Source organism: Mangifera indica, chromosome 12, assembly GCF_011075055.1.
Source record: "Mangifera indica cultivar Alphonso chromosome 12, CATAS_Mindica_2.1, whole genome shotgun sequence".
Lineage (NCBI taxonomy): Eukaryota > Viridiplantae > Streptophyta > Magnoliopsida > Sapindales > Anacardiaceae > Mangifera > Mangifera indica.
In genome coordinates, this window is record NC_058148.1 from 13026917 (window position 1) to 13095760 (window position 68844).

Below are 68844 nucleotides of genomic sequence, written 5' to 3' on the forward strand. Positions count from 1 at the left end.
AAAAAGAAGCAACTTTTTCATTACCTAAACCTGTTTCTTCAATCTGAGTGAGTGAAGATATAATAATTCTCCATAAATTCTTTTTCCCCAAGTATGAACAAATACATCCCAGGTAACTGCATAGTAATTTCATGGCTCGAAGAGATCTTGGACTTTGACCAGAGTGCGCTCATTGTTGTTTAACTAATACTGTAATCAATCTCAACATGTGCTTCGCGTCTCTTCCTGTCATCATCACTTTCTATTCTTCCAGTGTTATTGAAAGTAATGGCCACAATGTTCACAGAATTCTTAATCAGTAAAGAAGTTACAATAAAATATAGAAATTTAAATTAGGTCTTCTTTTAATATAAAACCTGCTCGATTTGCCTACTCTTACAATGTGGCATTGGCCAGGCCGTCTTTTCCTCTAGCTTGAGCCAATCTAACTTAAAACTTTTTGAGCGCCTCCAAAAGAATAATTCTTTCAAAGTGCAGTACGATGATATCTTCTTCAATTTTTCAAATCTTCTACTTCAACTTGCAAATTTAAAATGCTTTATTATATTCTACTAATTTTCTCTACGTTACCCAGAACAAGCAGAGTTTAGTTTAATCAATTATCAATATGAGCCCATGTTTATCCGTTTCTGGCCATACATGTATTGGGTTATCCTTTTGTCTTGTTCTTGTCCATAGATTTGGATGAGATTGTTTATAAAATGATATTTATGTAACCCCGTATTCATTACCTCAAGTACACAGTTGAATCAACTATAAACATTACACGTGCTGCCACTGACCTTTTGCATCAGATCATTCTTAAATCTTATTTCTCTTGTTGGTGAAATGATGTTGCTTTGTCAAACAATAGGCAGCGGATATATATATATATATATATATATATATATATATATATATATATATATATATATAGATATAGCTGTTCCGTAAGGTGACAAGTAATTGTGTTGATAATATTCAAGCAACATCCTGATATAATCCATGGCTTCTATAGAAACTGTTGTTAGCAATTTAGCGATTTGCTTCCAATGATGGTGGCAAGGATTTCTGGCCCAGAGGCATCCTCATATTTGTATTCGAGTAGTAAGAATAAGAAAATGAGAATGTTTTGGTTTGTAAGCAACTTGCGTAGGAAAATTAATTAATTAATGTTTCCCACACAACCATATTTTATTAATATCTGATTATTGTCAGTGTATTTCATTCTAATCGGTGATTAAATTATATTGGATAAAGCCGAGCTGTGTCCTTATAAAACTGCATAAATCTACTTACTGAGCATATTCATACAGTATAGGATCGGCATGCGAAGAAGCTGCATCTTTTATTATTACCTGCACACATCTCATGCCTCCACCCCACTCATTTTCCCTAATATAATATATGTCAAACTCCAAGCAAAAACAATTGACAAGGTTAGCTTGTAGCTAGAAAGAAGGTGGCTAGTTTTATTCGGGTCGAATTGGTGGTCAAGCCCTGATTCGTAATTGGATTGGTTTAATTGATTCAATCAGAATTTATTTCTAAATTTTTATATGCTTTTAAATAATATTAAATTTTTTTATATTTTTTAAACATAAAATTTATAAAAAGCAATTTTGTACTATTATCAATAATAATCAAATATATTTCTTTCTTTGAAACACAAATTTTAATTCAATCGAATAAGAGAACTTAAAATGACAAAAAATAGTTTTAGATATTCTAATTAAACAATTGGCACTCCATTTAACAACTAATGAAAAAACCAATTACAAATTTTATTATTAATTTAATTAAGATTTTATAAATTTTAACTCATTTAAGTTTTAATAAAACAAAAATTATGTGTTATTAGGTAAACTCGGTTTTAAATAATTTTTTTAGTTAAATAGATTTATTAAATTTTAAACTAATCAATATTTATATATAAATTAGATCAATTTATGGACTAACCATTTTATTGTGCTTTAATTTTATCTATATTATAAATCTGAAATGCCTGCAACAAACTAATTAATAAGAAGTTATACCCATTTGGACAACGTATTTTTATCCTAACAGTTGTACTGACACTCCTAACGACGTTTAATGTTATATAAATCCTCGATTATGTATTAAAAATATCAAAAAATTAAATGAAAATATTTTTATTTAAATTATATGACTGCATCATGGAGAAAGGCATGAAGGGATGACATGAGTAAATATTTTATTGACCTGGGTTTTCATTTTTAGTTAAATAATTGAAAACTTCCAGGTGTGCTAATTTTCTGTCTGAATTTCAACATTTGATATGCAACTCTTTTTACGTTATTTTATATATATATATAAATTTTGTATCTTCGATGATGTTGTTTCCTGCTTCCCAGAAAGTTACAAGTTAGACAGACCTAGGCACGACCTGACCCTAGCACACTGGGCTATGCCATTGCCATGTCTATTATAGGTTGTTGCAGAAGTGATTTGGATATGCTTCAACACTTTCAGAATTAGATGTTAAATTGATTATTGAAATATTTGGCTTATTGATAATGTGAGTGCATCTGCTTTAGCATTAAATCTAGTTTAGCATGTTAAAACAAATCATTTTGATATAGACAATCACTTCATTAGAGAAAAAGTAATAAACAGAGAGTTAGAAGTAAGATATATATATTCTTTCAACTTAACAATTAGTGTCGAAAATATATTAGGTTTATAAGTGTGAAAATTAAAACTTATATTACACAAAACTAATTAATTTGCGTTAAGGTCCAATCTTTCACACTTATATATCACTCATTTATATTGTATTTATTAAATGTGAGACTTTAGTCTCTAACATCTTCTCTCGAGTGTAACCACTATAAACTGTTAAGTTACAATTTGATTGAGTCCGTTTTTGGATGGGTATATTATTACTTGTATCCAAAAACATTTTAGACTGTTAAACGTACTATTTGACTTTTGTTCTGATACCATATCAGAAATATATTAGATTTATAAGTATGAAAATTGAAATATTTATTGCACAAAACCAATTGGTTTGTGTTAAGATCAATTAGTATATGTGTTTACAAAACCAATGTCTCTTGCTTAGTGTGAATTCTTCAAGGAATAACTAATCAAATTAATCCTTTGTGTGAAAAGTTTAAAGGGGGATTAAAAAGATGAAATAGATATGAAACAAGTAAACTCGAGTGCCTTAGGGAGGGTTCAAAGGATTCTATAATAATTTATCTAGTTTAGTTGCCTTCAATCTTTCTACAGCTGTTCATCTTGTTCAGCTTGAGGAATGACATTAAGAGTAATCCAGGCCACGACATAGAAGAAGGGAAGAGTTGCTGCACTTCTTACAGATAATCAGAATAAAATATGTTAATTTAGTAACAAAAATGTAAGAATAAAATTCGTTTGTTAACTGAGAAATTGCTGAAAAGAAGAATATAAGAACTTAATAGAGAGAAAACAAAATATTGCTTTCGTTTGTTAATGTTTATGTGAAAAGGTGCGGATTGGCAAATCCACATCATTTCACTAACAAAAGAAACATCTTATGCTTCTCTTGATTCAAGATTGAAAGTTGGAGTTTCTCTCTTCTTTTTTTTTCTTTTTTTTTCCCTTTTTCTGTTATCTTCCTTTTGAACTAAAACAAATCTAGTGGCCAAAATAGTAAGATTTTAATTTACATTAACGAATAAAATCAAGCAATCTTAATTAGCAAGATCATTGCATATGTTATAAAATATTAAATTTAAAACTTTAGAATTATAGAAATATTTGAAACGTTATACAATCTGAATCTGTGAAGTTCTTAAAATTACCTAAACATTAAAATGAAAAGCTATATTGTATGGGTTTAAGAGAAGAGATTTAACCAATATATAGTTGGTTATTAGACCTAATCAAAAGTTAAATAAAAAAACTCATACTAATACTGTTTAGCTATATCATATTAAAATTATCTTTATTAATCACAAGTTCATAAAAATTAATATTAGTCTATATCAAAAGAATTATTAGCTTTGGGTTTGTTTGAGAAAAAATCAATGGTCAGTATTGGTTTTTACAAGGATTGTCAACCTGGCAAAAACAAAATGGCTATAGGGGTGAGCAAAATTCATGAACCGAAACCAGAATTGTCAGGTATCCATTTTCAATTCTGGGTAAGAACAGAAATCGACCTATCCCGAATAGGCTCCAATTCCAATTCTTTGAAACTGATAGGTTTTATTCCAATTTTGGTTCCAAACCCTTAGGAACCAAAACCAGGGGTAGGAACCGAACATATGATGAACCTCCATTATTTGAGCTAGTGTTATCGGAAGTATCCAATTTTTCTTGTAGTTCAACTTGAAACTTTTAAATGGTGTACTCATCTTTAGAAAATATTGACGGCTCTTCCACCTCTGAAAACATAAAATGGTTGAGGAAGAATATAAAAGACCAGTCATCTGATCCACGGAAACATACAAATCAAAGTCACCTTCATTATAAATAAATGGCAGCAAGAAGATTAGTTTATCATGAATATGTTTTTGGTACTGCAGGAAGGCACGCTCCTGTGTAAAGTTAGTTGATCTCTTGGTTTGAGAGAGAGGGAATAGATTCCAATTCAGCTCCATAATTTATAAGTTTAAGAGATTGGAACCGGAACCTACACCAGGTAGGCCGGTTCCGGTCTTGTACTTGGACGAATCTGCAAGACTGTAACTAGGTCATTTTTAAAATAACATGGCATGCATGCCAATAATTCAAATAACAAAGAGAGAGGAAGAAAAATATTTTACTGATAACAAGGTTACTCACTGATTCTCTTAACAAATATAAAATGACAAAGGCGATGGTTATCCTCTTACAGTACATGAAATAATTGTAACAACATGGTATCCACATTGTATTCCACATTATTTTGATTTTACATATTTCTAGTTTTTTGATCTTCTAATAAAAGGATGTTTCTTAACTTCTTACAATGCATTTTTCCGCAGGTGTACCTGTACTTATATGTCCGTATTCGGTCGGACCCTGTTCACAATGCTTAAATTAATTTTCTCTTTCTTCAATGTATTAGTAAGATTCATTAAGAATTGCTTTACATAACAATCATGTGCGTGAATTTAGTACTGGTTCTAGGAAGCGTCCAATCCTTGTCCAGCCCTAATTCAAATTTGCAACTTTATCTTAGCTAAATTGCCAGTTTATTCCTTGAAAGTCGTTGTAATCGTTGTAAATTTTTTAACTTTGAAGCACGTTTTCCAATTGACTTGCATTCATATAAACAGCGATAAATCCTATGACTGCTTTTAGGGTGAAGAACTAGAACTGAGGCTGACTCTCCGAAGTTAAGATGGTGAAGGCTAGAGATGGAGACAGTGAAAAGACATATCTGAGAAAAGGTTCTTGGACTCCCGAAGAAGACCAGAAATTGACAGCTTATATTGGTAAATATGGCATCTGGAATTGGGCTCAGATGCCAAAGTATGCAGGTGAGGAACAGAAAACCTACTTTTGTTATGAAAAACTAGTTTTGAGACCTATGAATATTATATCTGCTTAATTTTTTCTTTTTTTTAAATCCCTGCTAGGTTTGTTGAGAACGGGGAAGAGTTGTAGACTTCGTTGGTTGAATTACCTAAGGCCAGATATAAAGCGTGGAAACTTCACTGAAGAAGAAGAGCAAATCATAATCAAGCTGCATCAAGAACTGGGAAATCGGTAAGTACTGTCATACCGATAGAAATATTTTTGGACATTACTATTAATTTGTCATTTTGCATGACTTCAACGTCATGATTCGTTGCCTCTTTTGGGATTACTAGGTTTTGTGAAGATGAACATTTTATATTAACTATACCTTTTTTCTTGATTCCAGACCAAGTTATATCCAACAACATTCCAATGATATATCTTGGAACCTTTTCATATATTATTTGCATTTTTTTTCTTGTTCTAATATCAGATGGTCCCTTATTGCCTCAAGACTGCCTGGAAGAACAGATAATGAGATTAAAAATTACTGGCACACCCACTTAAATAAGATGCACTCGCAAGAAACACAAGGGGCCGCTATTATAGCCGACCAGAAGCATTCGTCTGAAGCCGGTTCCTCACCTATCAATGATCCACATGCATCTAACTTCGACAGCTATGAAGCTTCTCCAGTGTCCTCACAAATATTAACTCATAATCATTCTTCAAGTCTAGATCCTACTAAAGAAAGTTGCGGAATGCAGATCCCAGAAGAGAACGTCGATTTATTTGAAACGTATAGAGATCTTCAAAGTTTATTGGAGCTGTCATTTCCGATAAAAGAATTAGACATGGACGAATGTTCTGAGGCTTCAGGTCCTGGATTTATGGTTCCAACTTCTCAGGAAGAGTTTTCAGATGAAGAACTCCAAAATTTATTGGAACAAACGTTTCCAGGGGAGACTTCGGGCTTGCCGGATGGTCAAGGAGGGTTTTCAAATGAAGAAATTCAAAATTTATTGGCACAGGAATGTCCAATGGAGAATTTAGACGTGTTGGAAGATTATGGGACGGGTATAGACCCTGGATCTATAGTAACAACAACTCCTCAGGTGGGATTTTCTAAAGCAGAACTTGAGAAATGGTTGGAGAAGCCATTCTCGATTGAAAACCTATCTGTGGAGGAAGGTTATAAGGCTATTAATGACCCTGAAATTGAAGAATTAACTTCTCAGTGGGGACTTCCTTCAAGATAATCCATGTGCATTTGCTTCCAGCTAGTTGTTATTGAACTAAAGATGTTAATTTTTACGAAAATAAAAAACCTAAATTTTTCATATATGTATTAAAATACAAGAGATGAATAGTCATTGAATGATGTATAGGGAGGAAGAAGCAAAAATAGCTTAAAAAGGTAAGTGAGGCATTAAATCGGAGTCGGAGAATATATCTTCTTCTTTTCTTCTTGTCTTATCTTTTTATTTTGGCATTCGTGACTCATTAGTGTCTTCTTCTTAGTGACCCAGTTGGATTCTAATTGATGAAAGAGAAAGCCCCAATCGTTTTCACAAAATTCTGATTTCAACTTAGACCAATAAACTTTTTTTTGGGTAAAAGGAGACCAATAAACTTTTGCAATTTCCCTTTTCTCACTCTCTCCCAGTCTCCCTCCTGTTCTTTATATAATTTTTTTTTACATTATATGCTATAATATTGTAATTAAAGTTGATATTATATGAGAGGAATACCTATGTTAACATGCAGGGTAAGAGTTTAGAATGAAGAACGAGAGATGAAGATTCTTACGACTATAAAACCAGCAACATCATCACTGCATCCATGCACAGACCATCATCATTCAAATGGGTATCTTACAATTATTATTTAACCCAAAAACTAATTGATTACAAATCATAATGTATGAGGGGAAAAAAGATGATTAAAACTCTCTAGATTCTTTGTCCCGTCGCACTATGAATTTAACCCAAAAAAATACTATTTTTTAGGAGTGTTTATTTTGGATAATATTGTATTATCGAAATAGAGAGATTACCTTAAAAATATATTACTTAAAATATTATTGGATATAAATAATTACTATGTTTGATAAAATTTGATAAATATAAATAATTATTGTGTTTAATTAAAGGTAATAAAAGAATATTAGTAAATTATTTTACTTAAATATCCTTAAATATAATTATTTTTAAATACTTTTTATTATTTGTTATATTAATTAAAAATAAATTTATTTTTGTTTAAAAAAATTAATAAATAATAATATAATTATAATAAAATCAATATTATCTTGATAATCTTTTAATATCTAAAGTAAAAGTGATAATCAGATTATCACCTATATTACATATCATGTCAGTACTGATAATAAAATATTATTATAATATTTTATTATTGACAAATCAAATAAGATAATAAAAAATAGATTACTAAGGTAATCTTTAAATTTTGAAAATATCTCATTTTTAAGTATATCTGTATTTACCGCCGGGACATAAATCCGTATTTTCCTTGGCCACTTCAAGGCATGTACCTAGTTGCACAACACATGAAGTCAGCCCCACAAGAAATTGAACCCACCTGCACAAAAAATGAATTTGTACCCAATTAAGCTGTATGTATAATTTTATATAAAAAAAAAAATATTATACGATTATATATTATTTTATATTTAATATATAACTAAGCTCTATATATATATATATATATATATATATATATATATATATTTATTTATTTATTTATTTATACATGAAATTAAATATATTATTTTTTATAAATAATTTTATTACATATACCCAGTAGGCAGCAACCAAACCATTCAGTCATTGAGTACAACTTGGAAAAAAAAAATGGGCAATCTTAAAGCTATCATCAAGACCACATAAGATTGAGAAACACTACACCTTATATCAAAAATTGAGATGGCTGACTATTATCGTCTCACATTTTAAGTTGAGTAGGTAACACCGGCTGAGTCATTAAGTTCAATCAATATGGCTAATAATTTATATTTAATTAAACATTATTTATTTTTTATTTAAAATTATTTAATTATATGATAATATATCATTTATATATCTAATTATATACTAACAATATATACATATAATTTTATTTGAAAAAAAAAAAAAAAAAGAGTGTCTGTAAAATTGTGAATGAATGGATAAAGATTCATACCGTGAATCTGAAAAGAGAAATGGAAAGGTACTTGGGAAGCTATTCACATCTATCAACAATAATCTTAATAATCCGCTATTTTGTTTACTTTTCCTATGTTTTAACTATTAGATAAGGCCAAAGGACTATTTCCCACCGCAGGTATGCTGTTTTCTCAAGTTTCTCCTTTTTAATTTTAAAAATTTCAAATACCCATCCATGAACAATTAAAATTAATAAAACTCTAACTCCTTAAAATTTTATCTCTTTTTGTCCTCATAAACTTTAAAAACTAAAAGTTTCTCCAAAGTTAAGTCTTAAAAAAATGACAATTTTTCCCTAGGGTTTCATTGTCATATATCTGGTGTTATTGTCGTCAGTCTCTCCCTTCGATGGTCTTTCTTCACCCATTTAGACGCCCGATTGGCTTTGGAGGAGCCGTGAAAGATGAAGAGCTTCGTCTTCATCTTCCATGGCTCCTTCGATGTCAATCAGGCATCTAAATGGGTGGAGAGAGACCACCGGAGGGAGAGAAAGCTTTGGGAGGAAAAAGCCGCCAGTAATGACGTCGGAGATGATGCTAGAGATCTAGAAACGAAATCTTAAAGGGAAACTATCATTTTTTTAAACTTAGGTTAGAGAAAACTTTTAGTTTTTAAAGTTTAGAGGAGAAAAAACATTATGTTTTAGTTTACTTTTAATATTATAAATAAAATAACGATTTTGTCCTTACTACGTTAATTTTAACTATTCATGGATAAGTATTTGAGATTTTTAAAGTTAAAAGGGAAAAAACTTAGGAGAACAATATACCTTGGATGGAAAATAGTCCTTCGGCCATTAGATGATAACATATACATACATACATACATACATACATACATACATACAGGTAAATCCTGAATGGCTTTTTGGCTTAATACATGACCCTTCAAACACTACAATTATTTTTTAACTCTACATACCACAACTCAAAAACATTATACCAATTTTTGAGTTCTCTTCCTGTACAATTCTATCAAATTTCATTCCCACTTTCATCAAACAAAATGAAAATGAATTACAATCCACAAAGCAATTACCAGAATCACACACACCAGGCTTTTTGCCGTAATTTACCCACATGACCCGGCCCCCTTCAAGAGGACCGTGAGATCCGGCCCGGATTTAAGTCAGATCCGGTCCTTGTAAATTCTTCTCCACCTGGCACCATCATACCCTGATACCCCTGAACCAAACCCGCATTTCTAACCCCATAATACACCTGCTGGTTCACTCCCTCAGATGAAACTACTCTCATTGCCGGGTCATATGCATGATCCATCTTCGCCACAGGACTCACTGCAGGTCCACCGTATATTTGACTAGAGGTCGGAACTGGCTGTTGGTATCCTACAGGCATTTGACCCCCAGGAACCGGGTATTGATGAACATACTGTGCTCGAATAGGGTACTGCTGCATCGAGGCATTTCCGTGTTGAACCGGACCCGGAACATAATAAACTGGTATTTGTTGTACCGCAGGACCCGAGTAGTGAGAATCCGGTATATATTGCCACATGGGTTGACCTGAATATCCGGTTGGCTGTATTGGCTGCGTTTGTGGCTCCACTATCTCTGTATAGCCATCCCCTTGACTACTCCGTTTTGACTCTATTGTCGCAACCGGGTTATCGGGTTTAGTCTTAACCGGAGGAAGATCCGGCATGGATGGAACAATATGTGCGGCTGATGTGGAGCAAAACGGCGACGAAACAACAGGGGCAGGAGAACCTGGATCTGATACCGATACATTCTCATGCAAAACTAAACGAGACTTGAGTTTTGGTTCACGAGGCTGCGCGTCATCAGAATTATCCAACCCGAATAAATAATCCGGTACTTCAGACACGATCGAGGAAGCCTCTGAACGTCGACGCTCGAGCCCCGCGCCGCTATTGAGAGAGTCAAAGAACCAGTGTTCTCGGTTAGCTGCGCCGTCAAGGAGCGAGCTGATACTACTGGCTCGGGAATCATGATCACCTTTAGTAAAAAGAAAGAGACGGAGCCTAGCTGATCTTGGGTTTTGATTCTGTGATACACGATCATACTCCTCCATCATGTTCTCCACATCCTCATCTGTGGTGACCGAGATCAATGCATCCAAATCCTCATTAGGCAGCTGATACTTCACGCTAATGTTACTGTCACCTAATTACATTAACATGCATCACAAAATGCAACGATAAGAAGATTGAAATATTAAAACTTGATTTATTCCGAATTCCGATTATTCATTAATGTGCACCTGAAAGTTTTGAGAGCTTGATGAGTAGAGCAGAGAAGGTGGTACACCGGTGGACGGCAACTATGCGAGTATCGCCACCAACATAACGAAGCTGATTATCGTGAGGTCGGGGGAGGATCTTGCCGCCGAAGCTGCACATGAATCGTACACGCGAAGTATTATGGAGATCATGGCGGTCAGAACGAGGAGAGGAGGCGACAGAATCGGTAGTTCCGGAGTCGAGCTCTGATGGATGAAGCGATGCCATTGAGTTAGCGTCAATTGAATAAACCTCTCAAGACTATAAAAAGACTTTCAAAGCGTTGGATTCTCCGCCTGAAGTTTTCTCTTTTAAGAGCGTTTGGGGGATGCCATGTTAATGAAAGACAAAGAGCTAGTAGAGACTGTAAAAGAAAGTCTGCATGTAAAGGAGTTTTCGACAGAGGTAGATCATGGCTCTGTATGACAAACACATCCTGACCGTTGATATAGTTGATGAAAACATGATTAATGGGCCCTACCAACTTGAAGTTGATTGTATCGCTACCCTAGTCTCAAATCAAGTTAGGTATTTTGAGTAGGGTGGGACCTGGTCGGTTAGTGGGGTCTGACTCTTATTGGCTTGATTCTCTTCCTCAAGTAAATATTAAATTAAAAAAATGCCCAGCTCATCATAATAATTTATTATTTAGAAGGTGATTAATACTGTCTTTTAAGGATGTAATGAATGATGTAATTATATGTTAATTTTAAACCAATGGGACCCATAAGCGTAATTAAACTTAATTGATTGAAAAGCTACTCAACATGAAAGAAAGTCACCCACATCGACAAACCACTACATCTGGTCATAAACTAAAACTAGTTGGATTTGAATATTATTTGCTTTTTGGCCGCAGAAAGAGCTAGAAACTGGCCTGCATGATAAAAAGTTGCAGAAGTCAAATCTTCTTGAATTAATACAGAATCATAGATTATTGATTCACTAATTAATTTCTTGATAACAAAAGTCTAAGCTTTTGAGTCTTAAAATTGACAGCATGGTCATAAGTCAGAATCATATCACCATAACACCGGCAAACCAATGGCAGACCAGCTACATTTACAACCTTTAACTGGTGAATCAAATTATGATTATATTTTTATTATCAATTAGGGTAAAATTTAATAAAAATAGAAATAAATAAATAATTATTATGTTTGATTAAAGATAATTAAAAATATTAATAAATTATTTTATTTAAATATTTTAGTTATAATTATTTTTAAATTTTTTATCATTTATTATATTAATTAAAAATAAATTTATTTTTGTCTTATAAATAATAATATAATTATAATAAAATCAAAATTATTTTGATAATCTTTTAATATTTAAAATAAATATAATAATTAAATTATTATTTATATTATTTATCATATTATTATTATTAATAAAAAATTAACATAATATTTTATTTTTAATAAATCAAATAAATATAAATAATAAAAGTTGGGATATTATCATAATTCTTACTGACCGGAACCAAACAGCCTCTAGAGTAACTGATGGTTACATTTCTCTGTCAGATTGTAATTTACAACGTGGCGGCCAGTCACCATTTTGTCTGCGAGCAAATGATAAACACACGGAGCTGTCCGGTTTTAGTATTGACAGCCCAATAGATTAAGCAGGTCCTTTCTTCAAGATTGAATCGCCACGTGTGAATAATGGAATAAGGAAATTTCAATAATACAATTGACAAATTTTTACTCTCTAGCCATTGATAACAGTCCGATATCAGCTGGGTTATTGAGTAATAAAAATGTTTGAGTTTGGCTTCAATTCATATCGTTTTATCAAAAGAAAAGTCCAAACTCAAATCAAAATATAAATTTAAAATTTAAAACTCAATTCGTATTTATGACTTATTGGTTTGGCCTGAGTTGTTGACTTAAGAGAGTAGTTTAAGTTTTAACAACTAAAATAATTTTATTTTTTTTATAATTAAATTGATATTATTTTTATAATGATTAAAATAATATTATTTTACTAATTATTTAGTTTAAATTAAAAGTTAAACTCAAATTCAACCAAGCCAGATAATTAATTTATAAGTTGGAGCGACATAAACACCTTATTATCCGTGTTTAACTCAACTCTAATAATTAAATTGAAATAATATCAGAGAATTGTGGCTAGAGCTTAAGTTGTGGAGTTTTGGTGGGTCCTACTCTGAACCTTTTCTTTTGTTCCTGACCTTCAAGTTGGAATAATATAAGAGGATTGTATGCTTTCATGAGTATGATTGTTTCAAGGGTAATTAATATCATATAAATCATAATCAAATTAATGCAAATAGAGACATCCGTCGGTTACTTTCACTTGGTCGGTGGTTTAGTCGGTGGAATAAGTCTTTTCAAGACAAAGACCTCCCATTGCGTGATTATACCCTTCGGCGAATAGGATCCGGCTACTGTAATAACGCGTGTCCATTGGACCGATCAACATCCATATCTTAAAAGTAGTGGCGGAACAGAAGCAGCTCGGACGAAACGTGATAATATATTTTTTCATTAATTTTAATATATTAATAAAAGGATATGATCAATTTTTTACTTTCTTAAATTATTATTTACTAATACCTTGATTCAACATAAATAATATTTTCGGTCAAATATAAGTTCTACATGTTAAAATAAATTATAAATTAAATAAGCCGAAAGACTTATTTCCACACTCAAAGTATCATGTTTTTCTAAATTTTTATCTTTTAATTTTAAAAATCTTATTTATGTACCTATAAACAATTAAGTCTACTAGTTTTAAAAACAAAATCGTTATTTCAAATATAATATTAAAAAAAAACTTAAATTTAATTTACTTTCCTCCTTTAAACCTTAAAAACTAACCATATTCTCTCTAAACTAAGTTTTAAAAAATGACATTCTCCCCCTATGGTTGAGTTTTAAATCTTCGACATTATTGCTAGCAGTGTTTCCCTTCTGACATTTTCTCTCCTTCTAGCAATCTCTCTCCTCTCACTTAAACCTCCAGTTGATGCATTTTAAGTAATAAAGATGAAGAGTCTTGTTGAAAAGTCAAAGATGAAAATCTCGCCTTCATCTGGGAAGATGATGAAGACGAGATCGTCATCTTCTCGATTTTAAACACGTTAGTCAAAGATTCAAGTGAAAAAAGAGAGATCGTCAGAGGGAGAGGCCTCTGACAATGACATTAGAGTTTAAAAACCAAACCCTAAAAAGAAAAATGTCATTTTTTAAAACTTAATTAGGGGTGAAATGTTAATTTTTAGGGTTTAGAAGGGGAGAAGATAAAATTTTTAGAGTTTAGGATTATGTTAATTTTAATCATCTATAAATAGATAAATAAGATTTTTAAAATTAAAGAGTAAGAATATGAAATAATAGAATAGTTTGGAGCGGAAAAAGTCCTTAGGCCAATTAAATAAGCCGAGGACTCCGTTGGGCCTAATGGGTCAAAACACCCACTAGCCCAAGAGGCTAGGATTGGCTCGATAAAAATCAAAATCAAGGCTTTAGACAAAAAAATTAATTTGAGATTTTTAAACACAAATACAAGAAAGAGTCAGAGCGATGAGAAGGCTAGGAACCTAGCTTTCTTCCCGAACTGAAGAACTAACTACACATCGTAGGAGAGTCAAGCAACTATTCGATTTCAAACCGTGAGTACTCCGGTCCCTTGCACTCTTATTCCACCTTTGATTGAGTTTTTGGATAGGATTAAAGTTGAATTAGTTTTGCACAAAATATAGGCCAAATTGTGTACGAGTCAATCCAAAATTAATTTGATTCATATTTGATACAAAACCAATCATAACTGACCGATTTAATACAACAACCTGATTGACCGTAATATAGTTTATTTGTTATTTTCTTTTTATGTTTGTAAGTTTGTCAATGTTCCTATTACTTCTCATTTGAACTTTTTATGTTAGTTTGGAACTTTCTGACTACAAAATTATAAATATTTGTATTTAATTATATTTTTTATAATGTAATTTTTAGTTAGTATATAATATATATATATATATATATATATATATATATATGTAAAATTATTTCATGTCAAACAAGTAAAACTGATGATATTTTGTTATAATATAACATATTATATAATCTAAATCACATCATAAATTTAAATTGAGTTAAAATTAATAAATATTAATATAATTTTAATTCGAATTAAGTTAATATTTAGGGTCTTTCACCTAAAAACTAAATTGCTAAAACCCAGTGTCATAGAATTGTCATATCTACTTTTGTAACCATCTTTGCTCATGAATTACCATTTAGATTTTGTCATTTGTACAATGTTTCTTGTCATGTTTTGGCCCATCTATTCATTATTGAAGAATCGGTTCCAACTCATATATTGAAAATATATATTTGATCTATAAATATAGGAATTGAAATTTATATTATATTAAATTAATTGATTTATATTAAAGTTTAATTCATTATATGTATATATTATACTACTCATTTTTATTAAATGTAAGACTTTAATCTTCAATACTTTCCCTCAAATAGAATTACCATAAATTGTTAAGTCTATCATTTAATTGAATCTATTTTTAGATAGGTATGTTGTCACTTGTATTTAGAAACATTTTATGTTATTAAGCTCACCGTTTGACTTATACTCTAATACTATATCAGAATATATATTGAATTTATAATTGTGGAGATCGAAACTTATATTACATAAAATTAATTAACTTATATTAAAATCTAATTTACTACACTTATATATTACTCATTTTTATTAGACATGGTATATAATATTACACTCGAAACCAAATATAGTACCAAACCCTACCAAATGGCCGACTTGATAATTTATAGTGGGTATACTTAAAGAAGGATATTAAAGACTAAAATTTTACATCTAATAAATATAATATAATAAATGATATATAAATATAAAAAATTAAATCTTAATATAAATTAATTAATTTTATATTATATAGATTTTAATCGTTATATTTATAAACTAAATATATATTTTGATATTATATCACTCAAATGGTATAAAAAGAGAAGGGGCATCTGCACCTAATTTTTGATAGCAACGATAAAATCCCAAGTTAGGGATAACATTATTGGCGGAGAGACATCGCAAAAATGAACATGACTGCAAAGGATCTTCAACGTTTCATAATTGAACTCAACTCAACAATCAACAGCAAGGAATCACGACAACTCGGAACAAAACTCAACACGACAGCTAGCCAACAACGGCAACAGAATCACCAAACAACAATGAATAGAAAGGAAAGGAAAAACAAGTTAAAACGTGGCAAAGCATTATCCTTAAGATTAATATTCCACCCCACTAGAATCTTCAGATTAAGAAACATGACGATTATTTTTGTCAAGGAAGCTTAATAATGTCCAGATTGGTTTAATCCAATAATTTAACTCAAGAGAGTAGCACTAAATATATAAATAATTAATATAAGTTCATATATAATTCAATATTATTTTATATTGAATGTTTCTCCTATAATTTGGAATAGAGTGAGCTGTACTGAAATGCAACTACTTCTTAGAAAGATTCTGGGCCTACTGGACTTTAGGGCTTGAGCCTCCTAGCCTGGGTTCTCTTTCACTATTCTTTTGTTTGGGCTTTCAGCCCATTTTTCGAACACAAGAAGTCATATGATTGTAGAGTTGGTTGCCTAAGATTATTTATTCTCCTACAATTTAAGAGCAATAATAAAAATAATAATAAGCTCAGGTCGGCATGCCATGGCACATCCAGCTAAGACGGCAAATTTATTTGTTGACTTTGTGCTCAAATTATTATCTCCATTTTTAAATAACAATAAAACTATATGTACCTATTTTGAGTATACAAATATATATACATTTATATGTATTATCATATGATTGGATAATTTTAAATTAAGAATAAAACAATAACCAATCATATGATAACACATATGAGTGTGTATATATTTATATATCCAAAATGGATACACATAATATTACTCTTTAAATAAATATTAACGTCACGTCACTGTTAAGATTAAGGCTTTGACCGCTATGTATTCTCTCACGTGAGAAATCTGAATTTGCGTTCATACATGTAGCTTAACAAATTCCATTTACACCAAAAATCACCCTTCCTATGAGGGCTAGAGTTCTATCATTAAACTTCTATTTTTAAAATTGAGTAAATATCATATATTATAAGTTCATGCGATGCCAGATTTACATTATTTTATCTAAATATTATAATATAAAATAATTATTCTACATTTTGGTTTAAAAAATTAAAATATTATAATAGAGTGTATTTAATATATGTATATATTTTTTAATATATGATTGAATATATTTCCTAATTTACCACGCGATTTTATATCACCCAAAAAAAAAAAATCATAGAAATCCCCGATATTCTTTTTGATCCTCTTGCCTTATTTTGCTCTATCATTTCACTGTCCTAATTAATAGCTGTCACAAAATTCAATTTCTTTCCTTTTCCATTTTATTTTAGCCAGTCTACTTTTGCTTTCATACTCCATAGTCCACACCCACCCAACCCCTTCCCCTGAAGAAAGAGAAGTAAGCTCATCCTTCGCTTCTGCACTTTTTTTTTTTGTTTGTTTTCAATTCTGTATAATTCATGTTTCATGTCTGTTGCTGCTTCATTATGTCTGGTGTTCTCTAATACACAAACTTAGGTATTTACTTACATGTTTCCTGTAGAAATTCTTTTTTTTTGGGATACAGTCTCGATATTATTGTTCTTCAAAACAGCTAATCGCTTACTGCTAAGAAACCAGATCAAGTGAGCATATAGTATCTTATGGTCTTGGTTTTGCATATCTCTAATAGCTTTTGGTATTTCATTTGCACTGTAATAATTCTGTACTAATCTGTTTTAAGTACCCCAATGTCAGGAGTCAAAACTTGTAGGCTAATATTGAGGAGTCATGACTGTCGAAGTGGGGAGTAAGACTCCAGAAAGGCTTGAGGTTTGTGTTCAATCTGTTTTTGATTTATTGATTCAGAAAATGATGAAAATTACTTCCATTTAAATGAAGTCAAAATATGGTATTTGATTAAATTAATTTCTGCACTAATCAGGGAAAGTATAAAGCAATGGTAATTTGCTGGATTCTTGGGCTAGGTTGTCTTGTTGCTTGGAACAGTATGCTCACAATAGGAGATTATTACGGCAAACTGTTCACGGTATGTATCTCATGTATAATTATATCACACTTTTGCAGCCACAAATGAGTTGAATGATCCTTTTTGCATTCTGAAACTGGCTGAATTCATTGTTGGATAGCTGTTTATGTAGAAAAAAAGTTCAAATTCATTAATACATATATGAATTCATTTGGTTTATAAATATAAAGTTTATTTTATTCCTTTCAAATTTAGACAAAGTATATGAGCTTGATTGCTGATCCGTTTCATTCTCTTTTAAGAAATACCATCCTACAAGGGCACTTACCCTTGTTTATGAATCATTTGCACTTGGGACAATGGCGATATTAGCATACAATGAGTCGAGGATTAACACTAGATTGAGGAACTTAGCTGGTTATGCTCTTTTCTTTGCAAGTACTTTAGCACTCATTCTTGTAAGTATCTCTGATGTTTGTCTCTATGCTATTTCTGATTATTTCATTTTTATTCATCAATCTTCTATTTCTTTTAATAGTTTTCAATATATATTAACGATAAGTCAGTGTAACATTGTGGCAGTTGGATTTAGCTACATCGGGGAAGGGGGGACTTGGGCCTTTTCTTGGTATATGTGCCATTGTTGTTATTTTTGGAATTGCAGATGCCCATATTGAAGGTGGAATGGTTGGGGATTTATCCTTCATGTGCCCTGAATTCATACAGGTTTATATGCTTTTTGAGCCTTGTGAATGTTCTTCTACACATTGTTTTTGAATAGCTTCACAGAGAAATTTTCTGTTTTGCAGTCCTATTTAGCTGGCATGGCTGCATCAGGAGCCTTGACCTCTGCTTTGAGGCTAGTAACAGTGGCAGCCTTTGAAAACCAGCACAATGGTCTTCGCAAGGGAGTTAGTATGTTATTTTCAATTTTATCAGTTACTAGAACAAAAAATCAGTTTCTTCACATTCTCTACGAGTGATCTGTGGAATATATATATTGCAGAAGTGAAAATTGTGGATTTGGATGTTTGACTTAATTTTTAGCTATGTAGTTATTTTTCCAGTAAACAAGTGAAGACAACTTCTGTATATGTGTCTCTAAGATGTCCCATTAATTTCTTTTTCATCATTCTATGCAGTGTTATTCCTAGGAATATGCACCTTCTTTGAGTTTGTATGCATTCTGCTATATGCATATTGCTTCCCTAAATTGCCAATTGTTAAGTATTTCCGTGCCAAAGCTGCCTCTGAAGGATCAAAAACGGTTGCAGCTGACCTTGCAGCTGTTGGAATCCAAACAAGAGCCAATCAAGTATTTTGCTCCTTTTTGTAAACTTTAGAGGTTTTCTGATACAGAGCAATAAAAGCTTTTGGAATTCTTGTAGGTTGAAGATGAAGTTATTCAAAAGGAACGATTGAGCAATAAGCAACTATTCTTCCAAAATATAGATTACGCACTTGATGTGATTATGATATATGTTGTGACATTATCCATTTTTCCTGGTTTCTTATACGAGGACACTGGACATCACCAATTAGGCGACACCTGGTAAGTGATTCTTCTTTGGCAGTCATCATGTCAATGGAAACTCAAATTATTTCAAGTATTTCAAGCCAATTAGCATATAATTTGCTGGTGATGTACTCTAAATTTGTTCAAGAATTGTAAGAACCAGAAGCAAATGAACTTGAAGTTATTGATAGTATTGAATACAATGTTACATGTCCATCCTGATCAATTTCCCTGTGCATGGCTGGTGGCGTTTTAGGTACCCGCTTGTTCTTGTTGCATCATACAACGGGTGGGATCTAATATCAAGATATATCCCTCTTGTGGAATGTCTAAAGTTAGAATCTAGAAAGGGTCTTATGATTTCCATTCTTGCTCGATTCTTACTCATTCCAGCATTCTACTTCACTGCTAAATACGCAGACCAGGGATGGATGATCGCGCTCACTTCCTTCTTAGGACTCACTAATGGTTATCTAACTGTATGTGTCTTTACAGTGGCACCCAAAGGTTACAAGGTTAGTTCACACCATACTTCATTATAATTGTGAAAAATTTTCCAAATAGTTCCTACTAAAATGTAAATGGGTTGTTGGTTTTTGTAGGGACCTGAGCAAAATGCACTGGGAAACATACTAGTGTTCTGTCTATTAGGTGGCATTTTTGCGGGGGTTGCTCTTGGCTGGCTCTGGCTCATTGGTAAACAAGGCTTTTAATAAGAAAAGAACCCTTTGAATGTAATTAAATTATATATTTGAAAAGCAATCGATATTTTTTTTTATTAAATTTTGTTTTATTATATGATTGCGTAAAATTAATGGCACATGAATTTGACCAGAACATAAATTGAGACACATGAATGATTCACAATACATACAAATTTAAATAATTTTTTAAAGTAGATTCGATGTTCAAATTCCCAGACAATCTTTTTTAAAGTTTTAAAGATAAAATATTCGTCCACGATAAAGATCGTTGACCTTTAATTAATTATGATGAATATAAATAAATATCCACCGTAGACAAAAAGTTAACCTTATCAGGCTTTCAACTTCTTTCTCTTCTTTTACCAATGAATCTTTCACTTAGATTTTGACCAATCACTAAAGCAATTCCTTGCTTTCATGACTCGAATTTAAACAATGCATCAACTAATGAAATTGATGTGGCCAAACGGCTAATCCCCACCTAAATTTTAATATATATCCAAACTCCCACATCTAACTTTTTAAAACTTAAATACTGATCTATATATATATAATTAAAATTAATAATTTTGATAATTTAATTATAAATTATTATTTTATCTTTATTAACATTTATTATACATGCTCATAAAAAACATAAATTTAATGAAAGAGTATATTATTAAGAAAAATGATTTTTTTTTCCCCTACCCTAAGTTTCCAATTTCTCAAAATTTTCATCTTCAATCGGCCCCCAAACTAAAAAAAAATCACAGTTGCATCTCTATCTTTGACCATTTCTCCTTCCATCTCTAACGGCTCCCTTCATCTTCGATCGATGAAGAAATCCAAGACACAGTCAATTTTACTAGCTAAGAAAGCTGACATTGCTAGTGATAATCAAGTAATGATCCAACGTTCGTTTTTTTGTTTGAAGAAATCTAAGGAATGATCCAACCTTCCTACACACAAATTAGAAAAGGAAAGGGCCGAGGAATTGACCCTCTGCTTCCTCTTTCTATGTAGACCATTGAAGGAAGGGTGATGACATCACAAAAAAGAGTAGGAGATCCATATCTCTTGCTCATTTTTTAGTCGAAAATCATGATATAATTGTCGGAGATATCACTTGAGAGGAAGAGGGAATGCTAATGAAGGTTTAGGGTGAGAAGAGAGCATCGTCAAAGACAAAGATGGTGACTGGAGAGAGAAGAAAAAAAAGCCCTAAGATGAGAGAAAAAATCAATTTTCAAAACTAGAAAAGTTGAACCTGAGGTGAATTTATCATTTTTTAAAACCTGAGACAAGAAATGATTAACATTATATTTGTTAATATTAAAAATGAAATGATATTTTTACCATTTTAATTAACAATCAAATGTAACAAAAGAATACTTGAGTTTTTGAAAGATTAAGGGTAAGAGCTGAGATTGCATCAAAACATGATTGGCCAATTGATGTTGATTAAAAGGGGCTTTCATTGTTTCGTCAAAGCATCTTCTTTGAAGACAAAAAATTTAACCGAATGGAATTATCAAATAAATTAAAATATAAATATTCATTGATTATTTTAATTCATGGTTTTATTAATCGAGAAACAATATTTTTTTATATAATTCAATAAATAAAAAAATTAGAAATAATTATTATATTTGTTTTTCTTCAATTTTATAATATTATATTACATTGAATCTATAATTAAAAATTTGTATAAAAATTTTTATATTTATACCTTTCAAGTTAATGGAATTTGAGTTATTTTTTGTTTTTGTTATTTACCAAAAACATATAGCTACTACAATTTTTTAATGTTATAAATGCTAATAATTTAATTTCTTTTATCCCGTGCATAAATAACGAATATAATTTTATGTATAAATAATATGTATAATTTATATATAAATAATAATATATTATCATATAATTATATATTTTTTAATTTTAATTTAAAATTATTTTATTATATAATAAATTTTATTATTTATGTATATAATATTACACTTATATATATATATATATATATATATATATATATATATATATATATATATATTTTTTTTTTTTTTCAATTTTTTAGAATTTTTAATCATTCCCTTGGTTTGTTCAAATTTTTAATAATCCTTTCGAATTTAATTTATTCCTGGACAGCAGTAAACGTGAGCTGTATTATAATTTTACGTTCACCCGAAAATTAATGAAAGAAGATTCCTGGAAAGCAAGCAAGCCTACGCTTTGATACTGAATCTTGTCTTCTTTAGTGTGATACGTTTTCCAAGAATCATAATTGATGATTGCCAGAGTTGATTATTAATGCGTTTCTAAAATTGTGTTACGAAACACAGCTATCAGATTCGCACTCATTGATAACTTTCATTCTTTGTTCCATTTGAGCCATTTTTTCCCACGTTATTAGCCTAGCTACCTGCCAGAAAGTATCCTACCCTTTCCCTTCTTTTTTACTTTTTCCTTCCATTCTTGTTCAGCCTCTCTATCAATCATTTGATCAACCAATTCATTTTCAGGAATTTTTATCTTTTCATTTAATATATTATACAGCTGCAGTTGACAATTCACAACTCTTTCTTTGAAGCGAAAAAAGTAAGTTCATCATCATCATCCCTTCATTTAGTGTTCTATGCTTAACTCTGTTCTCAAACTAGTTGTATGAGTTTTTAATATTGTTGTTCTTTGAAGCCGCTGTTAGTCACCTTTGAGTCCAGAGCAAGAGAGCATCTAAGAATCGAATTACATAGTTGAGCATATTATTAGTTTTTCATGTGCTAGTTTTCTGGTGTAGTACTTCATTTTCAATGTAATCATGCTGTGATTAATTTTGCTTTTGCATATCTCTTACATGTTTCTGATGGAACATCTGTTAATTTTTAAGTCAACTTCAGTGTATGTAAGGAGTCAAAACTTATGTCAGATTACGTTATTGATCTTGGATGGATGATATTATAGGGACTAGCCATGGCTATTGCTCCTGAAACTGAGACGCCAGCAAGGCTTGAGGTTTGTCGTCAACTTTGTGTTTTTATATAATAAATATTATGAAAATACTTTCATTTAGTGGTGTAGAATATGATGTTCATTCTTTTTCTCCATTAATCAGGGAATGTTTAAAGCAACGGTAGTTTGTTGGATACTCGGGTTTGGGTCTCTTCTAGCATGGAGCAGTATGTTGACAATAGGGGATTACTATGGTAAATTGTTTGAGGTGGGTATATGATGTCATCGGTAGTACTTTAAGACTCCTATGAATTGATTTGGTTAACAATTGTATAATTGTTGCTTCTTCTTTTTCGAACTTGGACTACTTTAAAATTTAGATAAAAGTATTGTTTAGTCCTCAGTGCCTGACTCCTAGTTTAATGATTCTCTTGAAGAAATACCACCCGTCCAGAGCACTTACCCTCGTCTATCAACCATTTGCGTTTGGTACAATTGCAATCCTAGCATACAATGAATCCAAGATTGATACTAGACTGAGAAACTTGGCTGGTTACACTATTTTCTTTGCAAGTACCTTTGCACTCCTTCTTGTAAGTGCTACTGATGCTTCTTTCTTTACTTTTCCTGGCCTTCTCACCATTTTTTCTGTTCCTACCAATGACTTTCAATTTTTGTGGCAGTTGGATTTAGCCACATCAGGGAAAGGAGGAATTGGACCTTTCCTTGGCATATGTGCAATTGTTGCTTGTTTTGGAGTTGCAGATGCCCATGTTCAAGGTGGAATGGTCGGTGACTTATCATTCATGTGTCCTGAATTCATCCAGGTTGATACTCTTTTCTGATTTTTTTTGGATGTTCTTTTTAAAACTGTTCCTAGTACTTTTCAAGAGAAGTTTCTATGATACCACTCTTTGATTTTCTGTTCTGCAGTCTTTTTTTGCCGGCTTGGCCGCTTCAGGAACTTTAACCTCTGCTTTGAGGCTAATAACAGTAGCAGCCTTTGAAAAATACAAAAATGGTCTTCGACATGGAGTTAGTATGTGATTTTTTTCTGACTATTAGAGAAATTGACTGTTTGTACTCATTTTTCATTATTCAATGATTAGTTTTGCATCTTGCATTTAACATACCATAAAAATTATCTTTTGAACAACTGAAACGTTCATCATATGCTTTAAACTGTGTGTGTTTAAATTTACTAGCAAGCAGGTTCAAGCATGCACATAAGTTTTTATATTACCATCTTTTTGTCATTTTTTCAGTGCTATTTCTAGCAATATGCACATTCTTTGAGTTTATATGCATTTTGCTCTACGCATTTCTCTTCCCTAAGCTGCCAATAGTGAAGTACTATCGCTCCAAGGCTGCCTCACAAGGATCTAAAACAGTTGCAGCTGACCTTGCAGCGGCTGGAGTCCAAACAAAAGTAGGCCAAGTTGTTTGCACTTAAATGTTTTTTTTTTTTTTTTTTGGTTATCTTACATACAGAATGTATGAAGAAATTTTATGGAAGCCTCTATAATAGCTTTTGAAATACTTGCAGGCTGATGATGAAACTATGCAACAGGGTCGATTGACCAATAAGCAACTACTCTTCCAGAATATAGACTATACACTCGACCTGTTTCTGATATATGTGTTGACATTGTCCATTTTTCCAGGTTTCATATATGAAAATACTGGACATCACCAGTTAGGCGACACTTGGTAACTGTTCTTTGATTGAAAACAACTTCTTGTTTCTTACTTGACTGACAGTAATTATTTAGTTTCACATATATGTTGGATGAGTATACTTTATTTCAGTAGAATAGAAATGAAGCAAAGAAAAAAAGTTGTCAAACATTTAATTACTGCTCTCTAAAATTTAAAGGTTGCAAAGTGATGAAATTGCCCCAGTATCTGTAACTTTTTTGTCCTAAATTGTTTTGTGTCTATCATAGCAGAAATGTTAATTGCACAAGCAGTTGTTGTTTTTATTGAACTTCAAATGTAAACCAAATCAGGATCTATTTGGTTTGTGATGCATTCTTCATTTGATTAAGAACTGAAAAAGGACTAAAAGCCATATTTGCTGATCTTTCAGGTATCCACTTGTCCTAATTACATCATACAATGTGTGGGATCTAATATCAAGATACATCCCCCTTGTGAAATGGCTGAAGTTGGAATCCAGAAAGGGTCTTATGATTGCAATTCTTGCTCGATTTTTACTTGTTCCGGCATTCTACTTCACTGCAAAATATGCAGACCAGGGATGGATGATTGCACTCACTTCCTTCTTAGGACTCACTAATGGTTATCTAACTGTGTGTGTCATGACAGTGGCACCCAAAGGATACAAGGTTCGTTCACTTCATACCTCATCATAATTGTGTAAAATTTCCCAATGTTCCTCATAAAATGTAATTGGGATGTTGTTTTTGTAGGGGCCTGAGCAAAATGCCTTGGGAAATATCCTTGTTTTATTTCTATTAGGTGGCATTTTTGCCGGGGTTGCTCTGGACTGGCTGTGGCTCATTGGTAAAGATAGTTTTTAATAAGCCAAGTCCATCTTGTTACACTCAAGAAATTGATACAAGTTACAGATGGAGGGGACATGAAATTATAGTTAAGTATTTGTCTCGGTAAATTATTTAGAAGGGAATAAGGCTGCCTTAAATGCGGTCAACAAAAAGTTGCTATCGTACATGTCTATTGCCAAATAAAATATTGTAAATGACTCTTACCGATCATATATTCCTAGCAACCAGTTACTCTCTGAATGTAATTTAGATCTCTACAAAGCTGTTGTTCTGCTTTCTTCTTTGTTTTGTTTCAATTGTTTTATTCTTAAAAACATTGGTTTTAGTTCATCCTTTGACAATATGTTTTCATTTTTCCCTTCAAGGTTCTCTTTCTGGTTATTGCTTCTCTAAATTTTGCAGCCTCTCCATTGTAAAGACAGATTTTGGTTTTATTAAATTTGGTAACACGTTATAGAAAATACTTCTTACTATCTCTATTAATATTTTCTATAGATGATGTTATGCTTGACTAGCTTCCCAGAACTTGGGCTGGGAGGACAAAATTAAACTTCGATGGATTATGCAAAATAGGAACAGGCAAAGGCAATATTAGAGGAGTGTTCAGAAACCATAAGGCTGAATTTCTACTTGGTTATTCAGAATCCACTGGAAGAACCACAAGCACGATTTCTGAATTGGCTGCACTGAAGAAGATGCCTGGAATTGGTACTTGGAAATGGGTGGAAAGATGTTTGGCTTTAAGGCAAAGCGAAAACATAAATAGATATTCTTGTGAAAAGAAGATAGGTTGAATGTACACAAGTGCAAAAGCATATTAATCGCATAAAATCAATCATACCAGAGCTAAACAATTGTTTGGTTACTCATATTGTAGAGAAGGCAACAGAATGGCTGATAATTTGGCCCAATGGGGACACGAGTTCAAGAAGCCGCAATTTTGGCTGCCTCCTTCTCATTAAGTCAAGGATGGATGATGCTGCCGAGGGTAAGAGTTTTCTTCCAAGGAGATAAAAAGGGTTCGTTCTGCGTACCATAATTTTTACGTATATATGTATTTATGTATATATACAACCTCACCACCTCTATTTTATCCCTGGTTGTTGAAGGAAATTGTATAAGGGTGGAAAAATGAAGAGAAACTGCAAACTTTCATGGTAGCTAAGACGACTTATCCAACCACCTATAAACATTATGCTTTGTAAAATGCACATTTGAGAAGGAAGTGTAAGTTATTAGTGGGTAAGAATCCTTAGCTTCGATAGCAATTAATTTCCCTGTTCCATGATACTTACATTAGGGGAAATTCAGGTCGACCTCTCTGGTTTATTGGAGGGATCTGTGGAAAACAATGAAGAACTACATCAGGAATTGTTTAGTATGCCAGAGATACATCAGCAGCCCTACAGACAGGCCACCATATTGTAGCCTAAATACTTTGGCCCATTCCAAGTTCAGGAAACAGACGCAAGAATTGAAGCCGACAGATTTGAGAGCCAAGAGAAAACACAACGTTTTACATTGTCCTTTAACTAGACCGAAATTGTACATATATAAGGCTTTACAGTGTCGTCTTACATTTGTAAGTTGAATCAAAATGGCAATTAAGCATTAGTCAAATTGTGAGTTTTGCTCAAAAGGAAAAGTGGAAATAAAAAGGCCACATTTTATGATGTTAATCAATTACATTCTCATTCTCATTCTCTTCTTGCACAAAATATGTATATATATATATTTTTTTTTTTATAACAAGAAACCCACCAAGCTAGTGAAGAGATGTGGTGGTACAATTAATACAAATAATCTCTTCCTTGAATTTCATTATAGTTGGACTGTCATTCAGAATTGAAAGTAGATATGAGTTGCCATGGAATGGAATGCTGCAAATCTTTTGTGCACAGTTTAATTTAGGTTCTCGAGAGAAAAAGAAAAAAGATAGCTTCATAAATCTGGCACCATAACATTAATACAATTCAATAATACAATTATAACCAATAATTCTCATCCATTTTGGCTACAACAGATAACAGAACCACTATAAATTCACATGACCACAGATTTGTGCACCACTGGACTACACATACACAAGTAAATGGTTACATGAAGAATAAAGAAAGTAATAATAAATTTATGCCCTGAAAAGATAAATTCAAGTATTATTGATTATGCATTTGTCACATGTCCAGATTTTAGTCCAATTCCTCCTAATGCAGACTGACTATAAAGGGCAACTGCAGAAAGGCCATATATCCAAAGATCAAAAAGCTTCTCTAATTAGCAAAATGTATTGAATTTTGAAGCCTGCAAATGATTATTTCATTTCAAGAGACTGATTTTCTCCTAACCAAATTTGATTGATTTTATAAAGTTGGTAAAAACAAATACAGCACAATCTTAGACTGCTAACTGAAATTCCAACTCTGGCATTAAAATCAAATCTTTCTTCTGACCAACCCAGATTTTTATAAACAGGGGGAATTCAAAGAGATTAAGATCAGAAATGATAAAAATTAAAATTTAAAAAAAAAAAATCTGCTGCAAAAGTTGTCTGATAGATATCAGAAACAGAAACGTAGTAAAAAGAAATTTATTTCCAGAAAGCCTACAAACAACCAAACAATTCACGAAATCGTGGCCAATCCATTGCTGGATCTTCAATTGCCACCACATTGAAGCGTTCAAGACCAAATTGGACTCAATCTCTGTTAATAATTACGGAATATGCCACTATCAACTCTTTTCATTCTACTCGAGTACACCAAGACCTTTCAGTTCTGTCCAAACAATAAATACTCCCAAAGCGCCTCCCCTTCCTCTCGATAAAAGCCCAAACCTTCACATTACTGACCTAATTTTCTCGAGAAAATTATACTTCCTGGGAAAATTTCAGAGATTTTTTGAAATGCCAGAGGAAGAAGAGGCAGGATCCCTGCCTGACCATCTGCGGTGTAAAAGAACAGATGGCAGGCAATGGAGGTGCAATCGACGAGTAATGGACGATAAAAAACTCTGTGAAGTTCATCATCTTCAAGGCCGCCATCGCCAGCATCGGCAGAAAGTGCCGGAGTCGCTGAAACTCCAGAGGAAAGGCAAGAAAATCTTCAAGGTTCAACGCAATCCGTTAGTTAGGGCTCAGAAGTTTAGGAAAATGAAGAAGAAGAAGCGAGTGATCGGTGAATCTGAGGCGCTGGATGAAGCCGTGAAGAAAATGAAACTAAAGCGAGGAGATTTACAGTTGGAATTGATAAGAATGGTGTTAAAAAAGGAAGTAGAGAAGCGCAAGAAGCGAAAAGAGTTTGAAGATGGGGATGGAGAGAATTCTGATAACAGTGATAGCGACAGTGACACAGAGTTCACAAGAGTGTTACCGAATGGATTAATGGCGGTTTCTACAATATATTCTAGTACAAATTCTGACAATGCAGGTAGTTCTTGTGCTGTGAAAATTGGTGCCGAACCAACGACGGTTAGCAGAAGGTGTTTTCGGTCCAAGAACATTGAACCAGTGCCAGTTGGCCCATTGCAGGTTCTAATGTGATTGTATTATAGCTACAATGTTTAGTTGTTATTTTGGATGGTTTTGTGTAATGAACATTCTTTATAGGTTGTGCCTTATAAAAGGGATGTTGTGGGTTTGAGGAGGAGGAAGTGCCATTGGTGTAGGAGAAGGAATTCGAGTTTGATAAAGTGTTCAAGCTGTCGAAAACTGTTTTTCTGCCTGGATTGTGTAAAAGAGCGGTATGAGCTTTTAGTTTAATTTGGTTTGACATCCGGGCATGCTATGTATGTATATTTGTTATTGCATTACTGTTGATGTTGAAATGTTTTAGTTTTAGCAATATTAGCTGCTAACATTGGGTCAAGAACTCCAAAATGAGAGTAGATATTGACTGTATTGAATCAAGCATCCACAAAATAATCAAATATTACATATTATATAAATTTTTAGCTTATGAAATAGAACTTATCTCTGTATCACACTGAGAAATTGACTGTATGATGTATTTCACTATGAACTTCCAATTGATTAGAATTAAAATTGTGTCCACCAAACGAGATGCAAAATGAAGCTGCAATTCATCAATTGCAGAAAGTATTTACCAATTTTATTATCCAAATCTACTGGGTTTAGAAAACAATGCTGTTAGAGAACTATTCTTCCAGCAGGCCAAACTGGCAATCATTTTCTAAATCTAGCTTTGACTAATGTGTTTGAAGACAATGCGCAAGTCATGTAATCAGACATTGCCTCTATGAATGATGCATTAAATGATTGACAATATTTATTTTTACATTTTCTTCATGATTTCATCCTAACTTTTGACTTTGAATCTCTTATGGTTGATTAAAAGTAGTTGAGTGAAATTTATATTTAATTTTAGGTATTTCGATACACAAGAAGAGGTTAAGAAGGCATGTCCAGTCTGTCGTGGAACTTGTGGCTGTAAGGCCTGCTCATCAAGTCAGTGTAGAGACTTGGATTATAAGGTTGGGTTCTTGATATGGCTAGTTTGGAAATGATTGTATGCTTAATTTCAGGCTGAATTCTAATTCTTCAACCACAACAACTTATGTTTCAGGACTTGCTGAGGGGCAAAACTGAAGTGGACAAAGTTCTGCATTTTCATTATTTTATCTGTATGCTTCTTCCCGTTTTGAAACAAATTAATCAAGACCAGAGCATCGAGCTAGAGATAGAGGAGAAAATGAAAGGTATGACAATAAAGGTCCCTGCAAATAAACTTCCGGATTCATCTTGTAGTCAAGGAATTAACATGCTATGGGTATTTTCTAATGTCTTTTCACATGTGACAGGCCAAAAACCTACTGAAGTTCAGATTCAAGAAGCTGAACTTAACTGCAATAGGCAATTTTGTTGGTATGATCCTTGCTGCTGATTTGTTATGACATATTTAGTAAATTTTATGCAATGTATTTGTGATTTTTTTTGTGCATTGTCTGACTTCTGGAGCAGCAATAACTGTCAGACTTCTATAACGGATCTCCATAGAAGATGCAAGAATTGTTCCTATACGCTCTGCTTAAGCTGTTGTCGAGACATTCTTCCGGAGAGTGTATCTGGAAGCATTAGATCTTTCATTTGCAAATGCCCAAATATAAAAAAGGCTTGTACCTCTGGAGCCCAACTTTTGGAGAAAAAGTCTGTTACCACCTATAAGCAAAGTTATGGGAGCAGAAATTTTTATTCATCTGCATCATCGCTTAATTGGAAATTTCCTGAGAGTGGTGTTGGTATATCATGCCCACCCATGGAGTTTGGTGGTTGTGGTGATAGCCTCCTCGATTTGAGATGTGTTTTCCCTTCTAGTTGGATCAAAGAGCTGGAAATTAGCGCAGAACAAATTGTTGGCTGCTACGAGTTGCCAGAAACCATAGATATGTCATCTTGTTGCTCATTGTGTTCGGAGATAGATGATGAAGCTAATGGAACCAGGCAACTGCAAAAGGCAGCTACAAGGGAGAATTCACATGATAACTTTTTGTACTACCCTACTGTTATGGATATTCAAGGTGATAAGATTGAACACTTTCAGAAACACTGGGGTAAAGGTCATCCTGTAGTAGTTCGAAATGTACTTCAGGGAACATCAGAATTGAGTTGGGATCCAATAGTCATGTTCTGCTCTTATCTTAAGAATAGTGGTCCCAAACCTGGGGATGATGAGGGAGCAGCGAATGATGCTGATTGCCTGGACTGGTTTGAGGTTAGTGTTGACATTTATAGAAAAAATATTCAAACATTTATTCTCTCTCTCCTTTTTCCTGATTTGTACTCTGTATAGACATCTAGTGGTGAAAATTGTAGCAATTATTACATTTGGGCTTTAATTTAAATTTGGATTTAAGAGTCTCTAACTGAGAAAATTTTGATTGCATTAGTGTCTAAATATTTACTTAATAGTGGTTCAGAGGTCCCCATGTTCATTGTCTCTTTTCTTTGAGAACGCGACTGCTACTGGCCTTCAGGGAACCTAGAGAAATCTAGAAAACATAATCCATGATGTCACAATCTAAAGCTGCTTGGCAGTGGGTGACATCAATAATAAACTGGCTTAAGTGTCCATCCGCTTGGCAACTTTGCTTTAAGATTCCAGACAGTGAACATGTATTTTTTTCTTTAAGGTCTTTTATTGGTTTCATCTATTAGAGATTTAATATTGAGAATATTCAGTGAGTCGTTTATTTTTTTTTTTTGGACTCAGGGCTTCTGTCTGTACACATTTATGATCTTCTCTCTCTCTCTCTCTCTTTCTCAATCTCTCTCTCTCTTTTCCTTTTCTTGGGAGAGGGATTGTATGATTCTCACATCTGGCAATCGGATTGAAGGTGTATTTTAGGTTGCTTAAAATCCTGAAGTATTTAGTTCTTAAGCAAATTAGATATCTATTTCTTATGGCAGGTGGAAATTGGTATTAGCCAGTTATTTTTGGGATCTGTTCGGGGACAAAAGCGAGCTAATATGTGTGATGAGAAACTAAAATTGAAGGGTTGGCTTTCTTCTCGTTTATTTCAAGAGCAATTTCCAGATCACTACACCAAAATCATTAAAGGCGTACCTTTTCCAGAATACATGGATCCCGAATCAGGTGTTTTAAATATTGCTTCAAAGTTGCTGCAGAAATTGCCAAAGCCTGACCTGGGTCCATGTGTTTATATTTCATATGGCAGCGGTGAGGAACTTGTGCAGGCTGATTCTGTGACAAAATTATGTTACGACTTATGTGATGTGGTACGTGTCGTTTTTATCTTTTGTTGCCTCAATAAGTAAATTATCTCTCTTTTAGAATTTAATTTGTGTTCTTTGTCTTTGAATTATTTCCACAACTCTTTGTGATGAATATATGTAGTATTGTCTAAAATATTAATTTTTTGTTGTTTATGTTAATATTTTAAGCTTCCAAGCAGTGCATCTTTATAGATGCATCAATCTCTTAACAGAATCAAATCTCAAAAATTTACTGTATGCTGGGAATTTGTGTTGAAAATACTTAATATAAAATCATGAAGTTTATGCTGGTGTACATGCTCCAAGCGTGCATTGAGTGACCATCCAGTGACTTGTGAGAGACATTGACCAACACACTTATAGTGGAAGATGCAAGTAATTGATCCCTTCATCCTTTTTTCTTCTCATTCCAGGTTAATATTCTGGCACATACTACCAATGATCCTGTATCAACAAAGCAGCTTAATAAGATAAGGGAGTTGATGAAAGGGCACAAGAGTGACGATCAAATGGACTCTGCATATGTTGCTTCTGATCAGAAATCATCATTAAATGGAGAAGACATGGAAGTAGGACAATGTGATGTGATTGGAGATGATTTAACCAGATGTGAAACCAGTGATTTATATCGCAAAGATAAAAACATGTCCGAGGATGGAGAATATGATACTGATTCTGATTCTTCAATACCTTGTCGTGGGACTATTCGGAGATCAAAAGCATCAGAGAAGACAAAGATTTCTGATTCCAAATATTTTACAGAGGAAAGAATGGCAGAAACTTGTGGTGCACGGTGGGATGTGTTTCGCAGACAGGATGTTCCAAAGCTTATAGAATACCTTCGGAAGCACTCAAATGAGTTCACTCATGGAAATGGCATTCACAAGCATGTAAGTGCAGAGCAGGATGCCTTATGTGTATCATCTGGAAGGAGTTGTTACTAATTTTTTTTTCTTTTATGAGCCCCTCTGCAGGTTGTTCATCCAATTCTTGATCAGAATTTCTTTCTTGACACAACTCATAAGATGAGGCTAAAGGAGGAGTTTGGTGATTACAACCCTCAATTTGTTTCTTACTACAGCCAAAAAGTAACTTTCTAAAATTTTATAATTTCTCACTGTTACAGAAATTGAACCCTGGACTTTTGAGCAGCATGTTGGAGAGGCTGTCATCATTCCTGCTGGATGTCCCTACCAGATTAAGAATCTTAAGGTAACAAGTGTAAAATTATTAAAATCCACCATTTTATATATCATAATAATTGACTTTCACAAAATTAAGAGGTTGGTATATGCTTACATTTGATGAATATGCAAATTCCAATCATTTTATATTTGTTTATTACATTCCCCTTTGTCTTTTGTTATCTACATTATGTGCAAAAAGTTTATCAGTGCATGAAATGTGAGCTCTAAATAAACTAAAGATCTTGTGTTGGTACAATAAAAATATTGTCTTCTGGTAGGGAAGGGGACTAAAGAAGCACATCATAATTTTCATTCAATGGTCTCTGATTTTAGCATGTACATGTCGTAATTGATTGTGGGAATGCTGCATGATTTCAGTTTCAAGCTCAATAGGTAATTTATGATCTGTTTGCTTTCTTATTTTTTCATCTAATGCATGATGACCTGCAGTCTTGCGTGAATGTGGTTTTGGACTTTGTGTCACCGGAAAGTGTTAGTGACTGCATCCAGTTGATTGATGAACTTCGACTGCTTCCGTATGGCCATAAAGCCAAACTAAACAAACTTGAGGTAAACTTCCTATGAACTTAGGTGTAACTGTATTTATTTTCTATGTTTGGTCAGGCAAATTGGCTGACAAAATGAAAATGGTTTTACCTTTTTCACAAAGCAGGTGAAGAAAATGGCACTATATGGTATTAGTACAGCAATCAAGGAAATTCGTGAGCTAACATGTGCGGAGTAAGTGTAAGTGCTTATAGGATGTAAAATTTTTACTTCCTGTCTATTTGTTTAGCTCATTGCCTGAAGCACGTCAAAGTATACAGCATCTAGTTCAGGGTTGTAATTGCCACATTACTTTGACTTGAGTTGCCTCTCCCAGAACTGTAAGTTTCAATCTATGGTTTGGGTAACTCCATTCATAATCAAGTACATAATTGGAGCGACTGATAAGAAGGTGAAATTTTTACTGTGAATAGAGTCATCTATGTTTATGTATGATGGTTACAGCTTTTTCAGGGCTAACGATTGAAAAGTACTACCCTATAAATTAGATCATTGAATTCTACAAGTTCTAAGAAAACTCTAGAATAGAGTTTTCTACTTTGACTACTTCATAGCCATGACTCACACAAGTTTTTACTGTGACTCTGTTGAAATATGTAAGCATGTGTAAATTCAACCATGATGATCATGTTCTGTTTTGGTAAATACTTCATTCCTAACACTTGCTGCACAAAGTTGCTGAATTATAGATGCAAATACTGTAAGGTAATATCAGTCAGGTGGAACAAGGGGATCAATGCTGAATTGCTGAGTTAATTTAGTGACATAAATGATCTTTTTGCTTTCAGCCAGATGCCTGCGTTTACATTAAACCGCACGTTTGCCTGTGAAAAAATTGTAACAATTGAGCGGTTATTGTGAATAACGTTGACCACTTAAATCAACCTTGGGCCTTTTTGTTGTGAAATACGGGGCAAGATTTTCTCTTTTTGGAACAAATATTGTTGTCAGTTGGGCTAGAGTTCTTCAAATAGGTCAGAGTTGGCCACAGCAAAGCAGGTATAATTTTGGATACTGCAGCAATCGCCAGGTATGGTTTAATTTTGAAAAGATTATAAACTCGAACTGCAATGCTTGCCGTAAGTAGTTGCTTCTATATATAGATTACAAAAATATAGATTATAAACTGACGGCGTGGAACAGAATTGACACAAATACAGAGAATACGTGAGATGCTATATGTACATATTTAAGTATATATATAAAATATATAATTATATAATTATATGTTATTTTATTATTAATTTAAAATTATTAAATAATATTTAATTATATGTATTATATATTTATTCGATTTGGAAAGACTAGGTTATCCTTATGAACATTTATCAACTGACGAATTTTCAAACAACAAGAGAAAGAAATTTCTTCCTTATGATAACCAGATCCACAAGTGCTTGCTTCTTCAATGATATTCCACTGTTTAAACATGAAATTCCAATAATATATTATTTATCAAAATCTAATTTTTCACTATGTATTGTAATATACATTTTAAAATAATAATAATAATAAAATTTTAATTATCATATCATTATCTTAAAAAATATTATAAATACTCAAAATTTCAAAATTTTTTATATATACTTCCATCATATCATCATTTCTTCAGTCATATTATATAATAAAATCTACCATTTCATATAATTTTTTATAAACTTTATAATATGTTTTGTTTTTTATAAATATTGTATTGTATGATATATATTATAAAATATTAATAAAACATACAAACATATATATGTGTGAGAGAGAGAGAGGGAGAGAGAGATCAAACACAAGCAGAACCGCATCCCTTGAACAATGAATTCTCTCTTTCACTTAACACTGAACATAAAACTAGCCTCGACAAGCGTAGCTGATGCATTTCATGAAACATTTGCCTCTTTCAAAATCCATTAAACTGATGAGTTGTTCACAGACTTCATATTCAATTCAACTCAAATAAGTTGTCTTACCATCGAACATTTTATTATAGAGACAAGAAACTTTGAAAACATAGTTGAAAGGCAGATAAAACAAGCCCCTTGTACTTTTTATCAATTTTGGGGCTCTCTTGAGCTTTGAGAGCCAGAAGCAAATACTATACACAAAAGACTTGAAAGAATCAAATGCCAAACTATTTATTTGCCTCTTCTGTTGCCCACATTCAGTGTTCCGTCGGTCCATGAGCCTAAGTTATAACAATGGTTTGTGGGAAAACTGGAATAAATAAATACAGAACAAAATTTTCTTATATATATTAAAAAAAAACCTCAATTTTAAAGGGAATTAAAAAAAAAAAAAACCAAAATCACTTCTCTTATTTATTGGGACTAGTATATTATACTGCCTTAGTAGTTTCAGTTTGCTTCGGTGGATCAGCAACAGGCCAATACCTTCTTATGGGGCCATCAGTCCATCGATTGTGTACGACAGAGACTTTGCCCAATCAGCTTTTAGTAGCAAAGTTTGTAATGTGTCCATCACATTATACCCAGGATCAAGCTTACGCTGCCAACCCTGAAAAATTGAAACAAGCACCAAAAAATACAAAATTAAATTCAGCATTGATGATCCCAATATCATAATATGACATTAAATATTCACCTTTTAGGCTACTTCTAATATCATTTGATCCACACTTGATATTTTCATAAATATCTTCAAAAAGAGAATACATGACATTTGCAATGAATATAGACATGAGGATAAAGGAAATTATAGAGAATGAAATGGTGAGATGGTGACAGAGATACAAAGGGCAAGGTTCTCAATCCAGTAATTCAAATGTTTAAATTGCATTCCTGATCAAGATCCTCCAATGATTTATCTTTCTTTGATGTTCAACACATAATTGATAAAGGCAAAATGTAAGAGCACATTTACCTCAAGAACCAAAGTTGTGACCATCACAGTGCATACATTTCCATCAATATTCACTCTATGGCGCCGAACTGTTTCAAGTAATTGTTGCATGCACTCAGCAGGATGGACCAAATCACCTTCTGGAGTACCCCAGAAATCAAAAGCCTCTTCCACTTCCTGTCAACACATTATTTCAAAAGTTATAAAAATAAAATGGAATAGAGATCAAATACAATTCCTGTCAACACATTATATCAAAAGCTCTACAAATAAAATGGAACAGAGATCATATCAATAGAAAGTATCAACAGAACAGCTTTTAACAAAAGTCTAGAATTTAAAAGAGTCAAATACATGGATATGAATATGGTGTTCTCCACTTATGAAAGTTTTCTTATCAGATGATCAAGTGTAATTAAAAGTCCCAAAGACAAAACAGAGGAAACTTACTAGAATGAAACAGAAGATATTAAGTTCAAATAGTAAGTACTCAAAAAACAAAAACAGATAAAGATCCTAAACTTCTATAACAGAATTTCTCCAAGTTCTTGTTAAGCATAGATGATGACAATCAGCCACTAGAGATTATATGTTATATTGTACAGTAATCATGATAGGCAACCATGCAAAAGATAAAATATAGGTGCAAACAATTACACCTTATGAAATATGAGCAGTAACAAACAGAAAAAATTTATAAAATTTTTGGTGCATTGATATAAATAAAGATAGAAAAATTTTACAAATTTGAAACCATTGCACACTGCCAACAGATAATCCTAATCAGAATTAATCACTTCAAAGTAAATAAGTCATAGTCCTGATAATAACCTCAATAAAAGCTTTTGGATTCGGGCAGTTCTGTTGCTTTGACAATTTGAGTGTACGCTCTGCAGCAGTGCGACCATCTCGCCGGGCAACAGCCTTAAAAAATTCCAATAAATTTACTCGATCACTCTTAGAAAGTTCAGCAGTCATGCCTACATCAAGGAAAATGACATGAGGCTTTGATCTAAAGAGCCGTTTCTTAGAAGAGTTGCTCTGAGCCACCCGTACAAGAATATTTCCAGGATGCATGTCAGCATGAATAAAATTGTCCACCTGAAAGTTAATATCTCAATGTCTTAAAGCACAGATATAACACTAAATGTCTAACTTATAATTAATAACTGAAACAGCAAGCACAGAACAAGAAAGCATGTAAACAATTAAATCAGTGTTATTGTAATAAAGAAAAAGAGTAAGCTCAAAATGGGAAGTAGAAAAATACAACCCTAAAATTCATCATCAGAAATCATTGCAAGAAACCATGTAGAATGCACATCTCAAGTTCTTTTATAACATAAAAAGGAAAAAAAAAAAAAAAAACAAATTTAGTGATTTAATAGAAAGAAAAATAGCTGTGTTACTAGCTTTTTGGTAAGGGACTGGTTTCTATTATGGGTCTGAACAAAATCCATCAGGGCAACAATTTACTTGGGCATAACTAGAGGCCTAGCTCGATCAGAATAATATATTTTCAACTTGAACATATTGCAAATTCAATTCATTGACAACACTAACTCAATTGAAAAGTTAATATCATAAATAGGCATATAATCAAGCATAAAGTAGACCAAATAAAAATTAGCAATTGAAAAGTTTTAATAACATCAAAATATAAATATGAACTACTCATTCAAGAAATGGTACCAGGAGCATCTTCAAAAGTGCATGAGTCCCAATGTGAGCAAGTGCAGTTTTAATCCGAGCATGTCCCTCAAGTTCATCAACATAGTGTGAGACACATTCCCCTTGCTCATAGGTTTCCACCAGAACCGCGGGATGCACAAGGGGATACACAGGCCTAGGAAAAGAAACATCCTTCCATCTTCGGAAATTATAAATAAAGCGGTTCAAATGAGCAGCTTCCCTAGCAAGGTCAACCTGAGACATCATGAAAACTGCAAATTGCTGGACACTCTCATCCAACCTTAGCCACTTCACAGCTGGAATAAATTTAGATATCTTTGCTGCCAAGTTGATTATTTCAAAATCTCTCCTAATTGATTCACCAACACCAGGATGTCTAACCTTCACAGCAACTACTATAGGCTTCACCTTTTGACCCGGGTAACGAAATTTCAAGGATGCCCGGTGGACTTGAGCTATACTACCAGATGCTACAGGCGACTCTTCAAAACTATCAAAAATTTCAGAAAGCTTTCTACCAAATGCTTTTTCAATAGTCTTTTTAGAAAACTCATAGCTATGTTCAGGAGCTTTAGTGTGAAGCTCTGAAAGCTTCTTACATAAATCTCTAGGAAAGAGATCTGGCCGTGTCGCTGCCCATTGACCCCATTTAATGAATGCTGGGCCTGCTTTTTCCAGCGTTTTAAGAATAACATGAAGCCACAGTTGCCTAAACTGGGGTCCTAAACAATCAGCCAGAGGTGCCATCATTATGCTAGGCGAGAATAATATCATAAGATATAAGGTTCTTACAAGCAAAATAACACTTTCTACTCCTGAATATATAAATGAGGTCAAAAAGGCATGTCCATCTTGTGCTCGCATGTATAAAGCATTTTCCGAAGGGTAATGCAGGGTCTCTGTAGACACTCTTTGTGCCCATGCTAGGTGACCAGATGTAAAGGCAAAAATACCAGGTACAACAAGGGGTGAACGTGTCAAAGCCAAGCTGAGTGCTTGAATGATCCTACTTATACGGGGGAAAATCTGTTCACCAGAACCTTCATGTAAAAGCCTTCTCCAAGCAGTTAGTGCTCGATGTGTTACAGTACTACTTGCAGCGGCAACTGATAAATTCCTGGCAGTGCAACTCCTACAAAAAAGCTCTTTGGTATTATACTCGTGGAACCCTCCCCTATGAAACCCATAATGTGCATAAACTCTGTACTGGGATGCATGTAATCCACCCGTAACTACAGTTGCATAATTCCTTATGCCTGAATGGCAGCTCCTCTGCTTCGAAACAATAGACTGTGCAGCTCTCCGAATATTTCGGAATGTCAAAAGTCTACATCCCAACAATCACACAACTCAATAATTCATAAAATAAGGCTTAATTCAATTATTTAAATTACTTTCACATCTCTTAGCTTCAAATTCTTATCTTAAATCTCATTAAACAAACCACTCACTACTAGCAGCTTAAGGAGAAAAATTCAATAATCAAAGATAAAACAGCCCCCCAAAAAAAAAGTACACCAAGAATAAAACCGAAGTCACAATTCGATTCAAGTCAAAACCATACAATTGAGTCAACTAAACAAAATAGAAAACTCTAAACGATAGAACAGAGTAATAAGGGCAACAGACCTGGACATGGCGATCCTGTGACGTGATAACTGGAAAAGGCTAACGTGCGGTTGTGGTGAATAATATATGTAGTTCTTGACAGCATTTTCCTATCATGGATTCTTGTGTCAGTAATTTGTTCAGGTGTTTGTTTAATTGCAGCTGATTGACCTAGCGGCGCAGAGAGAAAGGGAAGTCACTCCATCAAAACCGCGTTACGTTATGGTCGTGGAGCTGTTCAATTTGAATGCCTGTTCGGGGTTAGGCCCACTATTGCTTGGTCTGGTTTTCTTGGGCTTCACACAATGCATCATCTTTTTTCATATATGAAATTCTTTAATATTAAATTAACCTATTTTTAGGGATGCTATATATTTGTAAAAGTAATATTAGTTACATAAATAATAATATATTATTATATAATTAAATAGTTAAAAATTAAAAATAAATTAACACCCAATCATAAAGTGACACGTCATTATTTGGATATATAGTTGTGCGCATAGTTTTATTGTATTTACAAAGGTTAAAAATATCAAAAAAATATTTTTAAAAACATTTATTAAGGGTGGGTAAAAATCATTCACTTCTTTTAAGATTCCATTAAAGAAGTTTTCCGATAATATGTTGAAAAACAAATTATTATTCTCTATTGATAATAAAGCTTAGTTACCTTTGCCAAAATCCACATGTATTGACTTTGAACAGAAACGCAAGCCACTCTCCAAAAATAAAGGTCAAACTACTATTTCCCACCCAAGGTTTGATATTTCCTCAAGTTTCCATCCTTTAACTATGAAAATACCAAACACCCACCTATAACTGGTTAAATTTAACCAAACCCTAACGTCTGAAAATTTTATCTCTTTTTGCCCCAAAATAAAACTTTAAATAATTCCTCAGCAAATCTTAGCTCTAGCCTCAGTTTTAAAGATTTATTTTAATCTTGATTTGATTGAGTTCTCTGAGCGTTCCCGATCGAAGCATGAAGATCCCTTTGATTTGGAGGTTTGATCGGCGTCAGAGACGCCTTGGGAGACGAAGAACTTCGTCGGGGAAGATGATCGTCTTCCCAAACGAAGACGACGGCTTCGTCTTCCCCGACGAAGTTCTTCGTCTCCGACGTCGATCGGACCTCCAAATGGGAGGAAAGGGATTGCCGGAAGGAGAGGATGCTTTAGGAGGGAGACGCCGTCAGCAACGGAGCCGGAGAGGTCGCCGAAGATTTCAAAACCAAACCCTAGGGTGAAACTGTAATTTTGTAAAACTTAGGCTGGGGGAAAATTTTAGCTTTTAAAGTTTAGGGGGGCAAAATTAGATTCTATTTTAGTTTATTTTTAATATTATAGAAAAAATGACGATTTTACCCTTACCACCGTTAGGGTTTGGTTAAATTTAACCGGTCATGGGTGGGTGTTTGGTATTTCCACAGTTAAATGGTAGAAACTTGAGAAAACATCAAACCTTGGGTGGGAAATAGTCGTTTGGCCAAAAATAAATTTAAACTTAATACAGTGGACTTTGGATGGTTTACTCTCGGAATAATCCCAGCAGACAGGTTGGAATGGGTCCAAAGGGAGAGCATTATTCGAAGAAAATGTGTTTTAGGGTTTTGTCAGGATTCATGTATTCTTTATACCTCAAACATCAATAACCTGTTGAATATATTCCTCTGCAAATCTTAGCTCTAGCTACGTCAGTTCATATCAAGATTATATATTAATCTTGATTTGATTGAGTTAAACAAAAAAAAAAAAGGAGAAAAAGAAATATACCGATCAAATGCAAAATGATAGATAGCGATAAATAGTAGTCTTTGATTCTGAGGAACCAAGGTTATGAATGAATGAATTTTATGTAAATTAAATTCTTAGTTTGATACAGATAAGCACTCCCTTCAAATTATTCTTAAACAGGTTTTTCGTACAAATTCCTTAGGTAAAGAACGCATAAAGATTATTGAATCATATGGTGATATCTAAATAAACTTTGGCAAAAGCTTGAAGTCAGGTTTTCTCTTTGAAAGTTTTAATACTCCATCAGTTTTGTTAACCCTTAAAGTATTATATGCAAAATTTTGTATAAAGTCTTTACATAGATAATATTATTCATTGTTACACACATATTTATAAAATGAGGAATATAGATTTGTTAGTTAATAACTTCGAATTTCATCTACCCAAAATATGTGAATTAAAACAAGCATTGTTCACATTAAAATATATGTGAATATAATCAGAACACAAATTTTTGTTTTTATATGAATACCAAAATGCCTAAATGATTTACTTTAAATTATTTATCACGATGCCTCTTTTAAATCTTGTTCAAACAAATCCTTCTCGATTCTGAAATACTTTAAGTTTTGAAACCAATTTCTCTAAAACAATGTAATTAATCAAGATAACATAATTCTCTTTAATTCATAAATATCTTAGTTTTAATGATAATTTCTTCAATTACTTTGATTTTTACAATGATACTTTGTAAAATTCTTAAGAAAATAACCCAATTGGTTAGATCTCTTAAAGTGATAGTTTGTGCTTGGGGAAGGTTAGAGGTGGACTTATTATGTATTCACATCAATGTCATTATTAATCAAGTTGAAAAAAACAAACAATACGCAGACTTTTCAATGACTTACATACCCAAAAAGACAACGCATTATTATCCTAGTTTCTCCCCTTCATTAAGAAACAATCCCTAATTGATAGATTATGATAAGCAATTTACATATCAACATCAAATTCTAAGGGACCAATGAGTTCAAATGTTCAAGGGAGTGATCAAGAAGTTATTGTCAATTTGTTTTCATTAATTGATAGTGGGGGCATCCTATTTATTAGTTGAAAAAATATGGTCCATATGAATATTTATACGTCTTTGTTGAGTAGTTCTACTCTGTTAAATTTTTTATTGACAGGAGGAGCTTGTTGAATATCTAATATTGCACACGACTTATTATTAGTTCTGTGGGTAACAGCCACTAGCAATAACTGGATGGGAAAAAAAAAAAAAAAAAGTCTACGATTCTAGTTACATTTATCCATTTCGTCACGTGTCACTGCTGCATCTAAAGTGTACAATTATTTGGTTAAAATTAAAGAGTAAGGCAGTTGAATAACATCATAAAACACCCTCTTGACTTGATGATCAGATTATAGACTTTTCAAAGATTAATTAGCAATAATGATGATCATAAGCAAACAAAAATTCGTCTTAGACTTTAGATGATTACCGATTGATTGAGAACAGTTTGTATATCTTCTATTAAACTAATTAAGACATCTCTCCTAAAAGCTTATCTTCCATAATTAAAATTAAGCTTTCATTTGCATACATCATTTCAGGTTACACCTATGCCTCTTGCCTACTTTCACCCGCACAAATTCAAATGCAAATGCGATATGTTAGTCAATAGAAATCGTGAGTCGATGCTAGAAATTTGTCTTGAGGCCCCCATTTCTTGTTTCAATTGTGTAAATTTCCTTCTTAGAAAATGCACTATCATCTAAAAGTATCAGACAAAAGTGCAAAGAAACAAAAGAAAACATGGAAGAAAGTTGTAAACAAAGAAATCTAGCCATGGCAAAGGCACAAACCCACTTTAGGGTTTACTTATTCAAAATATTGAAAGGCATTTTTCTTTGGACGGTCGAGACTGAAAGAGATCGATGTTGCGTCTTTAGTGCTGTAGGCTCCTAGTCAAAGGATAGCCGTAGTCTTTATACATGAAAAAGTCTGCATTTTTGAACACGTCAACCTCCAAATGGGATCTTGTACACATGACATGATTGATCAATGCAATGGATGTTTACATCTAAGACACGAGTGGCCAGGCAGAAGACCTAACTATTTATTTGCATTTTACAGAAATCAAATGTAAGTTTTGCCGTATATATGACGCATGTCTTACATAGCTGGCGATGATTTTGACCTAAATATTCGGTAAAACAGGATATATTCAGGACCTTCGAATCGTAAGATTAGAAGATCAGAATTATTTCAGTTATTTCTTCGCCATTGCGCCTATATATTGCCCTCTAAAAGTGTATGATCCACATAAGAGAACTATTATACACATGAAGATGATTATGCATATAACTTTTCCCTTAAAATACACACCAGTTTTGTGTGGAGCAGCTGCACTAGAATGGAGTACACGTTAGAGACACGTGGAGGACACATTCCATCTCCTATAAATACTTCGTGGAAATTATAACGATGTAATTCAATTGCTGCACATGGGCTTCTGTGTCTGTATTCATATAGAAAACGGAAACTCTGTGACGTGTTTTAAAAGTTAAAACGACAAAGTTTAGTGCGTCAAAATAGGGTCATTTTACTGTAGCGAAGATTGGAAAGTTGAAAATAAAACAATAAATAAACGCAAATTTAAGATTAATCAGTGAAACCAACATAAGTTGAGAGGTAGATTCAATAGTAAGTTACCAATGATTGGCCTAATCATGCAAAGCTTATCAAATAATCGGCGAGTTTAAACTTTAAAGTCCAACTCCTCGATAGAAACTGGATAAGACACATCCAATTACCGGGTCAACCAGTCACTCCAAACCCCATAGCGGGACCCAACTTATGCATTATTGTTTCCACGAGTCCAAAACGATGACGTAACTAGCATTGGGTCTTGGTTTGACACTGAAGCTATTAAATGGTGTTAGAGGTGAGCACAAGACACACGCCATGATTTTCAATAAAGCTAGCCCTCTTTTATTTGTGGTCCCCGTTTCATGTAAAGTCGCCGCTACACATCGACACGTGCCCCTCATTTTTGTCAAACTCTATTACCCATAATCCCCATGCAAATCACTTCTTTATATTATTAGTACGTGAAAAGACAGTTGCCCTAACAGGTGGCAGGGACACGTTTCGCATCCACAAGCGCCGGTCTCTCTCGCCGGAACTTCGCCGGGATTTGATGCCTCTGGGGAACTTTGAAACAGATCTTTTTTTTCTCCTTCTTCTCAATGATAGTTCTACTGCTTTTTTCAACTTTGTTTTCTCATCTTTCCTTCAATTAGAGTTTCATTTTTCTTTCACTTTTGTGACTTTTATTTGCAATTGAACTTTCCTCGTAGTGAGCAATGTTGGAAACTTTGAAACAAAACTTTTTTTTTCTTTTTTTCTCAATGATAGTCCAATTGCTTTTTTCAACCCTTTTTTTCTCATCTTTGCTTTAATTAGAGTTTCAATTTTTTCGCTTTCATGACTTCGATTTGCATTTGAACTTTCCTCATAGTGTGCAGTATTGGCCTTTTAAGGGGAGAGAGAAGAACTTGTATTCTAGATAATATTTAATTACAAGTGTAATACGTTAATTAAGTGAAAGGTAGCTATATGCATTAATAATATATATAAATAATAAAATATTATCATATAATTAAATATTATTTAAATCATAATATAATGGCCAATTAAGTTAGGGAAGTTTTAGATAATTTATTTGATTCTATATTTTATTTGAATGTTTTTAGTAAGGACAAAAGGTCAATCACAGAAGAACTGGTGCTTTTCTGTTCATTTGAGGAATTTGAACATATAATAAGATTTATAAGGCAATTTTAAAATGACAAGATGACATATCAATAATGGAAACATTTCATTAATTAAAAATATAAAAAGTGCAGGATCTTTCTTTCCGATACAGTGAGCTTGAGATAAATGCAACAAATAAAATATTAGAGACTTCGACAAATATCAACAAGACCGAATACAAAGCCCAGAAATTAGGGAAAAAAAAAAAAGCAAGTTGGATTAGTCTCATTTTGAAATTACATGAATCCATTAACATCCATAATATCTGGGATTTCAAACTTCAACATATCGCTACAGTAGCTTTCCCTCTCATCTTCAGTACTGATGTATGTTGAATTTGAATTCAATGGAGTTGGGCTTGATGAAGGCGTCGATAAAACTGACGTGAAGCTGAAGTTCTGATTCCTGTTATTGGAATAGAAATTTGAAGTTTCAGAGGAAGGATCCATGACTGTTAGATCAGACTCGTAGTAATTAATGTAAGTTGGAGGTAAAGGCATATAATCTTCAGACAAATTTGAGGGCATCCCATTATTTTGACACTCATTTAATTGAGAATTTTGGTTGCTGAAGTTGGTAAAATTTGTTGGGTATTGCTCTACATGGGGCGCCATTAACTGTTCTTCGTTAGAAAAAGAAACCGTGCAAGAAGTACTCATTGTGGTGCAAGCTGGAATAGCCTGAACAGGAAGTTGAAGCTGGTTGTCGGCTTGAACTAATTGTTGATATTGATTTTGAGGATTGCAAAGCTGGTTTTCTTGAACATTTTGAAGCAGGAAACTTTGGTTTTGGCTTTCCCGTTGAGATGAGATAAGAGAAGTTGCTAGTCTTAAAAATTCTGGATTAACAAGGGGTTGGACGCCGAACAAACTTGAAATGTTCATCTGAGATGAATTGTAAAGAGACGAGCTTAGAATTGAAGAGAGGTCAAGAAGATCGAGGCGGGGGCTGTGAGTCACTGGATCGATTCCCATACGAAGAAGCCTTTTACGAATGTGGGTATTCCAGTAGTTCTTGATTTCATTATCTGTTCTTCCAGGCAAGCGAGCAGCAATGGCAGACCACCTATAATTGAATAAAGAATAATAGAAAATTTAATGAATATTGTATTAAAAAAATGGAAATGATTAAACTATGTATATGAAAATAGATGAAGACTTACTTGTTCCCCAAAAAACTATGCAGCTGAATTATTGTCTCTTCTTCTTCAAAAGAAAATCTTCCTCTCTTGATATCAGGTCGCAAATAGTTGGTCCATCTTAGACGGCAGCTCTTCCCACACCTCTGCAGACCTAAATTTCAAAACAGAAGCACAACCCATCAACAAAGTCTACAAAAGAAGCCACTGAAATTAAAAAAAAAAAAAAACTTTTAAAGCCTTGTTCAAAAGGCGAAGATATTTACATACCAGCATTCTTTGGAAGTGTCCTCCAGTTCCCATAACCATGTTTTTGAACATATTCAATCAACTTCTGATCTTCTTCAGAGGTCCATGGACCTTTCTTCTGCCCATTTTTATCACAACACGGTGCTCTTCCCATGTTGTTTAAGATGCTTTAATCAGTTTTAGTTTAAGTTTGAGAGACAGGGAGAGAGAGAGAGAGATCGAAAATGGCAAATTTGTAAACAAAATGATGTAGGGTCCGTATGCAGACGTACTTGTATAAATAGCAGGAAGAAATGGCGATAAAGGAAGCAAGTCAAACGGATTCGGTGCCGTCCTCTACAGATAACTATGGCAACGTGTCCACTATCTTGGCGAAATGTGTTCAAATCTAATCTCTCTTTTTACTTCAGTTAAACATTAAATTGAATTATTAACTATCTCTAAAAAGTCTCTTTCTTTTACATATTTCTTAGCTATTATTTTCCGGCGGAGAGTGTCACTCCTTGCTTTCTGGATTCATATTACTTGTCGTCAACAAGAAGGAGCCACGTACCACCTAATTACACATGATCTCGTCACAGGGATTCCTCCATTTTTCATCCATGCAATCCTCCATTATACGTCACAAGCTAAGCTTCACCCTCAGCTGACGTGTCTTCTTTCGTGTTGTCATTTTATGGGTTATATCACTAGCTGATTACGTTTATTTTATATATATATATATATATATATATATATATATATATATCAATTGCAAGAGGGTAATTTGAGAATTTTACATAATTGTACGGTCACATTTTCTATTTCAGTAGTCAACCTTGCAAGGAAGAGGTAGATTTATAATAAATGACTCAGGATGGGCATTAAATTCTTGATGGCAATAATAGAGTTGGGTCTTTGCTGAATTGTAGGAACCGTTACTGTGATGAAAGAAGTACACCTGTCCAGAAATGCAAAGGTTCCTATTCAAAATATATTTATTTATTTATGTTTAATAATTTTAGTATATTGGATCTTTGTGATAAACCGTACAACTTATAAGAGAAGTAGATTTATTTTTCATAAAGTTAATTACAGATGTTCAACTAAGGCGAGAACCTTTAAAAAAAAAAAAAAAAACGCTACGGTTTTCACTTGATATGAGGATCGAGCCAAGCAAGAATAAGGCTATTTCTGTGTGAATACGAGGGTACTGTATGTCGGTAACATGGGAAATAAATGCACAAGAGAAAGAGAAGTTTGAATGAAATGATTTAATTTGTATTTATTAGAATGGCAACCAAAAGGGATCCATATTTTGTCTCCATTAGAAGATATTTTACCTTTTTATTCTTAACAGAATTTGAAATGTTATGTTTATGATGAAAGCTTAAATTTTGACAGTGCTTTTTCAAAACCACATGTTAAATACCTCCAAGATTCCAAAGAAAATGCTTTATTCTTTTTTTTTTTCCAGTTTTTATTCAACAATGACAAAAGAAGCACTTAAAAAATCATCTAATAATGGTGTATGGTCGATCTTTTCCACAAAAGTGTCGGATGATCGTCATAATAAATAAAAAACTTAAAAGATTTATCCACTTGTGCCATCTAAGTTGTGGCATGGTGGTGTTTTCTCTCTCAGCCACATCTGGAATATGGTGATTTGCTGTCAACCAAATAAAAAACTCAGCTTCATTGACTTAGGCAATATAAATGACCCATTTATCAGTAGTAATTTCCTGGGATTGCACCGATATTCTTTATCTCTTTTAATAAACAAAGAGCTTCATAGTCCTGACCATATATTCACAACCACTCCCTTTTCTGTTTACCAATATATACATATATATTCTAGCTTATCTTCAGGATTCTCTGTATTCTATATGTGAAACCATGGTATCTTAGTTATGTAAGCAATATGGAGGTAGATAAGATCAATCACAATTTGATGATATCCCACTTATACAACTTGTGCGACAACCAAAAATTTTTTACTACAATTTCAATATTGTTCATGCAAAGCAATGCAAAGATCGATGAAATAATTAAAATCAAAAGGAGACGAAATAGGAGCAGGAAATTAATTAGCTAGAAAAGAGAAATTAGAGAAGCTAGCTATCTAGCATACGTCCAAAGACTTTATGATATGGGTCCTACTCCTTCCCCTGTGTGCTCACGTTTTTCTTTCCAAAATTACAATGGAAATCAACAAGAGCTTAAAGAATAAGGTTTGAAACCAATTTACACGGCTGAAATTTGAAAACTTCACTCACTTTTTCTTTGTGTTGCTGCTCCTTTAATATATAATCTCTATTCAAAAGGTCTCTTTTAGACTTTAATCAGTACTTGACACTTTGCTACAGCCATATTTCAACTTTATTGTATTTTTCCCATCAAGGTCATTATTAAACGTACCATTTTTTTAAGAAATTAAGATAGTGGTCGGCTCATATTCAATGCAACCACATGCATCAAAAGGGCCATTCTGGTTTGTTTAAATAAAATATAATTTTAAAATACATTTTTTCATGCATGACGATGGATTTCCCATGCACAGAACGAAACTCTCTTTAGCTTTTGTTAAATTTTTTGCTTAGATTTGTTCAAGTCCTTATACGTGGCTTCAATCAAGTATCCCTAAGTCTGTGACAAAGAGCAAGTCTAGCTTCACGGCTATGACGAACAAAGAGTCTTTTAATATATGTATTATTAATTGTTTACTATTTTTTTTCTTACATATGCAACATGCGTACTGTTTTAAGTCTGACTTCCATAAGATTTCGATTTCGTTTTTCATAAAGAAAATTGAAAGACTTGCATTGGTTATAGTAGCCACCTGTCTACATAATCTAGCGCACTTTGGTAATCTAACAAATTTGCAGCGTGAATTAAGATAAAAAAGTCTATTAGACTTAATCAATTTATATATTTTTTGACGCCTCTCTCTATGATATTATAGATGCAACATGGAAAACTGAATTCATGTGAGAACACTATTCTGTTTAGTTTTTCCATTCTTTCTTTTGTTTTTTGTTTTTCCTATCTTTAGAGAAGCCACATGGAAAGTGAATCATCTAAAGTACTATAGATTTACCATTCTTTTCATGTTTTTTTTACGAATGTGCTCAAGAACATAGTCAGAATCATAAAAACATAAAGTTATTTAGCAATAATTTGTGCTCAAGAACGCTATTCTGACTTGGGTTTAGCTTGACCTCAGTAGAATTTTTTAGGTGCCTTTTCATCTCCCGGAGGAATTTTTCTTTTTCTTTTTTTTCTTTTTTAATGATTCTTCATTTTCAACAACTCTTACTTTTTCTTTGACGCTTTCCAATGGCTTCTTCAAGTGACTCACCTTATTAGAGCTCAATCTCAAATTAAATTTTGGGGATTCAATCAAACATAGAGTCAATTTTTATTTAAATTTGATTTAATTCGAATATATTCTTAGAATAATTGATACAATTGAAGTTCGGATAGTTTAACATGTGTGAAGGCATCCGAATACACTGTTCATAACATTAAAACTATCATTTTAAACTGTCTGTAGTTCAAAAAGAAAAAATTATAATAATATAGTTTACATGCGTAGTCAAACATTATTCTATATTAACAGACTGAGAGCTCTCGTCTCCACCTGTAATGTCATTGGAATAACACAGTATTTCTTGAACCAACCCCAGATCGTCCTCAGCTTCCTTGTACGTCTTTCTCACCTTACTTATATAATATACTGTCCATCAATAAAAATACGCGGCTTCTAGAATCACATTTAATTCCTATTTATAAAAACTCTTTGTAGGGAAACAAGAGAGCAATATCATATATTATTGTTGAAGTAAAGCCTAATCACCACATTAATATATAAATACATGATTAACTAAGATTATAGCATGGTCATCATCTTGGTTAATGTCCCCGTGCATGCAGTCAAAGGGACATGCTAAAGATAAAAACACTCTTCAACACATAATTATGTATTCGTTAATAGAGATTAACCAAAGAAGTTGCACACGTGTTAGGGTTGACCTTGTGATTTGGACTGAATTAAAAGTTGGTAGCTTAGCTTCGGTGGTGAGTTGAGAGGTGATGGATTGTTTCAACAAACGTTGAATATATTTACTTAGGTTCTAGTGCTATTTTTGGATACGAGATCCAAAGCATGTGGGATTGAAGTGAATGCAGCTACTAATAGAAAGTAACCATGCAAATAGTTTATATGTTTGTACGATTATATTTGCACAGAACGAGAAACACCTGGCTATACTGAGAGGCCTAGAACTTTCTTAAAATTTAATAGGCCAAACAACAATTTCCCACCCAAGGTTTGATGTTTTCTCAAATGTCCCCCCTTTAACTATGGAAACACCAAACACCCACCCATGGCCGGTTAGATTTAACAGAACCCTAACGCCTAAAAATTTTATCTCTTTTTACCCCCCTAAACTTTAAAAACTAAAATTTTCCCTCAGCCTAAGTTTTAAAAAATCACAGTTTCACCCTAGGGTTTGGTTTTGAAATCTCCGATGACTTCTCCGGCTCCGTTGCCGACGGTCTCTCCCTTCCGAAGCAACCTCTCCTTCCGGCGATCTCTTTCCTCCCATTTGGAGGTCCGATCGACGTCGGAGACTCCTTGGGAGACCAAGAACTTCGTCGAGAAAGACGAAGTTCTTTGTCTTCCCAGACGAAGACGAAAGGGAAGACGAAGAACTTCATCTCCGTCTGGGAAGACGAAGAACTTCGTCTCCCAAGGCGTCTTCGACGTAGATTGGACCTCCAAATGGGAGGAAAGAGATAGTCGGAAGGAGAGGTTGCTTCGGGAGGGAGAGGCCGTCGGTAACGGAGCCGGATAGGTCACCAGAGATTTCAAAACCAAACTCTAGGGTGAAACTACAATTTTTTAAAACTTAGGCTGGGGAAAATTTTAGTTTTTAAAGTTTAGGGGGGCAAAATTATATTCTATTTTAGTTTATTTTTAATATTATAGTGAAAATGACGATTTTACCTTTACCACCGTTAGGGTTTTGTTAAATCTAACCGGTCATGGGTGGGTGTTTGATGTTTCCATAGTTAAAGGATGAAAACTTGAAAAAACATCCAACCTTGGTTGGGAAATAGTCGTTTGGCCAATTTAATAATGGTCGAAGGACTATTTCCCATCAAAGACTAGTTGCGCTTCCTAAGTCCTATTGCAGGCTTGTAAAATACCCAAAATGTTAGGATTAAATTTTTTTATTAAAAATAAAAATAAAATAATTATTTTATTAATAAGATTAAAAAAATATAAAAAATATTATATTTTTTCTTCTAAATTTTAAAAATTAATATTTTTCCTCTATTTAAAGTTTTCTAACTTTGAAAAATAATATTTTTTTATCAAACCTTAAGGGGTGTTTGGTTTAAGTAATGTTTTATTATCAAAATAAAAAGATTACCTTGAAGATAGATTACTTAAAAGATTACTGGGTATAAATGATTACTATGTTTGATAAAATTTAGTAGGTATAAATAATTATTGTGTTTAATTAAAGATAATAAAAGATTACTAGTAAATTATTTTACTTAAATGTCCTTGAAAATAATTATTTTTAAATATTTTTTATATTATTTGTCATATTAATTAAAAATAAATTTATTTTTATCTCAAAAAATTAATAAATAATAATATAATTATAATAAACTCAAGATTACCTCAGTAATCTTTAAATACCTAAGGTGGATGTGGTAATCTGATTACCACCTATATTACCTGTCACGTCAGCATTGGTAATAGAAGATTACTGTAATCTTTTATTACTGACAAACCAAACAAGGGAATAAAAGATAGATTACCAAGGTAATCTTAAAAAACTCCAATCAAACGTCCCCTTAAAGTTTTTTTCTTTTCTCTCCTTCGACCATCATCTCTAATACCAACGACCTCTCCACTTCACTTTAAACCATTTAGTGATATATGAGAAACAACTTGAAACAGATCTTTGTCTTTAACAAAGAGATTCCAAAACTTTCTTAAAATTTAATAATTTGTGTTTGAATTTGATTGGTCGGAGAACTCAAAGTTGACCTTTCTAGTAATCACGGAATCAACTGAGTTGTGATGTGCTCTATTTAAAGAAAATTAATAGGAAATTTATGGTAAGGATTACACAAGGAATCGACTGAGTAATCCTTGTTTAATTATGCAAAACTTTAATTCTTTATACAAAATGAACTTGAAATCTAAATTTAAACATTAAAAAAGCACGAAAATTTTAAGAAAACCATATAAATTAAAAAACAACACCCATTAAATTAAATTTGATGAATTACAATGGATCATTTACTTTATTTTCTAATGAACGAATAATTCAAATCCGTATACACACTTTTTTTACCATTAGACAAAGTTAAGTCCAGTAATGCAGTAATACTTTATGTACTATCCCTTAATATTTTATAACATGATTAAATAATTATCTCTATTTCAAAATAACTCAGATAACTCGTCAGCTAGTTTTACACTTGAAATTTTCAAGCTGGGAACAATCAGGTGCCAAAGAAGTAATCTAAAATATTTCTTAATTTGCAGCAACTCAACATCTCACTTTGGCTTTGCTTTACAGTTCCTGAACAAATTTTATCACACAAAAATCATTGTCCTGTGTACGCACGAATGATTTCACATTTTTACCTACCTGATCCACCCAAAAAGCAGATACTAAAGTATAATTAACAAAAATCTCTCTGAGTATCTTAAGATCTCAGAAAAATAGGAAGTTTTAATGCCCTTCATCATCTTTGAATAAATGAATATCTAGCGCTATCCCTGTCTTCAAGTGAACTGAATTATCGGTTTTAATATTGTACAATGAACTCAAACCTATATATATAATTATTAAAAAAAAATGTTCAAAAATAAATGAAACATGAAGATCGCATAGCACCTGCTATCAAATAATGGATGAAGTGGCAGCGATCATCTCCAGTATCCTGTTATGTATGTTGCCATTACTCACAAGAACGCCGCCTGAAGGGAATATGATTCGTCTTTGAACTTGATCTGCACTGAGATCAAGTTTACTCCCTTTCCAGTCAGTAACCTGATTAAGTGGTGTTAGTCTTTCAGTTTTCACTTATTAACAAAAAAAAAGGCAAAGCCCAGGAGCAGGAAGTATGCAAATAGACTATAGAACCAAACTGAACAATTTCAAAAACAGAAGGGAAAACCAAACATGCTCATCAAATATAGGAAAATAAAAATCTATACAGATTTTTTAATGTAACACAAAATTTTGAAATAAGAACCACATTAAGAAAATAAATTCAATTTGTTTTTCTTCTGTAACATGAAGTTCTATATTAGATACGTCTAAAAAGAAGGTGGGAATTGAATATAAACCATCTACAGAAGAGGAAAATAATGCATATAACCCATTTTTAAATATAAAGTTGCTGAGTTTTAATCTGTTTGATTGATTAGCACTGATTTTTTATCCTTCAGTGTAACTCGGCAACATCATATTACAGAGCACATATATGTGTAGATAACCAAAAATCATGCAACTTTAGAAAGAAGCCAATTAAAATCACCAACCTTTCCTCCTGCTTCATGCACACAGATCATACCAACAGCATGATCCCAAGCCTAAATTACAAGAAAGATCCAAAATCAATTCTAACCATTGCAGTTTGCATTAATCATTCAACAAGTGCTCTTTTTAATACCTTTATAAGTTTTTGGGCTCTTGTTCGAAGAATGAATACAGATGCCCTACCTGAAGCCACCATCATATACTTACATAAACTGCATAGAAGCAGGACTAACTGTATCATGCACATGTTATGAAGATTGTAAACACACTTACGAGACATGTTGACTAAATTCTGACTATAGAAAGAGATTATAATGATAAATTTTAATATAGAAAACACACAAAATGCTTTAACATGGCACAATGTGCCATGTGCAAGACAATCAAACTTCACCTTTATTTAAAACATTTGTAGTTCTACTGATATGGTGCTTATTGCATTACCTTGTCATTTATTACAGGCATGTGGGCATAAAGCACAACGGTTTCTAAATAAAATGCAATCAATAATTACATGACTCCAACAACCATTCAACACAACTTCATACCAATATTAGAATTCCTATAAAAATAAATACAAAGGGAAAATGTATGTTCTATTCATTAATGACTATTCAAATTAATACAAACCTTCCACAGCATTTGCACAAAAGAAGAATTTCTTTGTCCCCAATATTATCAGCATCAGTTGTTGCATTGAATAAAGCTGACAGTGGCAATGAATTCCATGTTTGACTCTCTGGAATACAGAAATATGCTTCCTGTACCAATTGACAGCTGTCAACAAAGCACCTGGTCCAACAATCAGATGTTTTGGCTGAGGTACCCAACATTTCCGGCAACCTCTTAGTCCATGTTCCACAACCAACATGAGCAATCATGATTACCCCTGATTGAGATGGTATGTTCTTGTTTCCCTGCACCTCAGCAGTGGATTTGTAAGATTTGTCTTCCTTCCAGTTAGGGCAGCCCATAACACCTAAAACAATCTCTCCTTGAACCACAAGAGCCAAACCTACCTGAAAATGAGAGATAAGACCTTAGCCAAAGAGGAAAACCACAAAATATACATCAAAATTTCAGCACAAATAGTCCATCAGGCTGTTCATGACTTCTATTTCTTCATTTTAATAATACACTGCATCATCTAGTCAACCTGGATTGAATAACCAGTCGAATAAATTCAAGAAAAATAATGGTTGTATGTTTACACCAAGCACTATGCCAATATAAACTAACTTTTATCTTCCCAGTTAAATTTACAAACCATGAACACTTTACCATAGATAATCCAATCAACAGTCGTATCTCAATACTAGAATGAAACCAACACTTTAATCAAAATGAGACATCAGACATTTTCTAACTCCAAGACTATAATGACAGTTTACTGCATTGAGCTTACTATGCTCCAGAGGCAGGGCAATTACACTCCTCCAAACTGTTTCTTTTTGGCAGACATTATAAATTCAATAGACATAACAACTCTGAGCCAAAGTTAAAAATTCAAAGAACAAACAAATGAGCTGCTAAAAGAAATTAGATTTACCACATATAAGGCTTCACTTCCCTTTAGGAACCCTCGTGTGCCATCAATTGGGTCCAACACCTGCATCAAGTTTGTGGAATTGATGAAAATGATAAGATTTAAAAAAAAAGAAAAGCACAATTTTAAAGTGAAGGTTAATGAAACAAGTGAAATAGTAATATCATATAACAATCCATAAGGTCATTGTGTAGAGTAGAAAATATTTAGATTCCCATTTCATAGAATATAAATGATGTGCCTAATTACATGCTTTAGAGAAAGCCAACTTTACTTGTGTTCCCATCTATATGTTACCAATTTATATGTGTATGAGGCAAACGAAACTAACGTAAGATAAATGAAAAAAATTAAATTTCCAAACAGTTGAATTTTTTCTCAAAATTTCATGTAGACCTACCCAATATGCAGCTGTCTCAGCTCCAAAGGCAACAGCATCCTTCCCTCCTCTGTCAATTGCATCCAACACATCAGCCTCTGTCAACGGATTGTCACCAAAGCTTGCCTTATCAGCAACTGTACTTACTACAGAACCCACCAGATCATTTGAACGCAAAAAGGCAGAGTCCTCTTCAGCCACCAAGGGAATAGAGGGGAACAATTTATTCAGCTCTATCACCAAAGAGTATAAAAGCAATATGAGCGAAGTTTGGTAAAATAAAGATGTCTACGCAAAAGATTTCAGTGATTTGGTAACTATACAAATAGCCAGCTTAATCATTCTTTCCACGGTATGGTTTTAACTTTTTACAAATGGAGCTGTGCAGGCAAATTACCATTTTTATTCACCGTTCAGTGGAAGATACACAAAACTCTAAGGTGTGAGAAGAGAAACAAATAGAGGAGGCAGTCATGCTTATTGGACCATTTAAAAGCGAAGGGAAGAAATAAGGAGAGGTTAGCCTCTCTAAGAAAATGCTCACAAAAGTGGTTCTTCTCTAATCGTTTGAATTTCTAAAAGTTCAAGTGTGATTGACTGATTGGCCATATACAAACACAAAATATGGTTAGTTTGTGGAAATAATAATAAAAATTAGAGCATATGGTTGATATCATATTTCATCTCCATTATACTCCTATAGATATAATTAAATTTTGCCAAGTGCAGCTGCATTCTGCAATAAACCTCTTACACATCTTGATATTATTCTCCATAACTAGTTCTGGTAGCACTTTCAAGTGATAGATAAATTGAAAATTAAGAAAAATTATACTGGCAGAAAAAAATAATAATAATACCCAAGCTTACTAGAGCCTGCACCCCAAAATCTGCAACTGTAACAGGAGTTTGGTCACTCTTTTCAAGAATCCCTCCTTCACTGGACAACAGTGATTTTTTTACCTACAATCAAAATAAAAATTAATTAAACTGAAAAAGACAAGTATTTCCTGTAGTTTCCTAAATTTTCTCAAACAAGGCAGAAAAACTATAAATCAAAGGAGAAGAAATGATTAGATTACGTCAATGCAAATACGACAAGCTCTCTCCACAACATCCACTGCAGCTTCCAGCTCTCTGTGATACTTAGCTTTCTCATTCGGAAATGGAACGCTCGACCTGAAAATCAAATTTGGCCACAAAAAGAGAAAATTATATAATTTTATTTTCAAATAGGTAAAAAACAGATATGTGAAAAGATGTTTGAACGATTTGAAGAGTGAAGAGACCTTACAGTGAAGAATCGCCGGCGGAGAGGTGTAGGGGAAGAAGAATGGAGGCAAAAGAAGAATCTACGGGTGGAGCAATGAGAAGCATAGCGCAGAAGATCCATGGCGGGAATCACGCGGTTGATGAAGAGAGATTGACGGTGTTGATTAATGTTACGGTCATAAGTTGTGAACTGAGAAGTAAGGTGGATGTGTGAATAACAGTTTGAGTGACAGACAGGCTGTTAGCCCCTGACAAGCCAAGAGCAAGGACCTCAACCGTCCTTTTCGGTGAGTTTGGGTTGGGCTTTGAGGCTTCTTTTGAGCCTTTCAAGCCTGGTCCAATAAGCAATATATATGAAAAGAAAGAGATTCATATGTAAACCTATATTTTAATTATGTGTGTTCTTCAATTTCTACTAAAAATTTGCATTTTATTAAATAATAAAATTAAGTGAATAATATTTTATATAATTTTATATACAATAAATAATTTATCATTATATAATTAAATATTATTTTATTTTTAATTTTTAATCACCAAATCATAAAATATCACTTCCCTTTACTAAAACAAAATTGTGGGGAGGTTGGTATGGCTGCAAGATTTTCTGTACATTTATGAGAGAATAAATTAATCTCACATTTCTCAAGAACAAACAAAGCTGCCTAAGTCGTGAAGTTGGTAGACTCACGAACATAATATTTCGAACTTCACAATGTTGTACTTGAACCTGCCAAGTGCCAAACTATTATTCAGTATTGTTTAGCTTTTGTTTGAATTGGGAGTGGGTGGCATTTTCAAAGCCTGAACCAATAAAAATTGACTAAAGTTATTGTATTGTACAAAGGCCAAAGGACTATTCCCATCCAAAGTTAACTGTTTTCTCCAGTTTTTTTTTTTTTATTTTTAAAATCTTAAATATTCACCGAACAACCATTAAAATTAACAATAATAAAGATAAAATCGTTATTTTATTTATAATATTAAAAATAAACTAAAATATAATCTATTTTTCCTCACTAAAGCTTTAAAAATTAAAAATTTGTCTCAAACCTAAGTTTTAAAAAATGACAGTTTCCCCCTAGAGTTTAGTTTCTAGATCTCTGATATCATATCTGACGCCATTACCAGTGGCCTCTCCCTCTCACAGTTTTCTCTCCCTCCGACAGTTTCTCTCCACCTATTTGGATATCCAATCAACGTCGAATGCGATTGATTGACGACAGGAGACGAAAAGCTCCATCAGGGTACGTCTTCCTAGATGAAGACGAAGTTGTCATCTTTCCAGACAAAGATGACATCTTCGTCTTCGTCTCCTATCGTCAATTAGTCTCATTTAATATCAATCAAATATCCAAATGGGTAAAGAGAGACTGTCAAAGGGAGATGAAGCTTCGAGAGAGAGAAGTTGTTTGCAATGAGGCTAAATATGGCATCAGAGATCTAAAAACTAAACTCTATGGGGAAACTATCATTTTTTAAAACTTAGGTTTTGGGGAAACTTTTAATTTTTAAAGCTTTGGAGGGGGAGGGGGGGAAAATAAAATTTTAAGCAGTTAGAGTTCTATTAATTTTAACTACTAATGAGTGGGTATTTGAGATTTTCAAAGTTAAAGGGGGGACACTTGGGAAAACAACAAACTTTGGGTGGGAAATAGTGCTTTGGCCTTGTACAAATTTCATTCTTTAATTCAAGAAACATTTTAGGAGACTTAGGTAATATTTCATTACTAAAATGAAAAGATTATCTTGAAAATAGATTATTTAAAAGATTATTAGGTATAAATGATTATTATGTTTGATAAAATTTGATAGATATAAATAATTATTGTGTTTGGTTAAAGGTAATAAAAGAATACTAGTAAATTATTTTACTTAAACACCCTTGAATATAATTATTTTTAAATATTTTTTTATTATTTATTATATTAATTAAAATAAATTTATTTTTGTCTCAAAAAATTAATAAATAATAATATAATTATAATAAAATCAATATTACTTTGATAATTTTTTAATACTTGAGGTGAAAATAGTAATTAAATTATTACCTATATTACTGTCACATTAACATTGATAATAAAATATTAATATAATTTTTTATTATTGATAAATCAAATAAAATAATAAAAACTAAATTATCAAGATAATCTTTAAAATCTAAAACTAAACGACCTTAGTTGGATACTCTTTTATCCGCCGTAAAAAAATTTTACATTGTCCCACCCATTTTTGACTTTAAAACATCTGTTGTACCTGGCATTTTCAATCCAAAATTTTTTTCTGGTAAAGAAAATTTGGTTGTATACCTATATTACCCCTTATTTTTCCTTCCACTTTGTTTATGTTTCGCTTTGTTTTTAAATTTTCTTTCTCTTCTCCTTTCCATTTCACTTAGTACAAAAATAATGATAATAATAATAACTTTAATAAGAAAAGAATTTTTTTTGTCCTCATTATTTATACTTTTTAACATCGGTCGATCGTAGAATCTTTTTTGTTATTAAAATTTTTTAATAATAAAAAATAAGTTTTTAAAGATTATTTTTTTGTTATAAAAACTATATATTTATTTGATTTTAATGATAGTATAAATAATTTATTTTTAAAATTATAAAAAAAATTATTTATAATGATCAAATATTATTCTCTCGTTATTATTTCTCTAGTTAATACTAATATTTTTTTTAATGAATTCATCATTACTTTTATCTCATTTATCACCACCACCTTTCTAATCTTCCCTTTCAATGTCTTCATCTTCATCATTATCACAAACATCATCATCAACATCACCTTGATTACAAACTCCACTCATTTTCATTATCTCTGTCTTTATTGTTAAAATTTTAAAAATAATGGATAATAATTTATTATAGAATTATCTTAATTCAATATATATTAGATCTAAACATCACCATATTATTCACGGGTTTGATTGTTGTTTTTAGCTAAATAATTATTAAATGGTCTTGATCTATGTTTGTGTTATCAATTTGTAATATTTGAGTTGCGTGAGTGGAGGTAATTAGTTAGCTTAATGAGTTGTTTAACAAAAGTAAACAAGAAACTCAAATTATAGGGGTTGATTTCAAAAGTTTCAAACTTTTAAGGAATAAAAAAATGTTAAGAAAGTCAAATAACAAAGATTAGTTTATAAGTTGTCAAATACTAGATTTACACGTTTTTAAACTTGCTTGCTCACACAAGTTTTAGGATATTAATTTTATTTGAATTTCACATTTCTTGTCTTTTGAACACGAAGAACAATCTTTCGTAGCTAAAGCTGACCCAATGGTTTTAATATATTGTCAGTCAACATCTCTTAAAAATGGCCAAAGGACTATTTCCCACCCAAGGTATGTTTTTTTTCAAAAGTCCCCCTATAAACTATGAAAAATCCATTTACATACCTATGGACTGTTAAAAAAAAAGTCTGGTTGACAGATTCAAGGGCAAATCATCATTTTATCTGTAATATTAAAAATAAACTTAAATTTAATTTCGTTTTTACCCTCAAACCCTTACAATTAACAATTTTTCCTAACCTAAATTTTCAAAAATAATATTTTTCCTCTTAGGGTTTCTAAACTTTCGGATTGAATTTTTCGATAACGACCGACGATTCTCTTTCTCCCAGGCGCCTCCTCTTTCAGACAGTAGACGTCTTCCCCTCTTAGACGTTGTCATCAACAAAGATAACACGTCTTCATCGAGACAAAAACAAATCGTCTTCGTTCAGAGAGAAAGATGATGTCTTTGTTGACGACGAAGACTCTTCTTCGATGAAGAGTCTTCGTCATCAACGAAGACATCATCTTCGTCTTTGAATGAAGACAATTTGTCTTGGTCAGAGACAAGACGATTCTCGATGAAGACAATTTGTCTTGGTCAGAGACAAGACGATTCTCGATGAAGACAAATCGTTTTTATCGATGATGACATCATATAGCGTCGAAAGTGTACCATCGAAAGGAGAGGCAGTCAGAGAGGGAGAATAGGTATTTCAAGATCATCGATCGTCGTTAGAAAAATTGGATCTGAAGGTTTGAAAATCTTAAGGGAAAAATACAGTTTTTGAAAACTTGGGTTATGGGGAAAGCGTTAGTTTTTAGGGTTTGAGAGAGAAAATGATATGACTAACAGACTCAGTTAAGTTTAACGGCTCATAGGTGGTTAAATGAGATTTTCAAAGTTAATGGGGGACTTTTGTACAAAAGCATACCTTGGGTGGGAAATAGTGCTTTGGCCTTAAAAATATCTTAATTCTATAGAATTATGCCCGAATAAAAAATTAAAAGCGAAAGATTTGAACATCAGAAGCTTCCAGATATCCTGTTCCTACGTGAATATCAGATCATCCTTATCGGCTCATCTGAATCTTTTATCGAACGCAATTAACACGTGGCAACCACCCACAGAATTAACCCCCGAAAATAAAAAGTCGCCAGTTTTATCTTCAGCTTCCGCCAAGACGTACCTATCAGGGCCAGTTGTTTTCCGAAAACAATGGCCTTCTTCCTCCACCGATATATATTAACACACACACAACCCGCCAGCACTCTACCTTAATCTCTTCCCAAACCTGACAACACAACCATTCTTGTAGCCTTTTTCTTATAAAAAAGTCTCTATATCTCTCCAAATCTTTAATATTCTGAACTGGGTTTTTTGTGTATGAGCTTGAGGTTCATGAGCAGAATTTCGTAGCAGGGAGGAATGAGGGTGATACAGGGAATTAAAGAGCAGGTATCAAAGTGTGACTCAACCATCAAGTCTTTAAAAGATTCCGTTTGGTCATCTTCGTCTGCAAAGCAAGCAAGGCGTTTCTCCGGTGCTACTGATTCAAGTGGTTTCAAGTCCTCCAAGGACGAGAAGTTAAAGCAGGCGGAGGAATCTCTTCGTACTGTTATGTTCTTGAGCTGCTGGGGACCAAATTGATGACATGCATGCATGATAGAATAGCAAACAGATGGCCGCTGATTAAGATCAAATCGAGACGTTTCTTATGTTATGAGTAATGAAGAGAATTTGTATATAGCACGTTTGTTTACATAATAATCATATATGATTAGATACCAAATCATGCAATCTTTGCTAGTAAAAGAGCTTACAATTTTGCTATGGCTTCTCATGTAAAACCCTTTTTTGGGTTTAAATTAATTTGATTTTTAATCTTAATTAGATCTAGATGGTAGTTCAAGAAGGTTTAATTGTGATGGATGAAGAAATCGATTCTTTTCAACGACCAAACACGCAACCGAAAAGTCAAGAACTATGACTTCTCTCAAGCTCTATAAAATCTACCATCAATCAATCACCATATCTTCCCACTCCCTCAGCGCTCCATCAGAAAACAAGCTTTTGCGTAAACAATGATTATTACAGAAGAAAATTTACAGTGAGACGAAGTGTAGGGCAAGCAGGAGACAAGAAGAGATTAAGGCAAACTTTCTTAACTCTTAAAAGAAGCTGGCTCAGTAGAAATATCTGATCTAAGCACTTACCAGAGATTTTCTTGCCAATCCAACAAACCAAAGATTGATTGATTGATTGAGAGATCGCATCAACTAATTGTATGAGCATGCATTTAAAATAGTTTATCCATGGTTTCTTTCATTATTATTCAATTTTTCAACTAATACAACAAGAAATTGTTGCGTAAGGCCGCACGATCCATGGATCACGACGGGACCGGACAGATTGGTCACCAGATAGATTTTTCATACATATATTATCTGATATGATCGTTTTTTCAATGAAGATGGTATTTTGTTCCTCTGCATTTACAAGTATAGAAATAATTGATTTTGTATAATATATGATTATTTTATTCAATATTCACAAGGTTATTTTAAACAAATAAAAATAGATTAAAAGATTATATTTTAATTTCAAAAATACATTTATGATAGTTCAAAAGACTTAATATTCACCTATTTTTAAATTATTGTTAGAATTGTCTTTAAAAACTATTATTTTAATAATATTATTAAAAAATATAATTTTAATTAATTTCTTCTCTTTTTAGATTTTAAAAATTAATATTTTATTTAAGTCTCAACTTTGAAAAGTGATTTTCACCCCTCCCCCTCCCCCATCTAAATTTAACTATCAAAAAATTTTTTCAATCTCTAAGCTTTTTCTTCACATTTTTGCCTATCAGTAACCAGTTTTCAATCTAAATTTAACTATCAAAAAATTTACCTTAAACTTAAGGACAATGAAGCATCATCCTTCGAAGGATGACGCTTTATTATCTCATTCAGATAAAGGTTTTAGATGAATTTTAAGAGAAAGTTATCGTTTATTAGACTAAATGATCAGATTTTTGGATATCAAATCTTAAGAGGAAAAAATAAACTTTTTAAATTTTAATTATGAAAAAAATTGTTAATTTTTTTAAAATAAAATATATTTTTAATATTTTTAATAAAATAATAATTTTATCCTTAATTTTAACAAAAAAAAATTTTAGATATATAATAATCAACTAAACTTTTAATGAATACTCAAAAGTTTTTAACGGTTACAAGTATGCATTTGTCTTTTTACCAAATTTGGGGTGGAACATAGTCCTTCGGCCAATAAAAATATGATTTATTATGGGTCAGCCTGGGCTCCGTCAGTGTGTGCAACATAACATTACAATATTTTATTGGCCAAATAACTGTTTCTCGTCAACGGTTTGATGTAAATCTCATTTCCATTCATTAATTATAAAAAATTATTTAATTATTTTATAAGATATTAAATTAATAAAAATATTTAACTTAGAAAATATTTTAATGTTAAAATTAAAAAATTATTTTAAAGGTTGATTATTTTAAAAATTAATAGATATAAATTATTATTATATCTGATAAAATTTAATAAACTAAATAAATATAAATAATTATTGTATTTGATTAAGATAATAAAATAATATCAGTATATTATTTTACTTAAATATTTTTTGGTATAATTATTTTAAAATATTTTTTTGTCATTTATTATATTAATTAAAAATAAAATTATTTTTATCTTAAAAATTTAATAAATAAAAATATAATTATAATAAAATAAAAAATTTCTTGATAATCTTTTAATACTTAAAGTAGAGATAAAAATAAAATTATCTCTTATATTATTTATCATAACATCATTGATAATAAAATATTATCAAATTTTTTTATTACTAATAAATCAAATAAAATAAATTAAAAATAAATTATCAAAATAATTTTTTATAGTACTAAACCGAGTGCTTGTATATATTAATTGGTAATCTATATTGATATATATAATTTTATTATTTTTAATTTGGCCAAAGGACTATTTCCCACTCAAACTATGTTGAATTCTCAAAGTTCTTCTCGTTAACTTTGAAAATCGCATTTATCCACCCATGGGCTGTTAAACTTAACTGAATCGGTTGGTCATATCAACCCCCCCCCCCCCCCCAAACCCTAAAAACTAACGCTTTCTCCCCAACCCAAGTTTTCAAAAACTACATTTTCCCCCCTAGGGTTTTCAAACTTCAGATCCAATTTTTTCGACGACGATCGGCGATCTCCAAGCACCTACTCTCCCTCCTCGACAGCCTCTCCTTCCAACCGTGAGGTCTCCGACACTCCTAAAGGACGTCGTCGACGAAGATAAATCGTTTTCGTTCAGAGACAAAGACGCCTAGAAGCGTAGGAGGCCATCGGGGAGAGAGAGTAGGTGCTTGGAGAGCGTCGATCGTCGTCGAAAAAATTGGATCTGAAGTTTGGAAACCCTAGGGGGGAAAATATAGTTTTTGAAAACTTGGGTCGAGGGGAAAGTATTAGTTTTTATGGTTTGGGGGTAAAAAGTAAATTAAATTTAAGTTTATTTTTAATATTACATATGAAATAATGATTTTACCCTTAAATCTGTCAATCTGTCATTTTTTGTAATAGCCCATAGATAGGTAAATGCGCTTCTCAAAATTAACACGTGGTAACTTGCAGAAAAAACATACCGTGGGTGGGAAATAGTCCTTTGGCCTTTCAATTTTTTAACATTTGCGACTCCACCGGCTGGCATCAAATTCCTACGCGTTAATGTCGTCTGCCTTGATTAATAATTAATAAATTTGTCATTAAGCGACCAATAGTCTAATTCCACCAAATCCAAAAACGCTAAACTACAAACCACTGAAACGTTTTTCCGAAGTCAACAGCTTGATGCGACGTCGTTTCTGGCATCTTTCTGTTTCTCCTCCGCGCAGTCAACTAGTCAAGTGCGGTTACATGAAGGCCCCGGACTTGATCAAAGCAATTAAATTGAATACATTCCAAACTCGTAGAGCGCGTAATGTATGTGGTGCGAGAAGAAATGGCCATAGCTGACCAGAAGCACCGTCTGACAATAAAGTCTGGGGGTTCTTCAAGCTCCCGTTTCGACAATCAGGTAACACGACGTCGTCTTCTTCCTCCACGCCGCATCATCACCATAATCAAGCTAACCATCACACGGAGGGATCGAATCCGCATGCTTCCAATTCAGTTTCTTCTGTTGCGAGGTCTTTTTTACCGGCTTGCCGTCGCCTCAAGCTCGACCCTCCCAAAAAGCTCTACTTTCCTTGTATGTACTTTCATTATCTTAACTTTTTATTTTTGTACTTGTTTAAATGTAAATTATGCTATTTACTGTCTTGAATCTCGTAACTTTTGTGCTATTGTGTTTGAAGATGAACCTGGCAAGCAGGTTAGAAGTGCGATCAAGATTAAAAACACAAGCAAGTCACATGTAGCTTTCAAGGTACATCGCACCTTTGAAGTTTTATCCATGAAGATTTTAATTAATATTATTATTAATTTGTGTTTACATTCTTGTTTATAAATAGCTACCTTACTGAGCTGCTCACTATTCTTGTTTTAGTTTCAAACGACAGCACCAAAAAGCTGCTATATGCGTCCTCCGGGTGCTATTCTTGCTCCCGGCGAGAGTCTCATAGCGACTGGTAATTGGTTTTTAAATTTTGGATCAAATTGGCGCTTTGCTTGTATTTTGTGCTACCATCTATTGTCTTGGTTAGTGCTTATAGGTTTCTTTGCTTGATTTTGTATGGATCTGCTAGTCTTCAAGTTTGTGGAGGTTCCAGAGAACAATGAAAAGCCAATGGATCAAAAGAGTAGGGATAAGTTTAAAATTGTTAGCTTGAAGGTGAAAGGAGAGGTGGACTATGTTCCTGAGCTGGTGCGTTTCTCATTACATACAGTTGCTGCATTTTCTGATTGTTGTAATGCTTTTTATATAATGATGTATTGATAGAAATGCTATTTATTTATATTTTATTAACAACTAGTCTTAGTGAGCATGCAAAGATTTTAGGAATTTTTTCTTCAGTCGATCGGTCTATATTTCGTATGGGTGTTGGCTAGAACTTCTTATCAAATTGTAGGTGTTACAGGTGGATATTTGATGTATAAAGTGTTAGTATTTCAGTGCCTAGTTTGCAAGGGCATTTGTATAATCTAAAGACTACATATCTCTGCAGGCAGCTAATTTTGTGAAGTGTGCCTGCTGTCTGCAATAGAAAAAGTAATAACTAAATTGGGGGTCCAGTTTCCTTCACCATCTAATTTTGCTGGTGTGCTCGGATACTTTTACTCTATTTCTATTTGTGTAGAGTTCATACATGATGAAGTAGGCATCCCTTGTTGAAAGCTAGCTGGTTATATTAGTTATATGCCTGTATTTGTGGAGAATTAAGTGCCTTTTATGATTGGGGCGCTCACAGTATTGGGTTTCCTTTTGAATCATATTAATTGCATTGTTGCCTTTGTACAAGCTTATCTTTGCAGACTACTTTGCTGCTAAGTAATTTTGTTTAATGCAGTTTGATGAGCAAAAGGATCAAGCAGCATTAGAGCAAATATTGCGGGTCGTCTTTCTTAATCCTGAGCGTGCTGACCCTGTAAGTATTGTTAGGACACAAATAATTTAAAAAGCAGCCTTTTACAAAATGTATGCTTAGAGAATTCCCGTTTATGTGGTTGCATCTCTTTTTATTCTGAAGGCTCTGGAAAAATTGAAGCGCCGGTTAGCAGAAGCTGATGCTGCAGTTGCCGCTCGCAAGAAGCCTCAAGAAGATGCAGGTCCAAAGATTATTGGTGAAGGGCTTGTCATAGATGAATGTGTAAGTTATCTTATCAATGTCATCTGAAATTTTACAACTGTAAACTATTGCTCACATTGTGTGGTTTCTGACTGTCCTTACATTCTTTTTGCAGAAAGAACGGAGGGAAAGATACCTTGCTCAACAACAGGTTGAAGGAGTAGATTCAGTATAGAATGGTTATGCTTCTGTTTGATTTGCCATCATCAAACAAGAATGCAAATGATTCACTTTTAAGTATATTCCTCCTCCAATCTTGCCCTGTAACGTGAATGATGTATCTTGCAACAAATCATGTAGAGACTGAAACATCTGTTGTGATAAAATTGTTAGTTGATTTTTTGTCATATGAGATTGGCTAGTTTTCATCTTGTAGATAAAATAATTATAATTACTGTTCTATATGAGATGTAATACACTTGAATTATATTTTATTCCTACATAAAAATTGACTTCTTCGCACAAAATGCGAAATGAAGTGTATTCAGACTGGCTATATGTTCTTATCCGATGTGGACTTTTATCAGCTGGGATCTGCTTTACCGGATTTGAAGTTTCATTAACCTCTGTTACTTTGTAGGTGTTTGTAATTTTCTGTAGGGTTACCGACAGACACGGCCACAAGCTCATAGTGACAGGGAAATCTTTTACCTC

The 68844-nt window shown here is 32.9% G+C and overlaps 9 protein-coding genes across 19 annotated transcripts; 5 read left to right on the plus strand and 4 right to left on the minus strand.

The window, feature by feature from the left end:
- The first annotated feature begins 5314 nt into the window (after positions 1–5314).
- Positions 5315–6692, plus strand: LOC123192087 (myb-related protein 308-like). Its single transcript, XM_044604551.1, has 3 exons — positions 5315–5453; positions 5553–5682; positions 5927–6692. Exons 1-3 carry the CDS (start codon positions 5315–5317, stop codon positions 6690–6692), a joined length of 1035 nt encoding a protein of 344 aa, XP_044460486.1.
- A 2735-nt stretch (positions 6693–9427) lies between these two features.
- Positions 9428–11330, minus strand: LOC123230371. Its single transcript, XM_044656560.1, has 2 exons — positions 10901–11330; positions 9428–10803 (listed from the first exon to the last, which is right to left on the minus strand). The coding sequence occupies exons 1-2, from the start codon at positions 11145–11147 to the stop codon at positions 9752–9754; spliced, it is 1299 nt and encodes a 432-aa protein (XP_044512495.1). The 5' UTR covers positions 11148–11330; the 3' UTR covers positions 9428–9751.
- A 5990-nt stretch (positions 11331–17320) lies between these two features.
- LOC123192389 (equilibrative nucleotide transporter 3-like) lies at positions 17321–20345 on the plus strand. 3 transcript variants are annotated; one of them, XM_044604922.1, is made up of 11 exons: positions 17376–17476; positions 17621–17702; positions 17815–17889; positions 18002–18106; positions 18349–18504; positions 18629–18772; positions 18856–18961; positions 19189–19361; positions 19435–19598; positions 19819–20077; positions 20165–20345. In XM_044604922.1, exons 3-11 carry the CDS (start codon positions 17848–17850, stop codon positions 20273–20275), a joined length of 1260 nt encoding a protein of 419 aa, XP_044460857.1. In that variant the 5' UTR covers positions 17376–17476; positions 17621–17702; positions 17815–17847; the 3' UTR covers positions 20276–20345. The 3 variants fall into 3 exon arrangements, with proteins under 3 accessions (XP_044460856.1, XP_044460857.1, XP_044460859.1); XM_044604921.1 differs by lacking the exon at positions 17621–17702 and having other exon boundaries at positions 17321–17476; XM_044604924.1 differs by lacking the exons at positions 17376–17476; positions 17621–17702 and adding an exon at positions 17577–17595.
- Positions 20346–22449: 2104 nt separating this feature from the next.
- On the plus strand, positions 22450–26086 carry LOC123192221 (equilibrative nucleotide transporter 3-like). Of its 3 annotated transcripts, none has more exons than XM_044604696.1 (10): positions 22450–22843; positions 23133–23257; positions 23358–23462; positions 23632–23787; positions 23878–24021; positions 24128–24233; positions 24460–24623; positions 24741–24904; positions 25284–25542; positions 25627–26086. In XM_044604696.1, the coding sequence occupies exons 2-10, from the start codon at positions 23216–23218 to the stop codon at positions 25735–25737; spliced, it is 1251 nt and encodes a 416-aa protein (XP_044460631.1). In that variant the 5' UTR covers positions 22450–22843; positions 23133–23215; the 3' UTR covers positions 25738–26086. The 3 variants fall into 3 exon arrangements, with proteins under 3 accessions (XP_044460631.1, XP_044460630.1, XP_044460632.1); XM_044604695.1 differs by having other exon boundaries at positions 23207–23257; XM_044604697.1 differs by lacking the exon at positions 22450–22843 and adding an exon at positions 22909–22997 and having other exon boundaries at positions 23207–23257.
- A 2168-nt stretch (positions 26087–28254) lies between these two features.
- LOC123193660 (lysine-specific demethylase JMJ25-like) lies at positions 28255–34770 on the plus strand. The gene is made up of 12 exons (XM_044606722.1): positions 28255–29248; positions 29327–29460; positions 30105–30210; positions 30303–30435; positions 30538–30601; positions 30698–31448; positions 32144–32473; positions 32884–33360; positions 33445–33517; positions 33597–33682; positions 34108–34227; positions 34331–34770. The coding sequence occupies exons 1-12, from the start codon at positions 28625–28627 to the stop codon at positions 34400–34402; spliced, it is 2970 nt and encodes a 989-aa protein (XP_044462657.1). The 5' UTR covers positions 28255–28624; the 3' UTR covers positions 34403–34770.
- A 1455-nt stretch (positions 34771–36225) lies between these two features.
- LOC123193433 (probable serine/threonine-protein kinase abkC) lies at positions 36226–40596 on the minus strand. Of its 2 annotated transcripts, none has more exons than XM_044606428.1 (5): positions 40393–40596; positions 38764–39895; positions 37903–38172; positions 37093–37248; positions 36226–36726 (listed from the first exon to the last, which is right to left on the minus strand). In XM_044606428.1, the coding sequence occupies exons 1-5, from the start codon at positions 40398–40400 to the stop codon at positions 36607–36609; spliced, it is 1686 nt and encodes a 561-aa protein (XP_044462363.1). In that variant the 5' UTR covers positions 40401–40596; the 3' UTR covers positions 36226–36606. The 2 variants fall into 2 exon arrangements, with proteins under 2 accessions (XP_044462363.1, XP_044462362.1); XM_044606427.1 differs by having other exon boundaries at positions 38764–40090.
- Positions 40597–45972: 5376 nt separating this feature from the next.
- LOC123192607 (transcription factor MYB102-like) lies at positions 45973–47569 on the minus strand. The gene is made up of 3 exons (XM_044605218.1): positions 47336–47569; positions 47090–47219; positions 45973–46992 (listed from the first exon to the last, which is right to left on the minus strand). Exons 1-3 carry the CDS (start codon positions 47466–47468, stop codon positions 46164–46166), a joined length of 1092 nt encoding a protein of 363 aa, XP_044461153.1. The 5' UTR covers positions 47469–47569; the 3' UTR covers positions 45973–46163.
- Positions 47570–53826: 6257 nt separating this feature from the next.
- LOC123230332 (putative PAP-specific phosphatase, mitochondrial) lies at positions 53827–58378 on the minus strand. 6 transcript variants are annotated; one of them, XM_044656509.1, is made up of 10 exons: positions 58082–58376; positions 57875–57971; positions 57653–57755; positions 56814–57025; positions 56417–56476; positions 55498–55886; positions 55001–55079; positions 54870–54920; positions 54220–54375; positions 53827–53901 (listed from the first exon to the last, which is right to left on the minus strand). In XM_044656509.1, exons 1-9 carry the CDS (start codon positions 58183–58185, stop codon positions 54226–54228), a joined length of 1245 nt encoding a protein of 414 aa, XP_044512444.1. In that variant the 5' UTR covers positions 58186–58376; the 3' UTR covers positions 53827–53901; positions 54220–54225. The 6 variants fall into 6 exon arrangements, 4 of the variants coding, with proteins under 4 accessions (XP_044512444.1, XP_044512445.1, XP_044512446.1 ...); XM_044656510.1 differs by having other exon boundaries at positions 53827–53934; XM_044656511.1 differs by having other exon boundaries at positions 53827–54375; positions 58087–58377.
- Positions 58379–62783: 4405 nt separating this feature from the next.
- Positions 62784–68686, plus strand: LOC123192088 (vesicle-associated protein 4-2-like). Its single transcript, XM_044604552.1, has 8 exons — positions 62784–62967; positions 66423–66653; positions 66760–66830; positions 66951–67032; positions 67150–67268; positions 67912–67989; positions 68092–68211; positions 68306–68686. Exons 1-8 carry the CDS (start codon positions 62784–62786, stop codon positions 68363–68365), a joined length of 945 nt encoding a protein of 314 aa, XP_044460487.1. The 3' UTR covers positions 68366–68686.
- The last annotated feature ends 158 nt before the right edge of the window (positions 68687–68844 follow it).

What these genes read in the sequence shown, in the direction of transcription:
- LOC123230332 (XM_044656509.1), bottom strand. Translation starts at nt 58,185, where the DNA reads ATGGATCTTCTGCGCTATGCTTCTCATTGCTCCACCCGTAGATTCTTC. An exon ending in GCAGGCTCTAGTAAGCTTGG is followed by an intron (nt 57,026 to 57,652) that starts GTATTATTATTA and finishes CTTTGGTGATAG; the next exon opens with AGCTGAATAAATTGTTCCCC. An exon ending in CTGAGACAGCTGCATATTGG is followed by an intron (nt 56,477 to 56,813) that starts GTAGGTCTACAT and finishes AACTTGATGCAG; the next exon opens with GTGTTGGACCCAATTGATGG.
- LOC123230371 (XM_044656560.1), bottom strand. Translation starts at nt 11,147, where the DNA reads ATGGCATCGCTTCATCCATCAGAGCTCGACTCCGGAACTACCGATTCT. An exon ending in CAAGCTCTCAAAACTTTCAG is followed by an intron (nt 10,804 to 10,900) that starts GTGCACATTAAT and finishes TAATGTAATTAG; the next exon opens with GTGACAGTAACATTAGCGTG.
- LOC123192087 (XM_044604551.1), top strand. Translation starts at nt 5,315, where the DNA reads ATGGTGAAGGCTAGAGATGGAGACAGTGAAAAGACATATCTGAGAAAA. An exon ending in TCAGATGCCAAAGTATGCAG is followed by an intron (nt 5,454 to 5,552) that starts GTGAGGAACAGA and finishes AATCCCTGCTAG; the next exon opens with GTTTGTTGAGAACGGGGAAG. An exon ending in CATCAAGAACTGGGAAATCG is followed by an intron (nt 5,683 to 5,926) that starts GTAAGTACTGTC and finishes TTCTAATATCAG; the next exon opens with ATGGTCCCTTATTGCCTCAA.
- LOC123193433 (XM_044606427.1), bottom strand. An exon ending in CACTTTTGAAGATGCTCCTG is followed by an intron (nt 38,173 to 38,763) that starts GTACCATTTCTT and finishes ATTAACTTTCAG; the next exon opens with GTGGACAATTTTATTCATGC. An exon ending in TCACAACTTTGGTTCTTGAG is followed by an intron (nt 36,727 to 37,092) that starts GTAAATGTGCTC and finishes TCAATTTTTCAG; the next exon opens with GGTTGGCAGCGTAAGCTTGA.
- LOC123192221 (XM_044604696.1), top strand. Translation starts at nt 23,216, where the DNA reads ATGGCTATTGCTCCTGAAACTGAGACGCCAGCAAGGCTTGAG. An exon ending in ACTATGGTAAATTGTTTGAG is followed by an intron (nt 23,463 to 23,631) that starts GTGGGTATATGA and finishes ATTCTCTTGAAG; the next exon opens with AAATACCACCCGTCCAGAGC. An exon ending in TGTGTCCTGAATTCATCCAG is followed by an intron (nt 24,022 to 24,127) that starts GTTGATACTCTT and finishes TCTGTTCTGCAG; the next exon opens with TCTTTTTTTGCCGGCTTGGC.
- LOC123193660 (XM_044606722.1), top strand. Translation starts at nt 28,625, where the DNA reads ATGCCAGAGGAAGAAGAGGCAGGATCCCTGCCTGACCATCTGCGGTGT. An exon ending in GTTACGACTTATGTGATGTG is followed by an intron (nt 32,474 to 32,883) that starts GTACGTGTCGTT and finishes TTCTCATTCCAG; the next exon opens with GTTAATATTCTGGCACATAC. An exon ending in ACCAGATTAAGAATCTTAAG is followed by an intron (nt 33,683 to 34,107) that starts GTAACAAGTGTA and finishes GATGACCTGCAG; the next exon opens with TCTTGCGTGAATGTGGTTTT.
- LOC123192389 (XM_044604921.1), top strand. Translation starts at nt 17,848, where the DNA reads ATGACTGTCGAAGTGGGGAGTAAGACTCCAGAAAGGCTTGAG. An exon ending in TGGTCTTCGCAAGGGAGTTA is followed by an intron (nt 18,962 to 19,188) that starts GTATGTTATTTT and finishes CATTCTATGCAG; the next exon opens with TGTTATTCCTAGGAATATGC. An exon ending in TCCAAACAAGAGCCAATCAA is followed by an intron (nt 19,362 to 19,434) that starts GTATTTTGCTCC and finishes GAATTCTTGTAG; the next exon opens with GTTGAAGATGAAGTTATTCA.
- LOC123192088 (XM_044604552.1), top strand. Translation starts at nt 62,784, where the DNA reads ATGAGGGTGATACAGGGAATTAAAGAGCAGGTATCAAAGTGTGACTCA. An exon ending in TGGACTATGTTCCTGAGCTG is followed by an intron (nt 67,269 to 67,911) that starts GTGCGTTTCTCA and finishes TGTTTAATGCAG; the next exon opens with TTTGATGAGCAAAAGGATCA. An exon ending in GGCTTGTCATAGATGAATGT is followed by an intron (nt 68,212 to 68,305) that starts GTAAGTTATCTT and finishes TTCTTTTTGCAG; the next exon opens with AAAGAACGGAGGGAAAGATA.
- LOC123192607 (XM_044605218.1), bottom strand. Translation starts at nt 47,468, where the DNA reads ATGGGAAGAGCACCGTGTTGTGATAAAAATGGGCAGAAGAAAGGTCCA. An exon ending in GACACTTCCAAAGAATGCTG is followed by an intron (nt 47,220 to 47,335) that starts GTATGTAAATAT and finishes TTTGAAATTTAG; the next exon opens with GTCTGCAGAGGTGTGGGAAG. An exon ending in CATAGTTTTTTGGGGAACAA is followed by an intron (nt 46,993 to 47,089) that starts GTAAGTCTTCAT and finishes ATTCAATTATAG; the next exon opens with GTGGTCTGCCATTGCTGCTC.